Raw genomic sequence first — 72,089 nt, 5'->3', positions numbered from 1 at the left:
ATTACAAAATAATACAACTTTTACTTATTATTATTATGATCAATATTATTTTATCAAATAAATATGTGATACAAAGATATTTTACTACGTATAATATAATTACATTAATAATACCTATTATATTATTTTTATGATATTAAATGAACTTTATAAATTTTATTACTTAAGATATATAAAAGTATATTTTTATTATATAAATTTTAATATAAAATTTTATTTATTAATAAAAGAACTATATTATTTACTTTAATAAAATCTATTAAAAATATTTAAATAAATAAAACGACTATATTTAAACTATATAATAATCATGTATAAATTTTGGAAGACATTTTGGTCAATATGACTTTTGTTAACTTTTGCTTATTTAGTCTCGAGCATTAGGATTGTGATACACTACGACTTGACCTAAATTGTTAGACAGATATTGATCAAACATATAAATATATATAATTAATATAGGTTCGTGAATCCAAGGCCGACATTGCACTTGTTCAATGACGTCATATGTATTTTTACTACAAAATACAGTATTGTGAGTTTCATTTGCTCCCTTTTTAAATGCTTTTGCAATATATATTTTTGGAACTGAGAATACATGCGCTGTTTTATAAATGTTTGACGAAATAGACACAAGTACTCAAAAATTACATTCTATGAATGAATTATCGAAATCGAATATCACCCCTTTTAGCTTGGTAGCCTAAGAATTAGGGAACAGTACCCCTAATTGACGCGAATCCTAAAGATAGATCTATGGGTCTAACAAACCCCATCCGGGTTACGGATGCTTTAGTACTTCGATTTTTATACAGACGAGAGGATTCTGTTATACAGACGAGAGGACTCTGTTTTGAGGATATTCTATATGCATCTTGTTAATGTCGGTTACTAGGTGTTCACCATATGAATGATTTTACCTTAATGCAGACGAGAGGATTCTGCTTGAGGATTATGTTTATGAAAAATGAAAATCTTGTGGTCTATTATATTATTGGAAATGATTTTACCTTTATGCAGACGAGAGGATTCTGCTATTGGAATTATGTTTAATAAAAATCTTGTGGTTTATTAAAATAATAGAAATGAATGATTATGATAAACTAATGAACTCACCAAATTTTTGGTTGACACTTGAAAGCATGTTTATTCTCAGGTTTGAAAGAAATCTTCCGCTGTGCATTAGCTCATTTTAAGGATATTGCTGGGAGTCATTCATGGCATATTTCGAAAGACGTTGCATTCGAGTCATTGATTTCATCAAGATTATTATTAAGTCAATTATAGTTGGATGTATTATGAAATGGTATGCATGCCGTCAACTTTATATGTGAATAAAGTTTGTCTTTTAAAAACGAATGCAGTGTTTGTAAAATGTATCATATAGAGGTCAAATACCTCGCGATGTAATCAACTATTGTGAATCGTTTATAATGTATATGAACGAGTCCTTTCAGCGGCGGGGGCTTTCGGGCTGCGTATTCGTAATTAACGTAGCGTTGTGTATTTACAGAGGGGAACACGACCCATGTGTTAAACGCCGTTTTAGATGTCGTGTTAAGCGTTTTTTAAAAAGTATCTGTTTCGAACGTAGTTAGTTTTGTTTTGTTCAATAAATTTTTTCGAGTGTAACGATACTGTCGGAAAATTTTAACTCGCGACGAGCATAAAGATACGGGATGTCGTTGTGTTAAGCGTTTTTTAAAAAGTGTCCGTTTCGAACGTGGTTAGTTTCGTTCTGTTCATAAAATTATTTCGAGTCTGACGCTGTCGTCGAAAAAATTTAACTCGTGGTGAGCGGGAAGATATGGGTTGTCATTGTGTGTAGTTAGTCTCGTTGGGTTCGTAAGATTTTTTGTAATTGAACGGTGGTCTCAAAAAAATTTAAGTCACACCGAGCGAGAAGATAGGGCCCGTTATAAATTCGGGTGGAATTAGTATCTTTTATTTTAATAAAATTATATATTTACACTTTTAACCCCTGAAAAAGTGTAAAATTAAGGGGTCGTTGTGTAAATATAACCGAAGTTGAGGGGCCGTTTGTAATGTGAACACAAACTTAAAACTACAATTCGATATAACTAAAACTACAAACATGCCCACCACATTTAGTATATAAGGGTTAATTAATTCCTGCCTTTGTACTCGCACCGAATCAACATCAACATTTCAATGTATTACGGAGTATTTCGTTTTCTTACTTGCACGTTAAAAATGTTGTAAATAAAAATCAATATTTTCAAAAAAAAGGAGAGCTTTTAAAATATGGATCGCAAACCCTAGTGTTTACCTAAATAACTAGTGATTCTGTTTGTAGTTTTGTTCGTGTATTTTTATAGTTTGGTTTTTCCCTTTGCAACTTGAGTTGTGTTTATAAGGTTTCAATGTAGCCTACATCTTTCGTTGTACATTTTATATCTAATAATATCTTGTTTGCCTTTAAAAAATAAAAATAAATAAATATATGTTGAAGAACAATTCATCAAATTAATGAAAAGCTGGGGAGATAACAAACAGTTCCCGGTGACATTAATGACGACGGACCAACTACACACTACAACACTAAGCAAACTCGATAAATAAAATAAAAATAAGAAATACAACTAACGTCAACGTAACCTTCAGAACCCAAATGACACCCGGATCAAGACAATAGATGATCAAATTGCTTTATTTCTACAGACTGCCTCTCGATCTCGATTATAAAGTCCCATCTAAGAAAATCACATTAGAACTTAAAACTCAAAACCTCAAAATCTTTACTTCAAACAAAAACATCAGGTTGGTCCATGTGGTTTAAATCATATAAAGTAGTTGGCCCCTATAAGTTCTTTTCGATGTTGTTGGTCCCTATGATTTACGAAATGGGGGTGAGTGGTCCCTGTTAGTAACAACCGTTAAAAATGTCCTTTAAGTTATGTCATGTGCTATGAATGTGAGGGGTATTTATGTCATTTTGTCTATCTTCTTTATCACTTCATCTTTCCCTCCACGTACTTATCCCTTCCGTTAAAAATCAAACCCAAAGACATAGTCAAACCCACCAACTAATGTTATTAATTCAAGTAAGTATTTTTTTTTTAAATTAATTTTCATTGTACAAACGGAAAAGATAATCAAATCCCTTTTCTTCACTGTACCTGCATCGACATCATCGTTGTAATCATCTACACCGTTGTCGAAATCTTCTCAACCATCAACTTCATCGTCGAAATCTTCTACACCGACTGAATCTAAACCTTCGGCGTCATTGGAATATGCTCAACCATCAATATCATCGCCGGAATATGCTCAACCATTAACATCATCGCCGGAATCTAGGTTGAAAAAAGATGTGGAGCGTATTTGAAGAAAAAACACATATAGGTTACTGTGGTATTTTCATGTAGATCTGGGTTACTCGAAGGAACAATATAAATTTATTAAGTGCGCTCGTATTTTTTATTTGATGCAACATAATGGGTGTACGCAATTAAAGAATCTCAATATGATCATGTGCGCGTTCTTTGTTAAAGAAAACTTCATAGCAAATCTTTCGAGGATTTAGTAAGAGGAAACCAACAACTCTACTAAATGAAGTCGTGATTGTTAATACATAATGATTAGATGATGAATGATTAAAAAATTTGAATTTTTAACTTGAATATGAATGATAATAAAATGTTTGATAATCGTCTTTAATGTGTTAAATTATTATATTAACTTTTTACATAAGTAAATAAAAAAGAAAATAAAAAAGATAGGGATTAGTTGTTTAATACGAGTCTGAATATAATTTAAGGATCTAAGGATGAGATTAAAGAAAATATGATTAACAGGGTATTTGAACTTGAAATGATTAAACACACATTTTGTTCGATTAACATCATATGTCATTCAGTGGTAAAAAAAATCCTTTAAAAGCTAAATGAGACGTTCAAGATTGGGGTGTTCAGTTTCAAATTGTTTAATATGAATACCGGATTGAATGAAAATTGTAAAAAACTAAATCGAATTCGTATTTACTTTTCGGTTTGGTAATAAATTTTAATTCGAGTTTTGGTTCGATTTTACTTATTTGATATTAGTTTCGGTTTTGAATTTGAATTTAATTTTAATATTGCTCTTGAATATTTAAAAATCAAACAAAACGAGTTGAATAAATGGAGAAATCGAAAACTGAATATTTCCATTTCTTTGTAATTATTTTGCATGTGTTTCGTGGTTGGTTTTCTAATTTTGTAGGTTGTGGACTCTTGTTTGTTCTATTTAGTTTCAGCTCGGACGGTTTTAATATGTAAGTTGTATATAGTACTTCATATTTAAGATGCTTTGAAAATTTTCACAAGATATCTTTATTCAATTCTCAATTCAATTCTCACTAACTATACTTTACTAACTATACTATTGGAGGTTTTTTTTCCGACGGAATAACGAATAACTTTTATAAATAGAAAGGATTTTATTCAAAAGATGAAAACCCTTAAAAACATAAAAACTAGAGAAACTACCTAGCTAAACAAACTAAAACCCAGGACTAAAGCTCACGACTCTAAAACTAAGCAATCTAGAACAAACACACGACAAATACCTAAAACCAACAAAAATAAAGTGAAACAAATAGAGAAGGTGACCAATCTACGAGATAGACACGAGATTATAAACCATATAAATCACCTAAAAATCGAACAACCGGGAACCAACTAACCCGACCATCAAATATCTTTAATGAACACCCCAAATTTATCTAATTCGACGCCTTGTACCAGTTTTTCTTTTTTTCTTCTGCCATTGTTTTCTGGGTTTAGTCGTTTCCTTAGGCGGATCATTGAATTAATTACAATACAGTTTTTGAACCGCTTCGGCTGCCATCTTACGCATCATCTCGTCAAACGCTACAAACGCCTCATCGGACATTAGCTTCTTTTCTTCAATATTTTTTGAAGAAAAGAAAATTCTTGTAATTAAATGTTACGTACGAGTTTAAACCAAACTAGTGAAATGACCGGTGGAACCACGAGTTTGTTTAAACGAAACAGTTTAATGATATGTTTTAGGTATTAAGTGAACGTAAATGCTAAAGTTATTTAGTTTAATGACACATGGAACCACATAGTCCGACTAAGAAACTCGTGAGCTAAAAATTTCTTCAAACACCTAAAATGCATATTAAACAATCCACGTCCAATCATAAGAGATAATATTGGTTGTCATTTTATTTTAAAAGTGTAAATTAAAATATAAATTTAGAACTGGTTTCCTTCTGCATAGCTTTTATACCTTCTTGTACTCAATTCAAAATAATTAATTAAAATAATTCAAAATTATTTAATTTTAATAATTAAAATAATTATTAATAAGATTTAATAAAAATAATTAATTAATAAGATTTAATTTTAATTCAAAATTATTTATATTAATAACATCACCCACCATGCTTAGATTTTTTTAATTTTATTTTTGATTTTTTTAACAAAGAATTAACTGTTATAATTCAGTAGGCTTATAACTACCTTTAGTGGTTTGATTCTTGATGTTATAATTCAGTAGGCTTATAACTACCTTTAGTGGTTTGATTCTTGATGTTATAATTCAGTAGGCTTATAACTACCTTTAGTGATTTGATTCTTGATTTAGAATACTAATAATGAAGTGTAAGAACAAAGATGATAATGGAGAGAAAGAAAGAAACACTTTGTAAGTGTGAGAAATGGTGCAAGTTTAATGCTTGCATTCATGAGTATTTATAGCCTAAAATCTCAATATAAAAATACATACTTTGTGTACCAAAATTGACTATATGTATACACCAAAATTGACTATCCATATCTATATTATTATTATTATTATAACACTCCCCCTTGGATAGCAATTTTATTTTGTTGAAGATCAACTATAAATTACTGCCTCGTTAAAAACCTTGCTAAAGAAAACCCAGTGGGAAAAAACTTTAGCTAAGGGAAAAAGAGTGCAGCATGGAGTTGACTCCCCCTCAAGTAGACATCGCTTCAGCTGTTACATCTTTTGAACATGTCTCATGCCAATGTTATGAACGTGTGTTCTGAAAATAGCAGTTGGAAGTGCTTTCGTGAAAAGATCAGCAGAGTTTTTGCTAGATTGCACATATCTCATTTCAATCTGGTTGTCCTTAATGAGATTTTGAGTGTATGAGAAGAATCTAGGTGGTATGTGTTTTGTTCGGTCACTTTTGATATACCCTTCTTTCATCTGTGCTATGCAAGCTGCATTATCTTCATAGATAGTTGTTGGACTTTTATCGCGTTCTAGTCCACAAGAATCAGTAATGAGTTGTGTCATTGATCTCAACCAAAAACATTCTCGAGTAGCTTCATGTAATGCAATCACTTCGGCATGATTTGACGATGTAGCAACAAGTGTTTGTTTTTGAGAACGCCATGATATTGCAGTACCTCCATTTAGGAATACATATCCAGTTTGAGATTTAGCTTTATGTGGATCAGATAAATAACCTGCATCTGCATAACCAACCAAATCTTGTTTTGATTCGTTAGAATAAAATAATCCTAAATCAGTAGTTCCTCGAAGGTATCGAAATATGTGTTTGATCCCATTCCAGTGTCTTTTGGTAGGAGCAGAGCTGAACCTTGCCAACAAATTAACTGCAAAAGAAATGTCAGGTCTTGTACAATTTGTAAGATACATAAGAGCTCCAATTGCACTAAGATATGGTACTTCTGGTCCAAGAATGTCTTCTTGATCTTCACATGGACGAAATGGATCAGCTTCAACATTGAGTGATCTAACAACCATAGGAGTACTTAATGGTTTTGCCTTGTCCATATTGAAACGTTTCAAAATCTTTTCAGTATATGTTGTTTGATGTACAAGTAAACCATTAGGCATATGCTCAATTTGTAAACCAAGACAATACTTGGTTTTTCCGAGATCTTTCATTTCAAATTCTTTCTTTAGAAGTTGAATGGCTTCATGGATCTCTTTATTTGTACCTATGATGTTAAGATCATCAACATAAACAGCTATGATCACATATCCGGATGTTGTTTTCTTAATGAAAACACAAGGGCAAGTAAGATTATTTGTATACCCTTTGCTTATCAAGTAATCACTTAATCGGTTATACCACATACGTCCCGATTGTTTTAACCCATATAAAGATCTTTGTAATTTAATCGAATACATTTCTTTGGGTTTTGCATTTGATGCTTCTGGTACCTTAAATCCTTCAGGTATCATCATATATATATCACTATCAAGTGATCCATATAGGTAAGCAGTCACAACATCCATGAGATGCATTTTTAAATTTTTAGAAACTGCCAGACTGATTAAGTACCTAAAAGTAATTGCATCCATAACAGGGGAATAAGTTTCTTCATAATCAATTCCCGGTCTTTGAGAAAAACCTTGAGCTACAAGTCTAGCTTTATACCTTGTAACTTCATTTTTCTCATTTCTTTTTCGGACAAAAATCCATCTGTATCCTACAGGTTTCACATCTTTAGGAGTGAGAATGATGGATCCGAAAACTTTTCTTTTATTGAGTGATTCTAATTCAGCTCGTATTGCTTCTTTCCATTGAGCCCAATCATGTCTATTTTGACATTCAACCATAGATGTTGGTTCTGGATCATCATCATTATTCATGATGTCATATGCAACATTAAATGAAAATTTCTCATCAAGATTTTTCATTTCATTTCGGTTCCATAATATTTTTGAATATGCATAATTGATTGCAATTTCTGTATTGACATCATCAATCTCCTCTGCAGTAGGAGTACTGATTTGTGGTTCTTCTTGAACACTTTCTTTTACTTCATTATCAGCTGATTTTCTTTTTCGAGGATTTTTATCCTTTGAACCAATTGGTCTTCCACGTTTCTGACGTGGCAAAGATTCATGAGTGACGTTATTGCCAGCTTTTGGAATTTCAATTCGAGCTGGAGTATTTACTGCTGGTATATATGATTTTGTCACCGTTTTTGTATCTGTAAATGCATCAGGCAATTGATTTGCAAGTTCTTGTATATGCATTATCTTTTGAACTTCTGTCTCGCATTCTTTTGTGCGAGGATCAAGATACTTTAATTGAGGTTCACACCATGAAACATCATTTTCTTTATTTTTCATTTCTCCCCCTAATCTAGGGAACAATGTTTCATTAAAATGACAATCAGCAAAACGTGCTGTAAAAACGTCACCTGTCATAGGTTCAATATACCTTAATATTGATGATGTTTCATATCCAACATATATTCCCAACCTCCTTTGAGGACCCATTTTTGTACGTTGTGGTGTCGCAATTGGAACATACACTGCACAACCAAATGTTCTAAGATGGGAAATATTTGGCTCTTGACCAAAAGCAAGTTGTAGGGGGGAATATTTATGACTTGCACTTGGTCTGATGCGAATCAATGCAGCAGCATGTAAAATTGCATGACCCCATATAGATACAGGGAGTTTTGTTCTCATTATCAATGGTCTAGCGATTAACTGTAAACGTTTAATCAATGACTCGGCTAAACCATTTTGTGTATGCACATGAGCAACAGAATGTTCAACAACAATTCCTATAGACATGCAATAGTCATTAAATGCTTGAGATGTAAATTCACCAGCATTATCAAGTCTCACCCTTTTAATGGTGTAATCAGGAAAATGAGCTCTCAATTTAATAATTTGGGCAAGAAATTTTGCAAATGCCACATTACGGCTTGATAACAGACAAACATGAGACCATCTGCTAGATGCGTCTATTAGAACCATGAAATATCTAAATGGTCCACATGGTGGATGAATTGGTCCACATATATCACCTTGAATTCTTTCAAGAAACATTGGTGATTCTTTCTCAACCTTAAGTGGTGAGGGTCTAGTTATCAATTTTCCAAGAGAGCAAGATGTACATGGAACCATTGTATCATGATGGATTTTTCTATCCTTTAGTGGATGTCCATGAGTACATTCAATAATCCTTTTCATCATTGTTGATCCTGGATGGCCTAATCTGTTATGCCATAAACTGAATACACCAGGATCAATATATTTTTCGTTAACTACCATATGTATTTCTGGTACATTTATATGTGTATAATGTAATCCAGAACTAAGTCTTGGCAGTTTTTCAACCACATAACTCTTGTCAGTGATACTTAAATATTTCTCATTTTCTGTTGTCACTGACTGATAATCATACCCGTTAAGGTATACGTCGGAGAAACTCAATAAATTTCTGCTTGACTTGGGAGAAAATAAGGCATCATTTATTAAAAATTTTGTACCATTTGGTAGTATGAAATTTGCCTTTCCTATCCCTTTTATCAAGTTAGCAGGTCCTGATATTGTATGTATAGTTCCTTCCGTTGGTTTTAGATCAATAAAATATTTCTCGGATTTAAGTATAGTGTGTGTAGTTCCACTGTCTGCTATACAGAGATCTCCACCACTTGATTGATGTTGTATTCCAGCAAAATTCATATTGAACTTCATATATAAGAAATAAATAGTGAGTACATTAATATTACACAATATTTTAAACGCAAATAGATAGTACTGAAACATTTAGCAAACATAATGACAAAGACAGACGATATTAAATCGTTTATTTTTCGAAAGACACACAACTTAAACATTCAAGAAATCTTCATATAAATCAGATGGTTTCTCAGTGACTGTTGGATCGACGTTATCCACAAAGTTTACTTCCTTTTCTTTATCTTTCAGCGAATCCTGATACATCTTAACAAGATGTTTAGATGTTCGGCAAGTATTAGCCCAGTGGCCCATTCTACCACATCTGTAGCAAGATTCTTCAGAATTTTTAGAAGAATTTTCTTCAACATCTTGTTTAGTGGGCTTGTTTTGTGGTTGATATTTATATTTTCGTGGATTACTATTTCTTTGACCACCACGGCCACGACCACGACCACGTCCACGCCCATTACCATTACCATAAGGATGGTTTCTACCATAGTTATGGCTTTTGGCATGATGATGGTGATGGTTATTATAACCACGACCTTGCCCGCGTCCTTGTCCCTGTTTATAATTATTTGCAGTATTTGCTTCAGGGATTGTAAGTGTACCAGTAGGACGGGATTGCTGATTTTTCATTAATAGCTCATCATTTTGCTCTGCAACTAAGAGATATGAATTAAGTTCAGGATATGTTTTGAACTTTAGCATTCTCAAATTTCTTTGCACTGTGATGTTTGCAGCATTCATTGTGGAGAAAGTTTTCTCCATCATGTCTGCATCACTAATTTCATGTCCACAGAATTTAAGTTGTGAACATGTATTATACAGAGCTGAGCTGTATTCATTTACTTTCTTAAAGTCTTGGAACCTTAATGTTCTCCATTGTTCCATTGCAGCTGGAAGTAAAATTTCTCTTTGATTATTGAATCTGCTTTTGAGACCTTCCCATAAAACATGGGGATCTTCTACAGTCACATAATTATTTTGTAAGCATTCATCAATATGTTGATGAATAAAGCAACATGCCGTAGCTTGTTCTTTTTCAGAACAAGTGTTGTTTTCATTTATGGTTTCAAGAATGCCCATTGATTTAAGATGCATTTTTACTTTTATAACCCATGGCATGTAGTTGTTTCCAGTTGATTCTAAAGGAGTAAATTTAAGCTTTTCCAGATTCGACATTTTCTTTTATCAAAAATTAAAACAAACATCATGATAAATTAGAGTCAATTTATATTCATAAGTATATAAACATTAAACATAAATTTAATATAACATAAATGATAAGTAGGTGACAGTGTCGACCATGTGTAAGCAATCATAAATAAATGTTATATAACAAAAATATAAATATTAGTAAACATAAATGAAAATTTGGCGACAGTGTCGACCATATATTTTTTCAGGTGGTATAACCGACCTATATCATTCTGGTGGTATAACCGACCATATATCATTTTGGTGGTATAACCGACCATATATCATTTTGATGGTATAACCGACCATATATCATTTTGGTGGCAGAGCCAACCATATTTAGTATTAAGATTATCGTGCTGATAACGTGTTATAATTCAGTAGGCTTATAACTACCTTTAGTGGTTTGATTCTTGATGTTATAATTCAGTAGGCTTATAACTACCTTTAGTGGTTTGATTCTTGATGTTATAATTCAGTAGGCTTATAACTACCTTTAGTGATTTGATTCTTGATTTAGAATACTAATAATGAAGTGTAAGAACAAAGATGATAATGGAGAGAAAGAAAGAAACACTTTGTAAGTGTGAGAAATGGTGCAAGTTTAATGCTTGCATTCATGAGTATTTATAGCCTAAAATCTCAATATAAAAATACATACTTTGTGTACCAAAATTGACTATATGTATACACCAAAATTGACTATCCATATCTATATTATTATTATTATTATAACATTAACCTAATAATTACATTATATAATTATTATAGGATTTTAATATTAAAGATAGATAAAACCGAACCGGGCTGAAACTTTTGGGCCAAAGTGTCGTTCTGTACAAGTTATACTTCGTAGTTTATACAAACTAAGGGGAAAAAATCACCTCATTGGATTCTTCTTCACGAACCCTAAGTCCAGGACCTGATTTGAAATCTCGCAAATTTTTAGGTCAGAATCTGATTATAATCTCGGAAGGTATGTTGCTAATTTATAATATTGATCTTAAAATTTTAAGTGGCATATATTCTTGCACGATTATCATACCCCTAATCCCTGATGACGACTTCGTTAAAGCATCTTTTTTGAGTATTAGATAAAAACAGACGTGGTTAATCTACACTTTTTACCAGCTAGTGCAAATGACAAATTCAGAATATGTCCTTACAATTAAACAATTATTTTGATTTTTTGTGTTGGAAAGGGGATTTTAGGTTAAATACATTTTTTATTAAAAATCTGATTAGGCAGATCAATAATAAAGTACCCTTTTAAGCTCATTGTCATAACTTTGGTGAACTGTTGGTGTTTTGGTTACTGTAATATGAAATGTTGGAGTAAGCTTGTTTCAGAACTGTGTTGGGCAGAATTAATACAATAAGAGCTTATAAATTTTGTTTGGGGCAATAAATTTTTTGAATTGTTTGGATAATTACTCTTGGCCAAGACTATTAGAAAGACTAAACATGTTGGGTTGATTTGGCCCAAGTCTAAAAATGAAAAAACCAACCCAAAATTATTGAAACTGACAAAACTCATGGTTTCGGTTTTGATTTTCTAAAAACCGAAATATATTGTCAGGTTGTTAGTTTTTTTCGTATTGTTGTTATAAGAGGGAAAACAACAAACGTGAACACGTTTTCTTAGAGAATATCAAAGTTCCCTTTAACTAAACCGGTTTTATATGTTGGTCTGAAAAGATATAATAGTGTTACAGGTACAGACTTAAACAGATCTAAGAAAACATACAAAGAATATACTAGTGTAGTGGTATAACATATTGGAATGCTGTTATGTATCTAGTGTAAAAAGTTACTTGATTATTTTGTTATCTGAAACAAAGTTGAGTAAATTTTCTAACCAATACCAAATTATATTTGGAAATGGATGTGATGTTACCCATGATTATGATGTCTATCTATTGGCGGCCACTTCATTTGTTTGTTTGTATTTATGCAGGAGATGGATACTCTATTAAGCTCAGAAGGAGATTCACAAAGGACTCAGTATGTTCTCTTTACCTCTAACTTAGTATCTTAATAAATTAATGGTCTAACATGTTGAATTGTAGAGATGATGTTATTTATAAAAGTTATACGCATTGATTATGTTTCTAGTGATTTGGTCTAAATTTTGCGTTTCGAACATACAGTTTTTTTTTTAGTCTATATTGTAGGGCATTTCATAGTGTCAATGTTTGGTGGCCCAAGATAATGTTGTTTGTTTTAGAGTCTGTTTTAAGGTTAATAGGGCTTCATTCGTCAGTTTAATGTGTTGTTTTAGTTAGATCAATGGATCTATTCAAACATACTAGTAGGGTCTGTATCACTTTGTACTTCAGTTTGCTCTTTGGATCTATTTATTTAAATTTATGTTTTCTCGCCAAAAAAAGATTGTCTTTTTTTTTTTTTGTGTGCCATACGATTGATTTCAGTTTCACTTTCGAATGATAGTACTTTTCAAGTTTAAAAGTGATTTCAAGTTTCTTTGCGACATGTTGGGTATTTTTTATAATTATTATGAATGAAAATTTTATCGCTCATGGATTTTGACAGTAGACGAATTTTGATTTGAACATTTTATGTATAATATTTTCAGTGACCATTTTTTGTGCTATGTTTATTACTAGGTGCTACAAATTGATAATTGGTGTTTGGATACAGGTATCCATATGTGACGGGTACTTCTGTCATTGGGATCAAATACAAGGATGGTATTCTCATGGCTGCTGACATGGGAGGTTAGATAATTTACCATATCCTTTTACAGTTTTTAAGTTTTTCTTTACTTGTTGAGCGAGTCACTTGTTAAAATCTGTATCTGAAATTGTTTGCTCTCGTGAAAAATATAAAGCAGGGCCGAAATTTGCTATTTTTTAATTCATCTGCCCAATCTCTTTTTAAATACTTCATTGAGTAATTCAACTTCAAAATTAAAGTGGATATTAAATTTTTGACAAACTAGCAACATAATATGCATGCAAGTATCATTGAACGTATAATGAATCAAACAATGTGTTAGCTTCTTTAATTCGTCTTTTCCTTGATGCTTTATTCTTCTGTGTATGCTTGTAAACTATATGTCCAAAAGTTTATTTGTAAACTATTTATTATGTTGGATACTTATGTGAATCATACCCAAATATGGACTTGTGAATATTGATAAGTAGGGTGCGAGTTTTTGTCATTTACTAGCAACATTGACCAAGTTTCACAAAGTGACCTAATAACAGTTGCTAAGTCCTTATCTCACCTGCATATGCAGTGCAATTTAGATGATTTCATGAGCTATAAAAAGCCACACCTTTCGTTTTTTTTTTTTTTTTTTTATGATTTCAGACTATGTTCACTACTATGTACCTTTCCTTGAAAACTATAAAAACCAAATGTCATTTTATTTTGTTTTTGAACTGTGACTGCTGAATAGTAGTTTGTGCTATTCAACAATTCATATGCATCAAATGATAGTAGCAGCAGATTGAGTATGTAGAGTAAGTTGATTGTATTAAGTAGAATACAGGCTAAAATACCATTAAAGAATTTTTATCTAGCGGATTATGGTAGTGGTTGTTACTGGATTTTGGTAATACTGGTTGCTGACGTACGCACTCACAGGTTCATATGGATCCACCATTCGCTATAAGAGTGTGGAGCGATTGAAGCAAATTGGCAAACATACGCTCCTTGGTGCAAGCGGAGAAATAAGTGATTTCCAAGAAATTTTGAAATACCTTGATGAACTCGTGTAAGCATACGTGGCACATATTTATAAAGAGACTTATCTTGCTGATAGGGATTCTTTAAATAGAGGTGGCAAAATGGCCGGGTTGGGTAACATTTCATAAATGGGTGATTAATTGGTATTTGTCCAGATGTTAAAATTGGGACACACTGCTACATTTCTTGTATACAGTTATTGCTCTTTTTCTATAAAGAATTTGTGTATTTTCTACAAACATCTTAATTTATTAATTATAATTGGCTTTTTTTCTTATCAACAAAATGTTTAGAAGGTTTATGCATCAGAATTCAGGAGTACACAATTCAATCTTACGTTTGATTGCTTTTTGTGAGTTTTAAGAGGTTATTGTTTTTGCAGCTTGCACGACAATATGTGGGATGATGGGAACTCACTTGGTCCTAAAGAGGTGCACAATTATCTAACTCGGGTCATGTACAATCGCCGCAACAAGTTTGATCCGTTATGGAATTCACTTATCCTTGGTGGGGTCAAAAATGGCCACAAGTATCTTGGATCGGTAAACCTTTGGACCCCACACACCTCTTTTTTTCCTGTTATTTCCATCTAATGTGTTTGAATTCATCCTTCTGCAAATAGCATATGACAACATTTTCATTTCATTTGTTGTTACTGATGTCCAGGTCAGCATGATTGGTGTACATTTTGAGGATGATCATGTTGCTACTGGATTCGGTAATCACCTGGCCCGCCCAATTCTTCGTGAAGAATGGAGGGAGGATTTAACTTTTGAAGAGGGTGTAAAATTATTGGAAAAATGCATGCGTAACCTTCTATATCGTGACAGGTCTGCTGTCAACAAGCTTCAGGTCGGTCTTTTTTATATCTATTGGATCACGTAAATGGGTTAAATTCCATGTTCTTGCAGTGCACGTTTTTTTTTTTTTTTTTTTTTTTTTTTAATATTGATCGATTATTTGACTCTACTTGAAATTGCAGATAGCAAAGATAACAGAGGAAGGTATGACCATCTCCCAGCCATACTCATTAAAGACTTACTGGAATTTTGCTGCTTTTCAAAATCCAACAGTGAATGCTGAGGGATCATGGTAGACTTCTGAGTTTAAACTACTCGGAACATGTTATCTTGATTGTTTTTAATGTTGTTTGATGTTATGCCATACTAAGTTTCAGTTGTTTGATCTCTGTGTTGAACTTAAGGATGTTGAGATCAGATTCCAAGTATCCTAATATCTATGTTTTATTGCACAGTTAGACATTGAACTTCTTCAAGTGTGTTTGCTTGCTTATTGCCTATGTGGTTTTCCTCCCATAATTATGTCAATATTGGTGGGTCGCAAAAGGTTTAATTTTTGATCCACCAATCCAACATTGATTCTTGTCTTTTAACCGCTATTTCAAAAAACTTGATTACTAGGAACCTAGATTAAGGATGTTTCTTGTTATATAATCTTTACAATCACAATAATTATTGGCAAAAGATGTTGATGAACCTCTTCTATTTGGTAGTGTTTTGTAAGCCAATTAGAGGGAAAGGTACATAATCTTGGACTTTTTTGAAGTGTTTGTAAAGTTTTAAAAGGAAGTTGCAATTTTGACCCCATTAATCGAGCAGCAAGATGCAAGGAGCCAATGAACAGCCCGGTTTTGTTTCTCTTATCAAAAGTATTCAGTGAAGTTTAATGCAGTATTTATACATGCCAATAACATATATTCTACTTGACACAAATAAATGCTACAAAATGTCACTCAGATCAAATTTAACTTTCACAAACTAAAATCAAGTCAGTATACATATCGAATCTGGGCCAGTAAACCAAAAATATTACGGGCTACTAAACTAGTAAGTCGTGGTTAATCAGTAAGTGATCATCATTTCGTGTCACCATAATAGAAACAGGTGAATTTATTATGTCATGTCAAGGGAATCAAAACGGCATTCACGAAGGAGAAAGCATCGGCTTTTTCATGTGAATTGCCGATCCGAAAGTATTATCAATGTGGATGGAGTAATAACTAATAAGCATGTCAAATGTTCATACAAATCTCATCTCACTGACTATATGCTCCAAAATATTCAATTAAGGTGTTAGCAATATGGCAATTTTACTAAATTGAGTTGAAAACTAAAAACAACACGTTCCTTCAGAAAACTTAAAGTCAATTCGTTTCTAGGACAATGTTTGGCCATTATGTTATTTATATGTGAACTATGTGTCCAATTAGAATGGCCAGATACTGCAATCGGTATTGTTTGATTTCCAGTTACAATATGGCTGCTTTTTTCTTATTTTTTTACTCCATATGCTTATTCTTTTTGGTGTGTAATTGAATTAATAAACGTGTTAAACTAGATTAGTAGAATCACAGAATTTTGTTGCTACGCAAATATTAATATATTAATATAAATCTATATACCACACCTTCATAGTTCTGCATCCATATAAACAAAATCTTGACTTATAAATGTAAATTTAAAACAAAAATAAAGACAACCAACTCTATATTCATTATGACTAAAAATAGAACCCACAACATTTACCTAATTAGATAACAACGAACTAAGTTACAACGCATTTCAAGAGAACCAACATTATTTTGTTTACATAGACTTACCCTAACTAACGATATATGTAGTATCATAGAGATAATTCACCATGTCATACATATATTCTTCTTTTCTTGAAATGGCCGACATCTATCTTTGAAAATTTCTCCCTAATTTGTATTTTGTTGATAATTAGAATACTTTTCTTTTGAATCAATAATTATCAAGTTGATAATTATTATACCTGCAATATTAATCTTGATAACCTTTTTGAAAATGACTTTATTCATTGACTACCACATACGATGTTCTGAGCAGCAGAATAAACAAATAGCATCTACTATGACCGGAACTAGAAGAAAGACACCTTATCATGAACATGAAGATAAAGATCCAATTGTTTTGATGGTTTCCACCTGGTACAAACATAAACGCCACTTTGTTTTGATTGTTTCCACCTGGTACAAATATAAACATTATTCTGTTTTAATTGTATCCACCTAGAATAAACATAAACAGTATGGCGTTTTGGTTGTAACCACATGGAACAAACATAAACAATACTCTCTTTTAGCTGTATACACCAGGAACAAATACAAACATATCTCACTGTTTTGATTGTATCCACCGGGGATGTAAAAGCTATTGCAAATACTATGGTGGCTAATAGTGCAACGTAGCCACCATACAACCTTTCATCACATCATATGCTAGGAAGACTATACGTTTTGCAACGATCAATTGCTATGGTGATTATAAGCGTTGCAAAAACCGTAAAGTCTTTCATCCACTTCTTACCTTGGGAGTATAATACTTCCTACAAAATACAATTAAATCCCTAATGTTAACTATAACTGCAAAAAAATTTGTATAAAAACAAAATAGCTTTATGATAAATACAAAAAAACTAGCTAAACTCCTAAATTTGCAACAACGAAAACCAATTGCTTACCAAGGAAGATAGGTTTAACGCATTTCAAGAGAACCCAAATTTGATTCTGACAAACCCAAGAATCGTTTGTCATGATCAAATCGATATTTGTATATCCATCTGCATCTGTTAAATACAATACAAAATAGACACATATTATTATGTTTGTATACATAATATAAGATTTATAACTATTATAACTAGTTATATAGGTTAACTAGATGAACTTACAGATGCGATGATCTGAAAAAAATAGATCTGGTTGACGGCGTAGATCCGAACAGAATGACATGGATCTGTGATTAGGTCGAAGACGTAAACACTGACTTTTATAGAATTTTAAGGGTACAATTTACGTCATTGTCAACGTAACTAAAGTTGGAAGTTACTATTATTGTCCCCAAGCTTTTTATCGTTGTACGAATTTACTCCGTAGTATGACTGTATTAATTTGTATTGATTTTTTTTTTTTTTTTTTTTTTTTTTTTTTTTTTTGGCAAAATAACGATAACATTAATAACGGATCCGAAGATCAACAAGTACAATCGATACAATGAAATCCAAAACGAGTCTTACCAAACTAAACCACCTAAACTAACGACCTCACCAACAGGGTGAAAACTCGCTAATACTAGGAAATAAAAGCAAGCAAAACTATAACATATGGACTCAAAAATACCGACAACACTAATACACGGCCAACCAAACTAACATCAAACGATGGTGACCGGAAGAACGCTCATCACCACCGCAACAGACCAGCTAAAACAGAAAAACATACGAAATAAACCGGCAGAAAATTACCGGAACTTACCACCCACCTCGCACCCACAAGCCCGGAGTCAGGAAACAAAAACACCGGCAGCAAACTACCCTCTGAGCCAGATTACCAACGGTACTCGTCGCCTGGCCAAAAAAGCTGAATGTAGCCGGAAATCCAAAACTCCGATGATGAAAAACAAAGTCGGCGAAGGATCAACTCAACCAGATCCACTAACAACCCAAACCCACGACGAGAAAACCAAATAAACACAGGCGGACGAGAAAACGTCGCCCAACCGGTGCTCGGGAGAGAAAATCCGGTGAGATTCAGGCAAGACAAATAGAACCGAAGAGGATACACGGGAAGCATAGCCGTAACAAAAACAAAGCAGGCGACCATCATGGCTCCTGGCCAAACTTCAGAACCTGCCACGAGAACGGCAGCAAGGAAAAGAAAAGTCTACAGAAAAACACTCCTATCGCCGGAAAAAAAGAAAAAGAAAAAGGCCATACCACCGGCGAGGTGCCAGTGGCCGGTGCCGGTGGCCGGAGAGAGGATAAATACCGAAGATCTACAAAACAAAGCTTGGTTGAAAGATATAGAGAAAGAAGATGACTTTAGATCTGAGTTTGAAAAGGTTTGAAAAAAAGTGTGTACGGAGAGTGAAAAAATTACAGATGAATTTGGCGAAAAGAGAGAGAAAGAGCAGCAGGTTCCCGTACTTAATGGTTGCTATTTAACTTTTTGAGTATTTCTTTTTGTTATTTTTAACATAAAATATCTTTGTTTACATTATATACGGAGGATTATCTAATGATATATATATATATATATATATATATATATATATATATATATATATATATATATATATATATATATATATATATCAAAACGATCAGGCGGAATACATAATGAGATACAATAGAGATATGATGATCTTTACTCAAAACCTACAAACATTGACCGATACATGTACGCATCTATTGAAATACAAAGACGACGACATTACAAATTGAAAACAGCAGCTAATAAGACCCAAGATGCCATCCCACCACGACCCAGACCTATAAATATACACCCCCAAGCCCGGTCAAGACCGAAAAGACCTCTCGATCCACCACTTCACCAACCCGTCACAAAGAGCAGCATCAGAACATCAACGTACCAATAAGCCCAGTTCACCGGGGAACCCAAGAACACCCTGCATGAGACCAGCAAATAGAAGAAATCCCTCAAATAACAGACAAACCCACCGAACGGGCGGTCGAAAAGTCCTCGAGTGACCACACCTAAAAACCTCATTTTTCGAAATCGATGAAACGATAACGGTGGCAAGAACGTCGTTGCAACCCGAACCAGAAACGACGACATGGAAAATGGAGTGAAACAAAACTCAAAAGATAGCTAACCTCCCAAACCACCCTACAACCAAGAACTGCAGGTAGCCAAAATTCCGGAGAATTCCGGCCACCGCAGCAAAGCTGGCGACGAACCAAAAATGTGACGACCTAGGAAATTTCGACTAAATTTAAACTTAATCCTTATATATTTCCGACACGATAAGCAAAGTCTGTAATGTTGAATCTAAAAAACTTTGAACTGTGTTCATGTATTCAATTAAACTTTGACCATGCCCGACGATTCACGAATAGTTGTTTGTAAATAAAATGTATACATAAAAATATATATATTATTTCGAAGTTATAAAATATAATTTAAGCATTAGAATTATTTATGTAAAATAAAAATACAAAATAATTAAGTGTAAGTTAAAATGAAGTTATATATATATATATATATATATATATATATATATATATATATATATATATATATATATGTAGAATTTATAAATAAATTCTACATATACATATATATATATATATATATATATATATATATATATATATATATATATATATATATATATATATATATAAATAATTATAAATTCTATGTATAATTAATAGTATACGTATTTTGTAATATATGTAGAATTTATAAATAATGGATATTCAATAAAAGTTATTGTATAATATATGATATTACATAATTAATAATATATAATACAAGTTAAAGTATAGTTATTAACATTATTATTTAGTACCTCATTATGATTATAAAAAAATAAACATTTACATTAATATTAATATCAGTATTATAAATATTATTATACATAAGTATGGAATTTGATACATTTGATTTATTATATCATTATTATTATTATTATTAATACTATTAATATCAATATGGTTATAAATAATAGTAAAATTATAATCTTAGTTACCATAATTAATGTTAATATCATTATTATTATAGTTATTAGGAAATAACACAATTTATTTTTATTAATCAATAATAATATTATTATTCTTATGATTATCCATATTATTATTATTAATAATATAATCACTACAAATATTATTATTAGTATTATTATTATACTTAAATGTTTAATAATATTAATTATTTACAAAAAATATAAAAAAACAAATATATATACATGTCACGGATGCAAATTTCACAAATTCAACATTAACTGTATATGATTGATTAACAGTACCAATCAATTTAACACTACAATACAACAAGGATCGATTTTCTGTTTGCCATCTCCATCAATTTATATTTTTTTATTTCTCTGATGGGGAAATTTTGTACCTCATGTCCCCAAACTGTTATACTTCGATTTCATGGTCAATATGTGATGACCCGGGAATTTCTGACTAAATTTAAACTTAATCTTTATATGATTTTGACACGATAAGCAAAGTCTATAATGTTGAGTCTCAAAAATTTTGGAACTATATTCATATAACCCATTTACCCTCGACTGTGTCCGACGATTCACGAACATTTGTTTGTAAATAAAAATGAATATAAATAAATATAAGTATATAAATAATTTGAAATTATAAAATATGATTTAAACATTTAAAAAAAATTAAATATGTAAAATAAAACATAAAATCATTAAGTTGTACTTAAAAGGAATCTATATTAAATATATGATTTCTGTAGATAATTATGATTATATGTATATGATAATATAAATAAAATTGATAAATAATAAATATTCAATTATATATTATATAATTAGTAAACATTACATAAATAATATATTGTAACATTAAATATTAGAAGTAATTACAAGTTAAAAATAGTTATTAATATTATTATTATTACTTTCATTAGGATTAGAAATACCAATATTAATATCAATATTATTAATTTAATACTTAATAAATGTGAGATTTGCTAAGCATAATTTGTTGCATTAATATTATTAGGATTATGCTCATTATTAGTATCAATATTAATATTAGTATTATTATTTGTAATATTTTATAATTAATATCATTATTATTATTTACTATTATTACTACGCTCATTATTAATATTAATATTTAAATGTATATTAATATCAATATTATCCAGCTTGGCATTTTGTTTTATAATTTATAGTTATAAAGTTTAAGGCATATAATCTGTTACATTATTGTTATTATTACTTTTATTAATATTTTTTTTACCATTATCATTGAAAATTATTATTAAAATAGTTAGTATTTTTTTCTAGTATTATCATTTTTTTATTCACTGATTTTAATTGAGAATGGATGCTGGAGGACAGATAATTATGCGTGCAACCTGCTCCCATCCTTATCAGTTTTATTTATTTTTATCTTCTTATATATGTCTGTGACCTTTCTGTCGACACCCACTCAAATAATACATAAGGATCGATCATCTATAATTCTTGTTAATAATTAACCAATTACTATCATCAATATAATTATGTAATTTTAGCAGTATCACTTGAAGAATTACTCTGAAAATACCGAAAGCTTTGAAAACAGGTCGGTACTTCGATTCCCTTTTTTTTTATACCAAAAATACGAAATCAAATTATTTGTTAAAATCTAATAAAGCAAAGTTGTTAGGAATCTTCTTTGAAAACTTTCTGTAAAATCTTAAATCCTAGTTCGTTTTATTGATTAAGAATTTCGAGGTCAAAGTATTGGTTTTCAAAAGTCAAATATTTTTCTTGGAACGAATTCGGGTAATCTGGTACAATTGAGGTTCAATTGATGATACTCGTATATTCTATAGATGATGTTAAAGATATTTCATGTAGAAATTTATGACTAAAAACGCGTTAAAATCAAAAATTTATTTTTATTTTGTGTTCTTACGCTGCACAGCAGTTTTTTTTTTTTTTTTAATGCAATTAAGCACTAGTTACGTAATCTTGAATCTATTTTTGTTCCAACACTAATTAGTTGACTCATTTTCTTGTTAACTTTAACCCTAGTTCGATCTAATTCCAAATGATGAAGGAGATGAAGTTGAGCAGAATAAAACGAGTTTAATAGATTTAGGATAAGAGTTAAAACAGATAAGTGAGACAACTCTGTTGGTTTGGTGGCGTGTTGTGTATACGGGAGGTCGTGGGTTCGAGCCTCGCTTGAGGCATTCTTTTTATAAAAACTTACTTGAAGGTAGATTCCTTTTTAATATGCTATATTTATTATTATTATTATTATTATTATTATTATTATTATTATTATTATTATTATTATTATTATTATTATTATTATTATTATTATTATTATTATTATTATTATGGTTATTATTATTATTTGTTATGATTAAACTATTATCAATTGTATTATTATTAATTTGATTGTATTTATTACTAGTAGTAATGTAATGATTAATATTATTATTAATTAACACTTATTATTATTAGTGTGATTATTACTGAAATGTCCCGTTCTTATTGATTAAAAACGTTCCATATTAATTGATTTCGTTGCGAGGTTTTGACCTCTATATGAGACGTTTTTTAAAGACTGCATTCATTTTTAAAACAAACCATAACCTTTATTTCATAAATAAAGGTTTAAAAAGCTTTACGTAGATTATCAAATAATGAGAATCTAAAATATCCTGTTTACACACGACCATTACATAATGGTTTACAATACAAATATGTTACATCGAAATCAGTTTCTTGAATGCAGTTTTTACACAATATCATACAAACATGGACTCCAAATCTTGTCCTTATTTTAGTATGCAACTGCGAAAGCTCTTAGTATTCACCTGAGAATAAACATGCTTTAAACGTCAACAAAAATGTTGGTGAGTTATAGGTTTAACCTATATATATCAAATCGTAACAATAGACCACAAGATTTCATATTTCAATACACATCCCATACATAGAGATAAAAATCATTCATATGGTGAATACCTGATAACCGACATTAACAAGATGCATATATAAGAATATCCCCATCATTCCGGGACACCCTTCGGATATGATATAAATTTCGAAGTACTAAAGCATCCGGTACTTTGGATGGGGTTTGTTAGGCCTAATAGATCTATCTTTAGGATTCGCGTCAATTAGGGTGTCTGTTCCCTAATTCTTAGATTACCAGACTTAATAAAAAGAGGCATATTCGATTTCGATAATTCAACCATAGAATGTAGTTTCACGTACTTGTGTCTATTTTGTAAATCATTTATAAAACCTGTATGTATTCTCATCCCAAAAATATTAGATTTTAAACGTGGGACTATAACTCACTTTCACAGATTTTTACTTCGTCGAGAAGTAAGACTTGGCCACTGGTTGATTCACGAACCTATAACAATATATACATATATATATCAAAGTATGTTCAAAATATATTTATAACACTTTTAATATATTTTGATGTTTTAAGTTTATTAAGTCAGCTGTCCTCGTTAGTAACCTACAACTAGTTGTCCACAGTTAAATGTACAGAAATAAATCGATAAATATTATCTTGAATCAATCCACGACCCAGTGTATACGTATCTCAGTATTGATCACAACTCAAACTATATATATTTTGGAATCAACCTCAACCCTGTATAGCTAACTCCAACATTCACATATAGAGTGTCTATAGTTGTTCCGAAATATATATAGATGTGTCGACATGATAGGTCGAAACATTGTATACGTGTCTATGGTATCTCAAGATTACATAATATACAATACAAGTTGATTAAGTTATGGTTGGAATAGATTTGTTACCAATTTTCACGTAGCTAAAATGAGAAAAATGATCCAATCTTGTTTTACCCATAACTTCTTCATTTTAAATCCATTTTGAGTGAATAAAATTGCTATGGTTTTATATTGAACTCTATTTTATGAATCTAAATAGAAAAATTATAGGTTTATAGTCGGAAAAATAAGTTACAAGTCGTTTTTGTAAAGGTAGTCATTTCAGTCAAAAGAACGACGTCTAGATGACCATTTTAGAAAACATATTTCCACTTTGAGTTTAATCATAATTTTTGGATATAGTTTCATGTTTATAATAAAAATCATTTTCCCAGAATAACAACTTTTAAATCAAAGTTTATCATAGTTTTTAATTAACTAACCCAAAACAGCCCGCGGTGTTACTACGACGGCGTAAATCCGATTTTACGGTGTTTTTCGTGTTTCCAGGTTTTAAATCATTAAGTTAGCATATCATATAGATATACAACATGTGTTTAGTTGATTTTAAAATTCAAGTTAGAAGGATTAACTTTTATTTGCGAACAAGTTTAGAATTAACTAAACTATGTTCTATTGATTACAAGTTTAAACCTTCGAATAAGATAGCTTTATATGTATGAATCGAATGATGTTATGAACATCATTACTACCTCAAGTTCCTTGGATAAACCTACTGGAAATGAGAAAAATAGATCTAGCTTCAAAGGATCCTTGGATGGCTTGAAAGTTCTTGTAGCAGAATCATGACACGAAAACAATTTCAAGTAAGATTTCCACTCGAAATAAGATTGTTATAGTTATAGAAATTGAATTAAAGTTTGAATATGATTATTACCTTGTATTAGAAAGATAACCTACTGTAAGTAACAAAGGTTTCTTGATCTTGGATGATTACTTGGAATGGATTTAGAAAACTTGGAAGTAAACTTGCAATCTTGGAAGTATTCTTGATTTTATGAAACTAGAACTTTTGGAATTTATGAAGAACACTTAGAACTTGAAGATAGAACTTGAGAGAGATCAATTAGATGAAGAAAATTAAATAATTAAAGTGTTTGTAGGTGTTTTTGGTTGTTGGTGTATGGATTAGATATAAAGGATATGTAATTTTGTTTTCATGTAAATAAGTCATGAATGATTACTCATATTTTTGTAATTTTATGAGATATTTCATGCTAGTTGCCAAATGATGGTTCCCACATGTGTTAGGTGACTCACAGGGGCTGCTAAGAGCTGATCATTGGAGTGTATATACCAATAGTACATACATCTAAAAGCTGTGTATTGTACGAGTACTAATACGGGTGCATACGAGTAGAATTGTTGATGAAACTGAACGAGGATGTAATTGTAAGCATTTTTGTTAAGTAGAAGTATTTTGATAAGTGTCTTGAAGTCTTTCAAAAGTGTATGAATACATATTAAAACACTACATGTATATACATTTTAACTGAGTCGTTAAGTCATCGTTAGTCGTTACATGTAAATGTTATTTTGAAACCTTTAGGTTAACGATCTTGTTGAATGTTGTTAACCCATTATTTATTATAACAAATGAGATATTAAATTGTTATATTATCATGATATTATGATATATAATATATCTTAGTATGATATATATACAGTTAAATGTCGTTACTGAAATGTCCCGTTCTTATTGATTAAAAACGTTCCATATTAATTGATTTCGTTGCGAGGTTTTGACCTCTATATGAGACGTTTTTCAAAGACTGCATTCATTTTTAAACAAACCATAACCTTTATTTCATCAATAAAGGTTTAAAAAGCTTTACGTAGATTATCAAATAATGATAATCTAAAATATCCTGTTTACACAAGACCATTACATAATGGTTTACAATACAAATATGTTACAACAAAATAAGTTTCTTGAATGCAGTTTTTACACAATATCATACAAGCATGGACTCCAAATCTTGTCCTTATTTAAGTATGCGATAGCGGAAGCTCTTAATAATCACCTGAGAATAAACATGCTTAAAACGTCAACAAAAATGTTGGTGAGTTATAGGTTTAACCTATATATATCAAATCGTAACAATAGACCACAAGATTTCATATTTCAATACAGATCCCATACATAGAGATAAAAATCATTCATATGGTGAACACCTGGTAACCGACAATAACAAGATGCATATATAAGAATATCCCCATCATTCCGGGACACCCTTCGGATATGATATAAATTTCGAAGTACTAAAGCATCCGGTACTTTGGATGGGGTTTGTTAGGCCCAATAGATCTATCTTTAGGATTCGCGTCAATTAGGGTGTCTGTTCCTTAATTCTTAGATTACCAGACTTAATAAAAAGGGGCATATTCGATTTAGATAATTCAACCATAGAATGTAGTTTCACGTACTTGTGTCTATTTTGTAAAACATTTATAAAACCTGCATGTATTCTCATCCCAAAAATATTAGATTTTAAAAGTGGGACTATAACTCACTTTCACAGATTTTTACTTCGTCGGGAAGTAAGACTTGGCCACTGGTTGATTCACGAACCTATAACAATATATACATATATATCAAAGTATGTTCAAAATATATTTACAACACTTTTAATATATTTTGATGTTTTAAGTTTATTAAGTCAGCTGTCCTCGTTAGTAACCTACAACTAGTTGTCCACAGTTAGATGTACAGAAATAAATCGATAAATATTATCTTGAATCAATCCACGACCCAGTGTATACGTATCTCAGTATTGATCACAACTCAAACTATATATATTTTGGAATCAACCTCAACCCTGTATAGCTAACTCCAACATTCACATATAGAGTGTCTATGGTTGTTCCGAAATATATATAGATGTGTCGACATGATAGGTCGAAACATTGTATACGTGTCTATGGTATCTCAAGATTACATAATATACAATACAAGTTGATTAAGTTATGGTTGGAATAGATTTGTTACCAATTTTCACGTAGCTAAAATGATAAAAATTATCCAATCTTGTTTTACCCATAACTTCTTCATTTTAAATCCGTTTTGAATGAATCAAATTGCTATGGTTTCATATTGAACTGTATTTTATGAATCTACACAGAAAAAGTATAGGTTTATAGTCGGAAAAATAGGTTACAAGTCGTTTTTGTAAAGGTAGTCATTTCAGTCGAAAGAACGACGTCTAGATGACCATTTTAGAAAACATACTTCCACTTTGAGTTTAACCATAATTTTTGGATATAGTTTCATGTTCATAATAAAAATCATTTTCTCAGAATAACAACTTTTAAATCAAAGTTTATCATAGTTTTTAATTAACTAACCCAAAACAGCCCGCGGTGTTACTACGACGGCGTAAATCCGGTTTTACGGTGTTTTTCGTGTTTCCAGGTTTTAAATCATTAAGTTAGCATATCATATAGATATAGAACATGTGTTTAGTTGATTTTAAAAGTCAAGTTAGAAGGATTAACTTTTGTTTGCGAACAAGTTTAGAATTAACTAAACTATGTTCTAGTGATTACAAGTTTAAACCTTCGAATAAGATAGCTTTATATGTATGAATTGAATGATGTTATGAACATCATTACTACCTTAAGTTCCTTGGATGAACCTACTGGAAAAGAGAAAAATGGATCTAGCTTCAATGGATCCTTGGATGGCTCAAAGTTCTTGAAGCAAAATCATGACACGAAAACAAGTTCAAGTAAGATCATCACTTGAAATAAGATTGTTATAGTTATAGAAATTGAACCAAAGTTTGAATATGATTATTACCTTGTATTAGAATGATAACCTACTGTAAGAAACAAAGATTTCTTGAGGTTGGATGATCACCTTACAAGATTGGAAGTGAGCTAGCAAACTTGAAAGTATTCTTGATTTTATGAAACTAGAACTTTTGGAATTTATGAAGAACACTTAGAACTTGAAGATAGAACTTGAGAGAGTTCAATTAGATGAATAAAATTGAAGAATGAAAGTGTTTGTAGGTGTTTTTGGTCGTTGGTGTATGGATTAGATATAAAGGATATGTAATTTTGTTTTCATGTAAATAAGTCATGAATGATTACTCATATTTTTGTAATCTTATGAGATATTTCATGCTAGTTGCCAAATGATGGTTCCCACATGTGTTAGGTGACTCACATGGGCTGCTAAGAGCTGATCATTGGAGTGTATATACCAATAGTACATACATCTAAAAGCTGTGTATTGTACGAGTACGAATACGGGTGCATACGAGTAGAATTGTTGATGAAACTGAACGAGAATGTAATTGTAAGCATTTTTGTTAAGTAGAAGTATTTTGATAAGTGTATTGAAGTCTTTCAAAAGTGTATAAATACATATTAAAACACTACATGTATATACATTTTAACTGAGTCGTTAAGTCATCGTTAGTCGTTACATGTAAGTGTTGTTTTGAAACCTTTAGGTTAACGATCTTGTTAAATGTTGTTAACCCAATGTTTATAATATCAAAAGAGATTTTAAATTATTATATTATCATGATATTATGATGTACGAATATCTCTTAATATGATATATATACATTAAATGTCGTTACAACGATAAACGTTACATATATGTCTCGTTTCAAAATCATTAAGTTAGTAGTCTTGTTTTTACATATGTAGTTCATTGTTAATATAATTAATGATATGTTTACTTATCATAATATCATGTTAACTATATATATAACCATATATATGTCATCATATAGTTTTTTTTTTACAAGTTTTAACGTTCGTGAATCACCTGTCAACTTGGGTGGTCAATTGTCTATATGAAACCTATTTCAATTAATCAAGTCTTAACAAGTTTGATTGCTTAACATGTTGGAAACATTTAATCATGTAAACATCAATCTCTATTAATATATATAAACATGGAAAAGTTCGGGTCATTACAGTACCTACCCGTTAAATAAATTTCGTCCCGAAATTTTAAGCTGTTGAAGGTGTTGACGAATCTTCTGGAAATAGATGCGGGTATTTCTTCTTCATCTGATCTTCACGCTCCCAGGTGAACTCGGGTCCTCTACGAGCATTCCATCGAACCTTAACAATTGGTATCTTGTTTTGCTTAAGTCTTTTAACCTCACGATCCATTATTTCGACGGGTTCTTCGATGAATTGGAGTTTTTCATTGATTTGGATTTCATCTAACGGAATAGTGAGATCTTCTTTAGCAAAACATTTCTTCAAATTCGAGACGTGGAAAGTGTTATGTACAGCCGCGAGTTGTTGAGGTAACTCAAGTCGGTAAGCTACTGGTCCGACACGATCAATAATCTTGAATGGTCCAATATACCTTGGATTTAATTTCCCTCGTTTACCAAATCGAACAACGCCTTTCCAAGGTGAAACTTTAAGCATGACCATCTCTCCAATTTCAAATTCTATATCTTTTCTTTTAATGTCAGCGTAGCTCTTTTGTCGACTTTGGGAGGTTTTCAACCGTTGTTGAATTTGGATGATCTTCTCGGTAGTTTCTTGTATAATCTCCGGACCCGTAATCTGTCTATCCCCCACCTCACTCCAACAAATCGGAGACCTGCACTTTCTACCATAAAGTGCTTCAAACGGCGCCATCTCAATGCTTGAATGGTAGCTGTTGTTGTAGGAAAATTCTGCTAACGGTAGATGTCGATCCCAACTGTTTCCGAAATCAATAACACATGCTCGTAGCATGTCTTCAAGCGTTTGTATCGTCCTTTCGCTCTGCCCATCAGTTTGTGGATGATAGGCAGTACTCATGTCTAGACGAGTTCCTAATGCTTGCTGTAATGTCTGCCAGAATCTTGAAATAAATCTGCCATCCCTATCAGAGATAATAGAGATTGGTATTCCATGTCTGGAGACGACTTCCTTCAAATACAGTCGTGCTAACTTCTCCATCTTGTCATCTTCTCTTATTGGTAGGAAGTGTGCTGATTTGGTGAGACGATCAACTATTACCCAAATAGTATCAAAACCACTTGCAGTCCTTGGCAATTTAGTGATGAAATCCATGGTAATGTTTTCCCATTTCCATTCCGGGATTTCGGGTTGTTGAAGTAGACCTGATGGTTTCTGATGCTCAGCTTTGACCTTAGAACACGTCAAACATTCTCCTACGTATTTAGCAACATCGGCTTTCATACCCGGCCACCAAAAATGTTTCTTGAGATCCTTGTACATCTTCCCCGTTCCAGGATGTATTGAGTATCTGGTTTTATGAGCTTCTCTAAGTACCATTTCTCTCATATCTCCAAATTTTGGTACCCAAATCCTTTCAGCCCTATACCGGGTTCCGTCTTCCCGAATATTAAGATGCTTCTCCGATCCTTTGGGTATTTCATCCTTTAAATTTCCCTCTTTTAAAACTCCTTGTTGCGCCTCCTTTATTTGAGTAGTAATGTTATTATGAATCATTATATTCATAGATTTTACTCGAATGGGTTCTCTATCCTTCCTGCTCAAGGCATCGGCTACCACATTTGCCTTCCCCGGGTGGTAACGAATCTCAAAATCGTAATCATTCAATAATTCAATCCACCTACGCTGCCTCATATTCAGTTGTTTCTGATTAAATATGTGTTGAAGACTTTTGTGGTCGGTATATATAATACTTTTGACCCCATATAAGTAGTGCCTCCAAGTCTTTAATGCAAAAACAACCGCGCCTAATTCCAAATCATGCGTCGTATAATTTTGTTCGTGAATCTTCAATTGTCTAGACGCATAAGCAATCACCTTCGTTCGTTGCATTAATACACAACCGAGACCTTGCTTTGATGCGTCACAATAAATCACAAAATCATCATTCCCTTCAGGCAATGACAATATAGGTGCCGTAGTTAGCTTTTTCTTCAATAACTGAAATGCTTTCTCTTGTTCATCATTCCATTCAAATTTCTTCCCTTTATGCGTTAATGCAGTCAAGGGTTTTGCTATTCTGGAAAAGTCTTGGATGAACCTTCTGTAGTAACCAGCTAGTCCTAAAAACTGGCGTACGTGTTTCGGAGTTTTCGGTGTTTCCCACTTTTCAACAGTTTCTATCTTTGCTGGATCCACCTTAATACCTTCTTTGTTCACTATGTGACCGAGGAATTGAACTTCTTCCAACCAAAATGCACACTTTGAAAACTTAGCGTACAATTCTTCCTTCCTCAATACTTCTAACACCTTTCTCAAATGTTCACCGTGTTCTTGGTCATTCTTTGAGTAAATAAGTATGTCATCAATGAAAACGATGACAAACTTGTCAAGGTATGGTCCACACACTCGGTTCATAAGGTCCATGAACACAGCTGGTGCATTAGTTAAACCAAACGGCATGACCATAAACTCGTAATGACCGTAACGTGTTCTGAAAGCAGTCTTTGGAATATCATCTTCTTTCACCCGCATTTGATGATACCCGGAACGTAAGTCAATCTTTGAATAAACAGACGAGCCTTGTAGTTGATCAAATAAGTCGTCGATTCTCGGTAGTGGGTAGCGGTTCTTGATGGTAAGTTTGTTCAACTCTCGGTAGTCGATACACAACCTGAATGTACCATCTTTCTTCTTGACAAACAAAACAGGAGCTCCCCACGGTGATGTGCTTGGTCGAATGAAACCACGCTCTAAAAGTTCTTGTAATTGGCTTTGCAGTTCTTTCATCTCGCTGGGTGCGAGTCTGTAAGGAGCACGAGCTATTGGTGCAGCTCCTGGTACAAGATCTATTTGAAATTCAACGGATCGATGTGGGGGTAATCCCGGTAATTCTTTCGGAAATACATCGGGAAATTCTTTTGCAATGGGAACATCATTGATGCTCTTTTCTTCAGTTTGTACTTTCTCGACGTGTGCTAGAACAGCATAGCAACCTTTTCTTATTAGTTTTTGTGCCTTCAAATTACTAATAAGATGTAGCTTCGTGTTGCCCTTTTCTCCGTACACCATTAAGGGTTTTCCTTTTTCTCGTATAATGCGAATTGCATTTTTGTAACAGACGATCTCTGCTTTCACTTCTTTCAACCAGTCCATACCGATTATCACATCAAAACTCCCTAACTCTACTGGTATCAAATCAATCTTAAATGTTTCGCTAACCAGTTTAATTTCTCGATTCCGACATATATTATCTGCTGAAATTAATTTACCATTTGCTAATTCGAGTAAAAATTTACTATCCAAAGGCGTCAATGGACAACTTAATTTAGCACAAAAATCTCTACTCATATAGCTTCTATCCGCACCCGAATCAAATAAAACGTAAGCAGATTTATTGTCAATAAGAAACGTACCCGTAACAAGCTCCGGGTCTTCCTGTGCCTCTGCCGCATTAATATTGAAAACTCTTCCACGACCTTGTCCATTCGTGTTCTCCTGGTTCGGGCAATTTCTAATAATGTGGCCCGGTTTTCCACATTTATAACAAACTACATTCGCATAACTTGCTCCGACACTACTTGCTCCGCCATTACTCGTTCCGACACCATTTGTTCCTTTCGTTCTATTAACCCCTGGTCCGTAGACCTCACACTTCGCCGCGCTATGACCATTTCTTTTACACTTGTTGCAAAATTTGGTGCAGAACCCCGAGTGATTCTTTTCACACCTTTGGCATAGTTGCTTCTGATTGTTGTTGTTGTTGCGGTTATTATTGTTGTTGGGATGATTGTTGTAGTTGCTGTTGTTGTTGTTGTTGTTGTTGTTGTTGGGCCGTTTGTTGTAGTTGCGATTGATGTTGCGATTGTTGGGATAATTGTTGCGATTATTGTTGTAATTGCTGTTGTTGTTGTATTGGTGATTCTTATCACCGTTTTCCTCCCACTTTCTTTTGACTTGCTTCACATTGGCCTCTTCAGCAGTCTGTTCTTTAATTCTTTCTTCAATCTGGTTCACTAGTTTGTGAGCCATTCTACATGCCTGTTGTATGGAGGCGGGCTCGTGTGAACTTATATCTTCTTGGATTCTTTCCGGTAATCCTTTCACAAACGCGTCGATCTTCTCTTCCTCATCTTCGAACGCTCCCGGACACAATAGGCACAATTCTGTGAATCGTCTTTCGTACGTGGTAATATCAAATCCTTGGGTTCGTAACCCTCTAAGTTCTGTCTTGAGCTTATTGACCTCGGTTCTGGGACGGTACTTCTCGTTCATCAAGTGCTTGAATGCTGACCACGGTAGTGCGTACGCATCATCTTGTCCCACTTGCTCTAGATAGGTATTCCACCATGTTAACGCAGAACCTGTGAAGGTATGCGTAGCGTACTTCACTTTGTCCTCTTCAGTACACTTACTTATGGCAAACACCGATTCAACCTTCTCGGTCCACCGTTTCAATCCGATCGGTCCTTCGGTTCCATCAAATTCCAAAGGTTTGCAGGCAGTGAATTCTTTGTAGGTGCATCCTACACGATTTCCTGTACTGCCAGATCCAAGGTTATTGTTGGTATGTAGCGCAGCCTGTACTGCGGCTATGTTTGAAGCTAGAAAAGTACGGAATTCCTCTTCATTCATATTCACGGTGTGTCGAGTAGTCGGTGCCATTTCCTTCAAAATAGTCAAATGGAACAAGTTAATCATACAGAATATTAAGAGTAGTTAATAGTATTTCGTAGCATAATATGAACTCATTTATAAAAGCTTTTTCTTCATATTAGCGTTTTATAAGTTTAAATTCGGGTAGTACCTACCCGTTAAGTTCATACTTAGTAGCTAATATACAATTCAACTACTACAATTCTATATGAAAAACTGATTATAATAATATTTCGCGTTCAAACTTTTATACAATATTTTACAAACTTACAATACCGCTTATTTTACATAAAGCATGAAATATAGCACACAATAACTTTGATACAAGATAGTTGTGAAGATAATTCTAGCTAGTACACAAGTCGTTCAGCAAAGGCAATAAAGACACGTAATTCATACGTCCAGAAACAAGTCATGCATTCTGGTTTTACTAGGACTACTTCCCATCCTTGGTCTTGTGGAACATAACCGTTATGGCCGTTGATAAGACAGCGTGTTGTAACGTCGTCAAAGGGACGAGGGTTACGTAATGACCAACAGTCTCGTAATAACCTAAAAACCTCATTTCTTACCCCAATTACCGACTCCGTCACTTGAGGGAACGTTTTGTTTAATAGTTGTAGCCCGATGTTCTTGTTCTCACTTTGGTGAGAAGCGAACATTACTAACCCGTAAGCATAACATGCTTCTTTATGTTGCATGTTAGCCGCTTTTTCTAAATCACGAAGTCCTATATTTGGATATACTGAGTCAAAATAATTTCTTAACCCGTTGCGTAAAATAGCATTTGGGTTCCCCGCAATATATGCGTCAAAGTAAACACATCGTAACTTATGGATTTCCCAATGTGATATCCCCCATCTTCCGAACGAAAGCCTTTTATAAACCAAATCATTCTTGGAACGTTCTTCGAATGTCTTACAAACTGATCTCGCCTTAAATAGTTGTGCCGAGGAATTCTGACCGACTCTAGACAAGATTTCATCAATCATGTCTCCGGGTAGGTCTCTTAAAATATTGGGTTGTCTATCCATTTTGTGTTTTTATACTGTAAAATAGACAAGAGTTAGATTCATAAAAAAAAATACTTATTAATACAAGCAATTTTTACATATATCATAAAGCATAAGCACACTATATTACATATATTACACCACACGAATACAACTATCTTATTCCGACTCGCTTGTTTCTTCTTTTTCGGTTTTGGTTCGTTTTGCCAAGTTTCTAGGGATATATGATGTTTCCCTAATACGAGCCGTAATTTTCCACATTGGTTTAGAAAAACCTGGTGGTTTAGAGATTCCCGGGTCATTGTTACAACTTAAGGACTTCGGGGGTTGACGATACATATAAAGTTCATCAGGGTTGGAATTAGATTTCTCTATTTTTATGCCCTTTCCCTTATTATTTTCTTTTGCCTTTTTAAATTCAGTTGGGGTAATTTCTATAACATCATCGGAATTCTCGTCGGAATCCGATTCATCGGAGAATTGGTAATCCTCCCAATATTTTGCTTCCTTGGCGGAAACACCATTGACCATAATTAACCTTGGTCTGTTGGTTGAGGATTCTCTTTTACTTAACCGTTTTATTATTTCCCCCACCGGTTCCGATTCTTCTTCCGGTTCCGATTCTTCTTCCGGTTCTGATTCTTCTTCCGGTTCCGACTCTTCTTCCGGTTCCTCTTCGGGAACTTGTGAATCAGTCCACAAATCATTCCAATTTACATTTGACTCTTCATTATTATTAGGTGAGTCAATGGGACTTGTTCTAGAGGTAGACATCTATCACATAATATCAAACACGTTAAGAGATTAATATATCACATAATATTCATATGTTAAAAATATATAGTTTCCAACAAAAATGTTAAGCAATCATTTTTAAAGAAAACACGGTCGAAGTCCAGACTCACTAATGCATCCTAACAAACTCGATAAGACACACTAATGCAAATTTTCTGGTTCTCTAAGACCAACGCTCGGATACCAACTGAAATGTCCCGTTCTTATTGATTAAAAACGTTCCATATTAATTGATTTCGTTGCGAGGTTTTGACCTCTATATGAGACGTTTTTCAAAGACTGCATTCATTTTTAAACAAACCATAACCTTTATTTCATCAATAAAGGTTTAAAAAGCTTTACGTAGATTATCAAATAATGATAATCTAAAATATCCTGTTTACACAAGACCATTACATAATGGTTTACAATACAAATATGTTACAACAAAATAAGTTTCTTGAATGCAGTTTTTACACAATATCATACAAGCATGGACTCCAAATCTTGTCCTTATTTAAGTATGCGATAGCGGAAGCTCTTAATAATCACCTGAGAATAAACATGCTTAAAACGTCAACAAAAATGTTGGTGAGTTATAGGTTTAACCTATATATATCAAATCGTAACAATAGACCACAAGATTTCATATTTCAATACAGATCCCATACATAGAGATAAAAATCATTCATATGGTGAACACCTGGTAACCGACAATAACAAGATGCATATATAAGAATATCCCCATCATTCCGGGACACCCTTCGGATATGATATAAATTTCGAAGTACTAAAGCATCCGGTACTTTGGATGGGGTTTGTTAGGCCCAATAGATCTATCTTTAGGATTCGCGTCAATTAGGGTGTCTGTTCCCTAATTCTTAGATTACCAGACTTAATAAAAAGGGGCATATTCGATTTAGATAATTCAACCATAGAATGTAGTTTCACGTACTTGTGTCTATTTTGTAAAACATTTATAAAACCTGCATGTATTCTCATCCCAAAAATATTAGATTTTAAAAGTGGGACTATAACTCACTTTCACAGATTTTTACTTCGTCGAGAAGTAAGACTTGGCCACTGGTTGATTCACGAACCTATAACAATATATACATATATATCAAAGTATGTTCAAAATATATTTACAACACTTTTAATATATTTTGATGTTTTAAGTTTATTAAGTCAGCTGTCCTCGTTAGTAACCTACAACTAGTTGTCCACAGTTAGATGTACAGAAATAAATCGATAAATATTATCTTGAATCAATCCACGACCCAGTGTATACGTATCTCAGTATTGATCACAACTCAAACTATATATATTTTGGAATCAACCTCAACCCTGTATAGCTAACTCCAACATTCACATATAGAGTGTCTATGGTTGTTCCGAAATATATATAGATGTGTCGACATGATAGGTCGAAACATTGTATACGTGTCTATGGTATCTCAAGATTACATAATATACAATACAAGTTGATTAAGTTATGGTTGGAATAGATTTGTTACCAATTTTCACGTAGCTAAAATGATAAAAATTATCCAATCTTGTTTTACCCATAACTTCTTCATTTTAAATCCGTTTTGAATGAATCAAATTGCTATGGTTTCATATTGAACTGTATTTTATGAATCTACACAGAAAAAGTATAGGTTTATAGTCGGAAAAATAGGTTACAAGTCGTTTTTGTAAAGGTAGTCATTTCAGTCGAAAGAACGACGTCTAGATGACCATTTTAGAAAACATACTTCCACTTTGAGTTTAACCATAATTTTTGGATATAGTTTCATGTTCATAATAAAAATCATTTTCTCAGAATAACAACTTTTAAATCAAAGTTTATCATAGTTTTTAATTAACTAACCCAAAACAGCCCGCGGTGTTACTACGACGGCGTAAATCCGGTTTTACGGTGTTTTTCGTGTTTCCAGGTTTTAAATCATTAAGTTAGCATATCATATAGATATAGAACATGTGTTTAGTTGATTTTAAAAGTCAAGTTAGAAGGATTAACTTTTGTTTGCGAACAAGTTTAGAATTAACTAAACTATGTTCTAGTGATTACAAGTTTAAACCTTCGAATAAGATAGCTTTATATGTATGAATTGAATGATGTTATGAACATCATTACTACCTTAAGTTCCTTGGATGAACCTACTGGAAAAGAGAAAAATGGATCTAGCTTCAATGGATCCTTGGATGGCTCAAAGTTCTTGAAGCAAAATCATGACACGAAAACAAGTTCAAGTAAGATCATCACTTGAAATAAGATTGTTATAGTTATAGAAATTGAACCAAAGTTTGAATATGATTATTACCTTGTATTAGAATGATAACCTACTGTAAGAAACAAAGATTTCTTGAGGTTGGATGATCACCTTACAAGATTGGAAGTGAGCTAGCAAACTTGAAAGTATTCTTGATTTTATGAAACTAGAACTTTTGGAATTTATGAAGAACACTTAGAACTTGAAGATAGAACTTGAGAGAGTTCAATTAGATGAATAAAATTGAAGAATGAAAGTGTTTGTAGGTGTTTTTGGTCGTTGGTGTATGGATTAGATATAAAGGATATGTAATTTTGTTTTCATGTAAATAAGTCATGAATGATTACTCATATTTTTGTAATCTTATGAGATATTTCATGCTAGTTGCCAAATGATGGTTCCCACATGTGTTAGGTGACTCACATGGGCTGCTAAGAGCTGATCATTGGAGTGTATATACCAATAGTACATACATCTAAAAGCTGTGTATTGTACGAGTACGAATACGGGTGCATACGAGTAGAATTGTTGATGAAACTGAACGAGAATGTAATTGTAAGCATTTTTGTTAAGTAGAAGTATTTTGATAAGTGTATTGAAGTCTTTCAAAAGTGTATAAATACATATTAAAACACTACATGTATATACATTTTAACTGAGTCGTTAAGTCATCGTTAGTCGTTACATGTAAGTGTTGTTTTGAAACCTTTAGGTTAACGATCTTGTTAAATGTTGTTAACCCAATGTTTATAATATCAAAAGAGATTTTAAATTATTATATTATCATGATATTATGATGTACGAATATCTCTTAATATGATATATATACATTAAATGTCGTTACAACGATAAACGTTACATATATGTCTCGTTTCAAAATCATTAAGTTAGTAGTCTTGTTTTTACATATGTAGTTCATTGTTAATATAATTAATGATATGTTTACTTATCATAATATCATGTTAACTATATATATAACCATATATATGTCATCATATAGTTTTTTTTTTACAAGTTTTAACGTTCGTGAATCACCTGTCAACTTGGGTGGTCAATTGTCTATATGAAACCTATTTCAATTAATCAAGTCTTAACAAGTTTGATTGCTTAACATGTTGGAAACATTTAATCATGTAAACATCAATCTCTATTAATATATATAAACATGGAAAAGTTCGGGTCATTACAGTTACAACGATAATCGTTACATATATGTCTCGTTTCGAAATCATTAAGTTAGTAGTCTTATTTTTACATATGTATTTCATTGTTAATACAATTAATAATATATTTACTTATCATTTAACATAATTAACCAAGTGTATCAATATCTTAATATGATTCATATGTACCTAGTAAGACGTTGTTATAACGATAATCGTTATATATATCGTTTTCGAGTTTCTTAAATTAATAGTCTCATTTTTATGTATATAACTCATTGTTAAAATACCTAATGAGATACATACTTATAATAAAATCATTTTAACTATATATATAACCATATATATGTCATCGTATAGTTTTTACAAGTTTTAATGTTCGTGAATCACCGGTCAACTTGGGTGGTCAATTGTCTATATGAAACCTATTTCAATTAATCAAGTCTTAACAAGTTTGATTGCTTAATATGTTGGAAACACTTAATCATGTAAATAACAATTTCATTTAATATATATATAAACATGGAAAAGTTCGGGTCACTACAGTACCTACCCGTTAAATAAATTTCGTCCCGAAATTTTAAGCAGTTGGAGGTGTTGACGTATCTTCTGGAAATAAATGCGGGTATTTCTTCTTCATCTGATCTTCACGCTCCCAGGTGAACTCGGGTCCTCTACAAGCATTCCATCGAACCTTAACAATCGGTATCTTGTTTTGTTTAAGTCTCTTAACCTCACGATCCATTATTTCGACGGGTTCTTCAATGAATTGAAGTTTTTCAGTGATTTGGATTTCGTCCAACGGAATAGTGAGATCTTCTTTAGCAAAATATTTCTTCAAATTTGAGACGTGGAAAGTGTTATGTACAGCCGCGAGTTGTTGAGGTAGCTCCAGTTGGTAAGCTACTGGTCCAACACGATCTATAATCTTGAATGGTCCAATGTACCTTGGATTTAGTTTCCCCCGTTTACCAAATCGAACAACGCCTTTCCAAGGTGAAACCTTAAGCATGACCATTTCTCCAATTTCAAACTCTATATCTTTTCTTTTACTGTCCGCGTAGCTCTTTTGTAAACTCTGGGCGGTTTTCAATCTTTGTTGAATTTGGATGATTTTCTCGGTAGTTTCTTGTATTATCTCCGGACCCGTAATCTGTCTATCCCCCACTTCACTCCAACAAATCGGAGACATGCACTTTCTACCATAAAGTGCTTCAAACGGCGCCATCTCAATGCTTGAATGGTAGCTATTGTTGTAGGAAAATTCTGCTAACGGTAGATGTTGATCCCAACTGTTTCCGAAATCAATAACACAAGCTCGTAGCATGTCTTCAAGCGTTTGTATCGTCCTTTCGCTCTGCCCATCAGTTTGTGGATGATAGGCAGTACTCATGTCTAGACGAGTTCCCAATGCTTGCTGTAATGTCTGCCAGAATCTTGAAATAAATCTTCCATCCCTATCAGAGATAATTGAGATTGGTATTCCATGTCTGGAGACGACTTCCTTCAAATACAGTCATGCTAACTTCTCCGTCTTGTCATCTTCTCTTATTGGCAGGAAGTGTGCTGACTTGGTGAGACGATCAACTATTACCCAAATAGTATCATAACCACTTGCAGTCCTTGGCAATTTAGTAATGAAATCCATGGTAATGTTTTCCCATTTCCATTTCGGGATTTCAGGTTGTTGTAGTAGACCTGATGGTTTTTGATGTTCAGCTTTGACCTTAGAACACGTCAAACATTCTCCTACATATTTAGCAATATCGGCTTTCATACCTGGCCACTAAAAATGTTTCTTAAGATCCTTGTACATCTTCCCTGTTCCAGGATGTATTGAGTATCTGGTTTTATGAGCTTCTCTAAGTACCATTTCTCTCATATCTCCAAATTTTGGTACCCAAATTCTTTCAGCCCTAAACCGGGTTCCGTCTTCCCGAATATTAAGATGCTTCTCCGATCCTTTGGGTATTTCATCCTTTAAATTTCCCTCTTTTAAAACTCCTTGTTGCGCCTCCTTTATTTGAGTAGTAAGGTTAGTGTGAATCATTATATTCATAGATTTTACTCGAATGGGTTCTCTGTCCTTTCTGCTCAAGGCGTCGGCTACCACATTTGCCTTCCCCGGGTGGTAACGAATCTCAAAGTCGTAATCATTCAACAATTCAATCCACCTACGCTGCCTCATGTTCAGTTGTTTCTGATTAAATATGTGTTGAAGACTTTTGTGGTCGGTATATATAATACTTTTGACCCCATATAAGTAGTGCCTCCAAGTCTTTAATGCAAAAACAACCGCGCCTAATTCCAAATCATGCGTCGTATAATTCTGCTCGTGAATCTTCAATTGTCTAGACGCATAAGCAATCACCTTCGTCCGTTGCATTAATACACAACCGAGACCTTGCTTTGATGCGTCACAATAAATCACAAAATCATCATTCCCTTCAGGCAATGACAATATAGGTACCGTAGTTAGATTTTTCTTCAATAATTGAAACGCCTTCTCTTGTTCATCCTTCCATTCAAATTTCTTCCCTTTATGCGTTAATGCAGTCAAGGGTTTTGCTATTTTGGAGAAATCTTGGATGAATCTTCTGTAGTAACCAGCCAATCCTAAAAATTGACGTATATGCTTCGGAGTTTTTGGGGTTTCCCACTTTTCAACGGTTTTGATCTTTGCCGGGTCCACCTGGATACCTTCTTTGTTTACTATGTGACCGAGGAATTGAACTTCTTCCAACCAAAATGCACACTTTGAAAACTTAGCGTACAGTTTTTCTTTCCTCAATACTTCTAGCACTTTTCTTAAATGTTCTTCGTGCTCTTGATCATTCATTGAGTAAATAAGTATGTCATCGATGAAAACAATGACAAACTTGTCAAGATATGGCCCACACACTCGGTTCATAAGGTCCATGAACACAGCTGGTGCGTTAGTCAATCCAAATGGCATAACCATAAACTCGTAATGACCATAACGCATCCTAAAAGCAGTTTTTGGAATATCATCCTCCTTTACTCGCATTTGATGATATCCAGAACGTAAATCGATCTTCAAATAAACCGACGAGCCTTGTAGTTGATCAAATAAGTCGTCAATTCTCGGCAGTGGATAACAGTTTTCGATGGTAAGTTTGTTCAACTCTCTGTAGTCAATACACAACCTAAATGTACCATCCTTCTTCTTGACAAACAAAACAGGAGCTCCCCATGGTGATGTGCTTGGTCGAATGAAACCACGTTCTAATAGTTCTTGCAGTTGGCTTTGCAGTTCTTTCATCTCGCTGGGTGCGAGTCTATAAGGAGCACGAGCTATTGGTGAAGCTCCTGGTACAAGATCTATTTGAAATTCAATAGATCGATGTGGAGGTAGTCCCGGTAATTCTTTCGGAAATACATCGGGAAATTCTTTTGCGACGGGAACATAATTGATGCTCTTTTCTTCAGTTTGTACTTTCTCGACGTGTGCTAGAACAGCATAGCAACCTTTTCTTATTAGTTTTTGTGCCTTCAAATTACTAATAAGATGTAGCTTCATGTTGCCCTTTTCTCCGTACACCATTAAGGGTTCTCCTTCTTCTCGTACAATGCGAATTGCATTTTTATAACATACGATCTCTGCTTTCACCTTCTTCAGCCAGTCCATGCCAACTATTACATCAAAACTCCCTAACTCTACTGGTATCAAATCAATCTTAAATATTTCGCTACCCAGTTTAATTTCTCGATTCCGGCATATATTATCTGCTAAAATTAATTTACCGTTTGCTAATTCGAGTAAAAATTTACTATCCAACGGTGTCAATGGACAACTTAATTTAGCACAAAAATCTCTACTCATATAGCTTCTATCCGCACCCGAATCAAATAAAACGTAAGCAGATTTATTGTCAATAAGAAACATACCCGTAACAAGCTCCGGGTCTTCCTGTGCCTCTGCCACATTAATATTGAAAACTCTTCCACGGCCTTGTCCATTCGTGTTCTCCTGGTTCGGGCAATTTCTAATAATGTGGCCTGGTTTTCCACATTTATAACAAACTACATTGGCATAACTTGCTCCGACACTACTTGCTCCGCCATTACTCGTTCCGACACCATTTGTTCCTTTCGTTCTATTAACCCCTGGTCCGTAGACCTCACACTTCACCGTGCTATGACCATTTCTTTTACACTTGTTGCAAAATTTGGTGCAGAACCCCGAGTGATACTTTTCACACCTTTGGCATAGCTACTTCTGATTGTTGTTGTTGTTGCGGTTGTTATTGTTGTTGAGATGATTGTTGTAGTTGTTGTTGTTGTTGTTGTTGTTGTTGTTGTTGTTGGGCCGTTTGTTGTAGTTGCGATTGATGTTGCGATTGTTGGGATAATTGTTGCGATTATTATTGTAATTGCTGTTGTTGTTGTATTGGTGATTCTTATCACCGTTTTCCTCCCACTTTCTTTTGACTTGCTTCACATTGGCCTCTTCAGCCGTCTGTTCTTTAATTCTTTCCTCAATCTGGTTCACTAGTTTGTGAGCCATTCTACATGCCTGTTGTATGGAGGCGGGCTCGTGTGAACTTATATCTTCTTGGATTCTTTCCGGTAATCCTTTCACAAACGCGTCGATCTTCTCTTCCTCATCTTCAAACGCTCCCGGACACAATAGGCACAATTCTGTGAATCGTCTTTCGTACGTGGTAATATCAAATCCTTGGGTTCGTAACCCTCTAAGTTCTGTCTTGAGCTTATTGACCTCGGTTCTGGGACGGTACTTCTCATTCATCAAGTGCTTGAATGCTGACCACGGTAGTGCGTACGCATCATCTTGTCCCACTTGCTCTAGATAGGTATTCCACCATGTTAACGCAGAACCTGTGAAGGTATGCGTAGCGTACTTCACTTTGTCCTATTCAGTACACTTACTTATGGAAAACACCGATTCGACCTTCTCGGTCCACCGTTTCAATCCGATCGGTCCTTCGGTTCCATCAAATTCCAAAGGTTTGCAGGCAGTGAATTATTTGTAGGTGCATCCTACACGATTTCCTGTACTGCTAGATCCAAGGTTATTGTTGGTATGTAGCGCAACCTGTACTGCGGCTATGTTTGAAGCTAGAAAAGTACGGAATTCCTCATCATTCATATTCACGGTGTGTCGAGTAGTCGGTGCCATTTCCTTCAAAATAGTCAAATGGAACAAGTTAATCATACAGAATATTAAGAGTAGTTAATAGTATTTCGTAGCATAATATGAACTCATTTATAAAAGCTTTTTCTTCATATTAGCGTTTTATAAGTTTAAATTCGGGTAGTACCTACCCGTTAAGTTCATACTTAGTAGCTAATATACAATTCAACTACTACAATTCTATATGAAAAACTGATTATAATAATATTTCGCGTTCAAAACTTTTATACAATATTTTACAAACTTACAATACCGCTTATTTTACATAAAGCATGAAATATAGCACACAATAACTTTGATACAAGATAGTTGTGAAGATAATTCTAGCTAGTACACAAGTCGTTCAGCAAAGGCAATAAAGACACGTAATTCATACGTCCAGAAACAAGTCATGCATTCTGGTTTTACTAGGACTACTTCCCATCCTTGGTCTTGTGGAACATAACCGTTATGGCCGTTGATAAGACAGCGTGTTGTAACGTCGTCAAAGGGACGAGGGTTACGTAATGACCAACAGTCTCGTAATAACCTAAAAACCTCATTTCTTACCCCAATTACCGACTCCGTCACTTGTGAGAACGTTTTGTTTAATAGTTGTAGCCCGATGTTCTTTTTCTCACTTTGGTGAGAAGCGAACATTACTAACCCGTAAGCATAGCATGCTTCTTTATGTTGCATGTTAGCCGCTTTTTCTAAATCATGAAGTCCTATATTCGGATACATTGAGTTAAAATAATTTCTTAACCCGTTGCGTAAAATAGCATTTGGGTTCCCCGCAATATATGCGTCAAAGTAAACACATCGTAACTTATGGGTTTCCCAATGTGATATCCCCCATCTTTCAAATGAAAGTCTCTTATAAACCAAGACATTCTTGGAACGTTCTTCGAATGTCTTACAAACTGATTTCGCCATAAATAGTTGTGCCGAAGAATTCTGACCGACTCTAGACAAGATTTCATCAATCATGTCTCCTGGTAGGTCTCTTAAAATATTGGGTTGTCTATCCATTTTGTGTTTTTATACTGTAAAATAGACAAGAGTTAGATTCATAAAAAAAAAAAAAAAACTTATTAATATAAGCAATTTTTACATATATCATAAAGCATAAGCACACTATATTATATATATTTCACCACACGAATACAACTATCTTATTCCGACTCGCTCGTTTCTTCTTCTTCGGTTTTGGTTCGTTTTGCCAAGTTTCTAGGGATATATGATGTTCCTCTAATACGAGCTGTCGTTTTCCACAACGGTTTAGAAAAACCTGGTGGTTTAGAGGTTCCCGGGTCATTGTTACAACTTAAGGGCTTCGGGGGTTGACGATACATATAAAGTTCATCGGGGTTGGAATTAGATTTCTCTATTTTTATGCCCTTTCCCTTATTATTTTCTTTTGCCTTTTTAAATTCAGTTGGGGTAATTTCTATAACATCATCGGAATTCTCATCGGAATCCGATTCATCTAAGAATTGGTAATCCTCCCAATATTTTGCTTCCTTGGCGGAAACACCATTGACCATAATTAACCTTGGCCGGTTGGTTGAGGATTTTCTTTTACTTAACCGTTTTATTATTTCCCCACCGGTTCTATTTCCTCCTCCGGTTCCTCCTCTTCCGGTTCTGATTCTTCTTCCGGTTCTGATTCTTCTTCCGGTTCTTCTTCGGGAACTTGTGAATCAGTCCAATATATATTCGACTCTTCGTTATTATTAGGTGAGTCAATGGGATTTGTGCTAGAGGTAGACATCTATCACACAATATCAAACATGTTAAGAGATTAATATATCACATAATATATACATGTTAATAATATATAGTTTCCAACAAAAATGTTAAGCAATCATTTTTAAAGAAAACACGGTCGAAGTCCAGACTCACTAATGCATCCTAACAAACTCGATAAGACACACTAATGCAAATTTTCTGGTTCTCTAAGACCAACGCTAGGATACCAACTGAAATGTTCCGTTCTTATTGATTAAAAATGTTCCATATTAATTGATTTCGTTGCGAGGTTTTGACCTCTATATGAGACGTTTTTCAAAGACTGCATTCATTTTTAAAACAAACCATAACCTTTATTTCATAAATAAAGGTTTAAAAAGCTTTACGTAGATTATCAAATAATGATAATCTAAAATATCCTGTTTACACACGACCATTACATAATGGTTTACAATACAAATATGTTACATCGAAATCAGTTTCTTGAATGCAGTTTTTACACAATATCATACAAACATGGACTCCAAATCTTGTCCTTATTTTAGTATGCAACAGCGGAAGCTCTTAGTATTCACCTGAGAATAAACATGCTTTAAACGTCAACAAAAATGTTGGTGAGTTATAGGTTTAACCTATATATATCAAATCGTAACAATAGACCACAAGATTTCATATTTCAATACACATCCCATACATAGAGATAAAAATCATTCATATGGTGAACACCTGGTAACCGACATTAACAAGATGAATATATAAGAATATCCCCATCATTCCGGGACACCCTTCGGATATGATATAAATTTCGAAGTACTAAAGCATTCGGTACTTTGGATGGGGTTTGTTAGGCAAAATAGATCTATCTTTAGGATTCGCGTTAATTAGGGTGTCTGTTCCCTAATTCTTAGATTACCAGACTTAATAAAAAGGGGCATATTCGATTTCGATAATTCAATCATAGAATGTAGTTTCACGTACTTGTGTCTATTTTGTAAATCATTTATAAAACCTGCATGTATTCTCATCCCAAAAATATTAGATTTTAAAAGTGGGACTATAACTCACTTTCACAGATTTTTACTTCGTCGGGAAGTAAGACTTGGCCACTGGTTGATTCACGAACCTATAACAATATATACATATATATCAAAGTATGTTCAAAATATATTTACAACACTTTTAATATATTTTGATGTTTTAAGTTTATTAAGTCAGCTGTCCTCGTTAGTAACCTACAACTAGTTGTCCACAGTTAAATGTACAGAAATAAATCGATAAATATTATCTTGAATCAATCTACGACCCAGTGTATACGTATCTCAGTATTGATCACAAATCAAACTATATATATTTTGGAATCAACCTCAACCCTGTATAGCTAACTCCAACATTCACATATAGAGTGTCTATGGTTGTTCCGAAATATATATAGATGTGTCGACATGATAGGTCGAAACATTGTATACGTGTCTATGGTATCTCAAGATTACATAATATACAATACAAGTTGATTAAGTTATGGTTGGAATAGATTTGTTACCAATTTTCACGTAGCTAAAATGAGAAAAATTATCCAATCTTGTTTTACCCATAACTTCTTCATTTTAATTCCGTTTTGAGTGAATCAAATTGCTATGGTTTCATATTGAACTCTATTTTATGAATCTAAACAGAAAAGTATAGGTTTATAGTGGGAAAAATAAGTTACAAGTCATTTTTGTAAAGGTAGTCATTTCAGTCGAAAGAACGACGTCTAGATGACCATTTTAGAAAACATACTTCCACTTTGAGTTTAACCATAATTTTTGGATATAGTTTCATGTTTATAATAAAAATCATTTTCCCAGAATAACAACTTTTAAATCAAAGTTTATCATAGTTTTTAATTAACTAACCCAAAACAGCCCGCGGTGTTACTACGACGGCGTAAATCCGATTTTACGGTGTTTTTCGTGTTTCCAGGTTTTAAATCATTAAGTTATCATATCATATAGATATAGAACATGTGTTTAGTTGATTTTAAAAGTCAAGTTAGAAGGATTAACTTTTATTTGCGAACAAGTTTAGAATTAACTAAACTATGTTCTATTGATTACAAGTTTAAACCTTCGAATAAGATAGCTTTATATGTATGAATCGAATGATGTTATGAACATTATTACTACCTCAAGTTCCTTGGATAAACCTACTGGAAATGAGAAAAATAGATCTAGCTTCAAAGGATCCTTGGATGGCTTGAAAGTTCTTGAAGCAGAATCATGACACGAAAACAATTTCAAGTAAGATTTCCACTCGAAATAAGATTGTTATAGTTATAGAAATTGAATTAAAGTTTGAATATGATTATTACCTTGTATTAGAAAGATAACCTAGTGTAAGTAACAAAGGTTTCTTGATCTTGGATGATTACTTGGAATGGATTTAGAAAACTTGGAAGTAAACTTGCAATCTTGGAAGTATTCTTGATTTTATGAAACTAGAACTTTTGGAATTTATGAAGAACACTTAGAACTTGAAGATAGAACTTGAGAGAGATCAATTAGATGAAGAAAATTGAAGAATGAAAGTGTTTGTAGGTGTTTTTGGTCGTTGGTGTATGGATTAGATATAAAGGATATGTAATTTTGTTTTCATGTAAATAAGTCATGAATGATTACTCATATTTTTGTAATTTTATGAGATATTTCATGCTAGTTGCCAAATGATGGTTCCCACATGTATTAGGTGACTCAAATGGGCTACTAAGAGCTGATCATTGGAGTGTATATACCAATAGTACATACATCTAAAAGCTGTGTATTGTACGAGTACGAATACGGGTGCATACGAGTAGAATTGTTGATGAAACTGAACGAGGATGTAATTGTAAGCATTTTTGTTAAGTAGAAGTATTTTGATAAGTGTCTTGAAGTCTTTCAAAAGTGTATGAATACATATTAAAACACTACATGTATATACATTTTAACTGAGTCGTTAAGTCATCGTTAGTCGTTACATGTAAATGTTATTTTGAAACCTTTAGGTTAACGATCTTGTTGAATGTTGTTAAACCATTGTTTATTATAACAAATGAGATGTTAAATTGTTATATTATCATGATATTATGATATATAATATATCTTAGTATGATATATATACAGTTAAATGTCGTTACAACGATAATCGTTACATATATGTCTCGTTTCGAAATCATTAAGTTAGTAGTCTTATTTTTACATATGTATTTCATTGTTAATACACTTAATAATATATTTACTTATCATTTAACATAATTAACCAAGTGTATCAATATCTTAATATGATTCATATGTACCTAGTAAGACGTTGTTATAACGATAATCGTTATATATATCGTTTTCGAGTTTCTTAAATTAATAGTCTCATTTTTATGTATATAACTCATTGTTAAAATACCTAATGAGATACATACTTATAATAAAATCATGTTAACTATATATATAACCATATATATGTCATCGTATAGTTTTTACAAGTTTTAACGTTCGTGAATCACCGGTCAACTTGGGTGGTCAATTGTCTATATGAAACCTATTTCAATTAATCAAGTCTTAACAAGTTTGATTGCTTAATATGTTGGAAACACTTAATCATGTAAATAACAATTTCATTTAATATATATATAAACATGGAAAAGTTCGGGTCACTACAATTACTACCAAATATTATTATTAGTGTTACTAACATTGTTAATATTAGTTATTATTACTACTACTAGTATTATTAAGGATTATCATTATTATTTTTTTTTATCATCATTGATATTATTAACATTATTAATATTATTATTACTATCAACATTTTTAGAAATATCGTTATTATTATTTTTCACTAATATTAGTATTAATATTATTTTTGTAATTATTAGTTTTACTATTATTATTATTAACATAAGTATCAATTTTAACAAATTCGTTATTGTTATTAGTGTTATCGATATTAAGAAAGTTATTATTATCAGAACTATCATTTTGTTACAAATAACTATATTCTTACTTAAAATATACTTAAAACATATATTATAGTTATAGTAATAGTTTATATACCTACATATCAAACATAATAACAATATTTATATAAATACTTATATATAACAAACTAATGATATATATATATATATATATATATATATATATATATATATATATATATATATATATATATATATATATATTGATATATTAATATAACTAAATATATAGATATTAAACATTTTAAATATATATACAAACTAAATAAGTATAATATATAATTTAAGAAATTTGTTCGATTACGATTATACATTTTAATTCATATACAAATGATATAGGTTCGTGAATCCGAGGCTAATCCTACACTTGTTCAATGTCGTAATATGTATTTTTACTACAAAATACAGTATGGTAAGTTTCATTTGCCTTTTTACCCTTTATATTTTTGGGCTGAGAATACATGCGCAATTTTTTATAAATGATTTACAAAATAGACACAAGTACGTGAAACTACATTCTATGGTTGAATTTATCGAAATCGAATATGCCCCTTTTTATTAAGTCTGGTAATCTAAGAATTAGGGAACAGACACCCTAATTGACGCGAATCCTAAAGATAGATCTATTGGGCCTAACAAACTCCATCCAAAGTACCGGATGCTTTAGTACTTTGAAATTTATATCATATCTGAAGGGTGTCCCGGAATGATGGGGATATTCTTATATATGCATCTTGTTAATGTCGGTTACCAGGTGTTCACCATATGAATGAATTTTATCTCTATGTATGGGATGTATATTGAAATATGAAATCTCGTGGTCTATTGTTACGATTTGATATATATAGGTTAAACCTATAACTCACCAATATTTTTGTTGACATTTAAAGCATGTTTATTCTCAGGTGAATACTAAGAGCTTCCGCTATTGCATACTAAAATAAGGACAAGATTTGGAGTCCATGCTTGTATGATATTGTGTAAAAACTGCATTCAAGAAACTGATTTCGATGTAACATATTTGTATTGTAAACCATTATGTAATGGTCGTGTGTAAACAGGATATTTTAGATTATCATTATTTGATAATCTACGTAAAGCTTTTTAAACCTTTATTTATGAAATAAAGGTTATCATTTGTTTTAAAAATGAATGCAGTCTTTGAAAAACGTCTCATATAGAGGTCAAAACCTCGTAACGAAATCAATTAATATGGAACGTTTTTAGTCAATAAGAACGGGACATTTCAGTTGGTATCCGAGCGTTGGTCTTAGAGAACCAAAAAATTTGCATTAGTGTGTCTTATCGAGTTTGGTAGGATGCATTAGTGAGTCTGGACTTCGATCGTGTTTTCTTTAAAAATGATTGCTTAACATTTTTGTTGGAAACTATATATTATTAACATGTATATATTATGTGATATATTAATCTCTTAACATGTTTGATATTGTGTGATAGATGTCTACCTCTAGCATAAATCCCATTGACTCACCTAATAATAACGAAGAGTCGAATATATATTGGACTGATTCACAAGTTCCCGAAGAGGAACCGGAAGAAGAATCAGAACCGGAAGAAGAATCAGAACCGGAAAAGGAGGAACCGGAGGAGGAAATAGAACCTGTGGGGGAAATAATAAAACAGTTAAGTAAAAGAAAATCCTCAACCAACCGACCAAGGTTAATTATGGTCAATGGTGTTTCCGCCAAGGAAGCAAAATATTGGGAGAATTACCAATTCTCCGATGAATCGGATTCCGACGAGAATTCCGATGATGTTATAGAAATTACCCCAACTGAATTTAAAAAAGCAAAAGAAAATAATAAGGGAAAGGGCATAAAAATAGAGAAATCTAATTCCAACCCCGATGAACTTTATATGTATCGTCAACCCCCGAGGTCCTTAAGTTGTAACAATGACCCGGGAACCTCTAAACCACCAGGTTTTTCTAAACCGTTGTGGAAAACGACAGCTAGTATTAGGGGAACATCATATATCCCTAGCAACTTGGCAAAACGAACCAAAACCGAAGAAGAAGAAACGAGCGAGTCGGAATAAGATAGTTGTATTCGTGTGGTGTAATATATGTAATATAGTGTACTTATGCTTTATGATATATGTAAAAATTGCTTGTATTAATAAGTATTTTTTTGTATGAATCTAACTCTTGTCTATTTTACAGTTTAAAAACACAAAATGGATAGACAAACCAATATTTTAAGAGACCTACCCGGAGACATGATTGATGAAATCTTGTCTAGAGTCGGTCAGAATTCCTCGGCACAACTATTTAAGGCGAGATCAGTTTGTAAGACATTCGAAGAACGTTCCAAGAATGTCTTAGTTTATAAGAGACTTTCGTTTGAAAGATGGGGGATATCACATTGGGAAACCCATAAGTTACGATGTGTTTACTTTGACGCATTTATTGCGGGGAACCCAAATGCTATTTTACGCAACGGGTTAAGAAATTATTTTGACTCAATATATCCGAATATTGAACTTCGTGATTTAGAAAAAGCGGCTAACATGCAACATAAAGAAGCATGTTATGCTTACGGATTAGTAATGTTCGCTTCTCACCAAAGTGAGAACAAGAACATCGGCCTACAACTATTAAACAAAACGTTCCCACAAGTGACGGAGTCGGTAATTGGGGTAAGAAATGAGGTTTTTAGATTGTTACGGGACTGTTGGACATTACATAACCCTCGTCCCTTTGACGACGTTACAACACGCTGTCTTATCAACGGCCATAACGGTTATGTTCCACAAGACCAAGGATGGGAAGTAGTCCTAGTAAAACCAGAATGCATGACTTGTTTCTGGACGTATGAATTACGTGTCTTTATTGCCTTTGCTGAATGACTTGTGTACTAGCTAGAATTATCTTCACAACAATCTTGTATCAAAGTTATTGTGTGCTATATTTCATGCTTTATGTAAAATAAGCGGTATTGTAAGTTTGTAAAATATTGTATAAAAGTTTGAACGCGAAATATTATTATAATCAGTTTTTCATATAGAATTGTAGTAGTTGAATTGTATATTAGCTACTAAGTATGAACTTAACGGGTAGGTACTACCCGAATTTAAACTTATAAAACGCTAATATGAAGAAAAAGCTTTTATAAATGAGTTCATATTATGCTACGAAATACTATTAACTACTCTTAATATTCTGTATGATTAACTTGTTCCATTTGACTATTTTGAAGGAAATGGCACCGACTACTCGACACACCGTGAATATGAATGAAGAGGAATTCCGTACTTTTCTAGCTTCAAACATAGCCGCAGTACAGGCTGCGCTACATACCAACAATAACCTTGGATCTAGCAGTACAGGAAATCGTGTAGGATGCACCTACAAAGAATTCACTGCCTGCAAACCTTTGGAATTTGATGGAACCGAAGGACCGATCGGATTGAAACGGTGGACCGAGAAGGTCGAATCGGTGTTTGCCATAAGTAAGTGTACTGAAGAGGACAAAGTGAAGTACGCTACGCATACCTTCACAGGTTCTGCGTTAACATGGTGGAATACCTATCTAGAGCAAGTGGGACAAGACGATGCGTACGCACTACCGTGGTCAGCATTCAAGCACTTGATGAACGAGAAGTACCGTCCCAGAACCGAGGTCAATAAGCTCAAGACAGAACTTAGAGGGTTACGAACCCAAGGACTTGATATTACCACGTACGAAAGACGATTCACAGAATTGTGCCTATTGTGTCCGGGAGCATTCGAAGATGAGGAAGAGAAGATCGACGCATCTGTGAAAGGATTACCAGAAAGAATCCAAGTAGATATAAGTTCACACGAGCCCGCCTCCATACAACAGGCATGTAGAATGGCTCACAAACTAGTGAACCAGATTGAAGAAAGAATTAAAGAACAGACTGCCGAAGAGGCCAATGTGAAGCAAGTCAAAAGAAAGTGGGAGGAAAACGGTGATAAGAATCACCAATACAACAACAACAGCAATTACAACAATAATCGCAACAATTATCCCAACAATCGTAACATCAATCGCAACTACAACAAACGGCCCAACAACAACAACAACAACAACAGCAACTACAACAATCATCCCAACAACAATAATAACCGCAACAACAACAACAATCAGAAGCAGCTATGCCAAAGGTGTGAAAAGTATCACTCGGGGTTCTGCACCAAATTTTGCAACAAGTGTAAAAGAAATGGTCATAGCGCGGCGAAGTGTGAGGTCGACGGACCAGGGGTTAATAGAACGAAAGGAACAAATGGTGTCGGAACGAGTAATGGCGGAGCAAGTAGTGTCGAAGCAAGTTATGCCAATGTAGTTTGTTATAAATATGGAAAACCGGGCCACATTATTAGAAATTGCCCGAACCAGGAGAACACGAATGGACAAGGCCGCGGAAGAGTTTTTAATATTAATGCGGCAGAGGCACAGGAAGACCCGGAGCTTGTTACGGGTACGTTTCTTATTGACAATAAATCTGCTTACGTTTTATTTGATTCGGGTGCGGATAGAAGCTATATGAGTAGAGATTTTTGTGCTAAATTAAGTTGTCCATTGACACCTTTGGATAGTAAATTTTTACTCAAATTAGCAAATGGTAAATTAATTTCAGCAGATAATATATGTCGGAATCGAGAAATTAAACTGGTTAGCGAAACATTTAAGATTGACTTGATACCAGTAGAGTTAGGGAGTTTTGATGTGATAATCGGTATGGACTGGTTGAAAGAAGTGAAAGCAGAGATCGTTTATTACAAAAATGCAATTCGCATTATACTAGAAAAAGGAAAACCTTTAATGGTGTACGGAGAAAAGGGCAACACGAAGCTACATCTTATTAGTAATTTGAAGGCACAAAAACTAATAAGAAAAGGTTGCTATGCTGTTCTAGCACATGTCGAGAAAGTACAAACTAAAGAAAAGAGCATCAATGATGTTCCCATTGCAAAAGAATTTCCCGATGTATTTCCGAAAGAATTACCGGGATTACCCCCACATCGATCCGTTGAATTTCAAATAGATCTTGTACCAGGAGCTGCACCAATAGCTCGTGCTCCTTACAGACTCGCACCCAGCGAGATGATAGAACTGCAAAGCCAATTACAAGAACTTTTAGAGCGTGGTTTCATTCGACCAAGCACATCACCGTGGGGAGCTCCTGTTTTGTTTGTCAAGAAGAAAGATGGTACATTCAGGTTGTGTATCGACTACCGAGAGTTGAACAAACTTACCATCAAGAACCGCTACCCACTACCGAGAATCGACGACTTATTTGATCAACTACAATGAAATGTCCCGTTCTTATTGATTAAAAACGTTCCATATTAATTGATTTCGTTGCGAGGTTTTGACCTCTATATGAGACGTTTTTCAAAGACTGCATTCATTTTTAAAACAAACCATAACCTTTATTTCATAAATAAAGGTTTAAAAAGCTTTACGTAGATTATCAAATAATGATAATCTAAAATATCCTGTTTACACACGACCATTACATAATGGTTTACAATACAAATATGTTACATCGAAATCAGTTTCTTGAATGCAGTTTTTACACAATATCATATAAACATAGACTCCAAATCTTGTCCTTATTTTAGTATGCAACAGCGGAAGCTCTTAATATTCACCTGAGAATAAACATGCTTTAAACGTCAACAAAAATGTTGGTGAGTTATAGGTTTAACCTATATATATCAAATCGTAACAATAGACCACAAGATTTCATATTTCAATACACATCCCATACATAGAGATAAAAATCATTCATATGGTGAACACCTGGTAACCGACAATAACAAGATGCATATATAAGAATATCCTCATCATTCCGGGACACCCTTCGGATATGATATAAATTTCGAAGTACTAAAGCATCCGGTACTTTGGATGGGGTTTGTTAGGCCCAATAGATCTATCTTTAGGATTCGCGTCAATTAGGGTGTCTGTTCCCTAATTCTTAGATTACCAGACTTAATAAAAAGGGGCATATTCGATTTCGATAATTCAACCATAGAATGTAGTTTCACGTACTTGTGTCTATTTTGTAAATCATTTATAAAACCTGCATGTATTCTCATCCCAAAAATATTAGATTTTAAAAATGGGACTATAACTCACTTTCACAGATTTTTACTTCGTCGGGAAGTAAGACTTGGCCACTGGTTGATTCACGAACCTATAACAATATATACATATATATCAAAGTACGTTCAAAAATATATTTACAACACTTTTAATATATTTTGATGTTTTAAGTTTATTAAGTCAGCTGTCCTCGTTAGTAACCTACAACTAGTTGTCCACAGTTAGATGTACAGAAATAAATCGATAAATATTATCTTGAATCAATCCACGACCCAGTGTATACGTATCTCAGTATTGATCACAACTCAAACTATATATATTTTGGAATCAACCTCAACCCTGTATAGCTAACTCCAACATTCACATATAGAGTGTCTATGGTTGTTCCGAAATATATATAGATGTGTCGACATGATAGGTCGAAACATTGTATACGTGTCTATGGTATCTCAAGATTACATAATATACAATACAAGTTGATTAAGTTATGGTTGGAATAGATTTGTTACCAATTTTCACGTAGCTAAAATGAGAAAAATTATCCAATCTTGTTTTACCCATAACTTCTTCATTTTAAATCCGTTTTGAGTGAATCAAATTGCTATGGTTTCATATTGAACTCTATTTTATGAATATAAACAGAAAAGTATAGGTTTATAGTCAGAAAAATAAGTTACAAGTCGTTTTTATAAAGGTAGTCATTTCAGTCGAAAGAACGACGTCTAGATGACCATTTTAGAAAACATACTTCCACTTTGAGTTTAACCATAATTTTTGGATATAGTTTCATGTTCATAATAAAAATCATTTTCTCAGAATAACAATTTTTAAATCAAAGTTTATCATAGTTTTTAATTAACTAACCCAAAACAGCCCGCGGTGTTACTACGACGGCGTAAATCCGGTTTTACGGTGTTTTTCGTGTTTCCAGGTTTTAAATCATTAAGTTAGCATATCATATAGATATAGAACATGTGTTTAGTTGATTTTAAAAGTCAAGTTAGAAGGATTAACTTTTGTTTGCGAACAAGTTTAGAATTAACTAAACTATGTTCTAGTGATTACAAGTTTAAACCTTCGAATAAGATAGCTTTATATGTATGAATCGAATGATGTTATGAACATCATTACTACCTTAAGTTCCTTGGATAAACCTACTGGAAAAGAGAAAAATGGACCTAGCTTCAATGGATCCTTGGATGGCTCGAAGTTCTTGAAGCAGAATCATGACACGAAAACAAGTTCAAGTAAGATCATCACTTGAAATAAGATTGTTATAGTTATAGAAATTGAACCAAAGTTTGAATATGATTATTACCTTGTATTAGAATGATAACCTACTGTAAGAAACAAAGATTTCTTGAGGTTGGATGATCACCTTACAAGATTGGAAGTGAGCTAGCAAACTTGAAAGTATTCTTGATTTTATGAAACTAGAACTTTTGGAATTTATGAAGAACACTTAGAACTTGAAGATAGAACTTGAGAGAGATCAATTAGATGAAGAAAATTGAAGAATGAAAGTGTTTGTAGGTGTTTTTGGTCGTTGGTGTATGGATTAGATATAAAGGATATGTAATTTTGTTTTCATGTAAATAAGTCATGAATGATTACTCATATTTTTGTAATTTTATGAGATATTTCATGCTAGTTGCCAAATGATGGTTCCCACATGTGTTAGGTGACTCACATGGGCTGCTAAGAGCTGATCATTGGAGTGTATATACCAATAGTACATACATCTAAAAGCTGTGTATTGTACGAGTACGAATACGGGTGCATACGAGTAGAATTGTTGATGAAACTGAACGAGGATGTAATTGTAAGCATTTTTGTTAAGTAGAAGTATTTTGATAAGTGTATTGAAGTCTTTCAAAAGTGTATAAATACATATTAAAACACTACATGTATATACATTTTAACCGAGTCGTTAAGTCATCGTTAGTCGTTACATGTAAATGTTGTTTTGAAACCTTTAGGTTAATGATCTTGTTGAATGTTGTTAACCCATTGTTTATTATAACAAATGAGATGTTAAATTGTTATATTATCATGATATTATGATATATAATATATCTCAGTATGATGTATATACAGTTAAATGTCGTTACAACGATAATCGTTACATATATGTCTCGTTTCGAAATCATTAAGTTAGTAGTCTTATTTTTACATATGTATTTCATTGTTAATACACTTAATAATATATTTACTTATCATTTAACATAATTAACCAAGTGTATCAATATCTTAATATGATTCATATGTACCTAGTAAGACGTTGTTATAACGATAATCGTTATATATATATCGTTTTCGAGTTTCTTAAATTAATAGTCTCATTTTTATGTATATAACTCATTGTTAAAATACCTAATGAGATACATACTTATAATAAAAAAATGTTAACTATATATATAACCATATATATGTCATCGTATAGTTTTTACAAGTTTTAACGTTCGTGAATCACCGGTCAACTTGGGTGGTCAATTGTCTATATGAAACATATTTCAATTAATCAAGTCTTAACAAGTTTGATTGCTTAACATGTTGGAAACATTTAATCATGTAAATATCAATCTCAATTAATATATATAAACATGGAAAAGTTCGGGTCACTACAGTACCTACCCGTTAAATAAATTTCGTCCCGAAATTTTAAGCTGTTGAAGGTATTGACGAATCTTCTGGAAATAGATGCGGGTATTTCTTCTTCATCTGATCTTCACGCTCCCAGGTGAACTCGGGTCCTCTACGAGCATTCCATCGAACCTTAACAATTGGTATCTTGTTTTGCTTAAGTCTTTTAACCTCACGATCCATTATTTCGACGGGTTCTTCGATGAATTGAAGTTTTTCGTTGATTTGGATTTCATCTAACGGAATAGTGAGATCTTCTTTAGCAAAACATTTCTTTAAATTCGAGACGTGGAAAGTGTTATGTACAGCCGCGAGTTGTTGAGGTAACTCTAGTCGGTAAGCTACTGGTCCGACACGATCAATAATCTTGAATGGTCCAATATACCTTGGATTTAATTTCCCTCGTTTACCAAATCGAACAACGCCTTTCCAAGGTGCAACTTTAAGCATGACCATCTCTCCAATTTCAAATTCTATATCTTTTCTTTTAATGTCAGCGTAGCTCTTTTGTCGACTTTGGGCGGTTTTCAACCGTTGTTGAATTTGGATGATCTTCTCGGTAGTTTCTTGTATAATCTCCGGACCCGTAATCTGTCTATCCCCCACTTCACTCCAACAAATCGGAGACCTGCACTTTCTACCATAAAGTGCTTCAAACGGCGCCATCTCAATGCTTGAATGGTAGCTGTTGTTGTAGGAAAATTCTGCTAACGGTAGATGTCGATCCCAACTGTTTCCGAAATCAATAACACATGCTCGTAGCATGTCTTCAAGCGTTTGTATCGTCCTTTCGCTCTGCCCATCAGTTTGTGGATGATAGGCAGTACTCATGTCTAGACGAGTTCCTAATGCTTGCTGTAATGTCTGCCAGAATCTTGAAATAAATCTGCCATCCCTATCAGAGATAATAGAGATTGGTATTCCATGTCTGGAGACGACTTCCTTCAAATACAGTCGTGCTAACTTCTCCATCTTGTCATCTTCTCTTATTGGTAGGAAGTGTGCTGATTTGGTGAGACGATCAACTATTACCCAAATAGTATCAAAACCACTTGCAGTCCTTGGCAATTTAGTGATGAAATCCATGGTAATATTTTCCCATTTCCATTCCGGGATTTCGAGTTGTTGAAGTAGACCTGATGGTTTCTGATGCTCAGCTTTGACCTTAGAACACGTCAAACATTCTCCTACGTATTTAGCAACATCGGCTTTCATACCCGGCCACCAAAAATGTTTCTTGAGATCCTTGTACATCTTCCCGTTCCAGGATGTATTGAGTATCTGGTTTTATGAGCTTCTCTAAGTACCATTTCTCTCATATCTCCAAATTTTGGTACCCAAATCCTTTCAGCCCTATACCGGGTTCCGTCTTCCCGAATATTAAGATGCTTCTCCGATCCTTTGGGTATTTCATCCTTTAAATTTCCCTCTTTTAAAACTCCTTGTTGCGCCTCCTTTATTTGAGTAGTAATGTTATTATGAATCATTATATTCATAGATTTTACTCGAATGGGTTCTCTGTCCTTCCTGCTCAAGGCACCGGCTACCACATTTGCCTTCCCCGGGTGGTAACGAATCTCAAAGTCGTAATCATTCAATAATTCAATCCACCTACGCTGCCTCATATTCAGTTGTTTCTGATTAAATATGTGTTGAAGACTTTTGTGGTCGGTATATATAATACTTTTGACCCCATATAAGTAGTGCCTCCAAGTCTTTAATGCAAAAACAACCGCGCCTAATTCCAAATCATGCGTCGTATAATTTTGTTCGTGAATCTTCAATTGTCTAGACGCATAAGCAATCACCTTCGTTCGTTGCATTAATACACAACCGAGACCTTGCTTTGATGCATCACAATAAATCACAAAATCATCATTCCCTTCAGGCAATGACAATATAGGTGCCGTAGTTAGCTTTTTCTTCAATAACTGAAACGCTTTCTCTTGTTCATCATTCCATTCAAATTTCTTCCCTTTATGCATTAATGCAGTCAAGGGTTTTGCTATTCTGGAAAAGTCTTGGATGAACCTTCTGTAGTAACCAGCTAGTCCTAAAAACTGGCGTATGTGTTTCGGAGTTTTCGGGGTTTCCCACTTTTCAACAGTTTCTATCTTTGCCGGATCCACCTTAATACCTTCTTTGTTCACTATGTGACCGAGGAATTGAACTTCTTCCAACCAAAATGCACACTTTGAAAACTTAGCATACAATTCATCCTTCCTCAATACTTCTAACACCTTTCTCAAATGTTCACCGTGTTCTTGGTCATTCTTTGAGTAAATAAGTATGTCATCAATGAAAACAATGACAAACTTGTCAAGGTATGGTCCACACACTCGGTTCATAAGGTCCATGAACACAGCTGGTGCATTAGTTAAACCAAACGGCATGACCATAAACTCGTAATGACCGTAACGTGTTCTGAAAGCAGTCTTTGGAATATCATCTTCTTTCACCCGCATTTGATGATACCCGGAACGTAAGTCAATCTTTGAATAAACAGACGAGCCTTGTAGTTGATCAAATAAGTCATCGATTCTCGGTAGTGGGTAGCGGTTTTTGATGGTAAGTTTGTTCAACTCTCGGTAGTCGATACACAACCTGAATGTACCATCTTTCTTCTTGACAAACAAAACAGGAGCTCCCCACGGTGATGTGCTTGGTCGAATGAAACCACGCTCTAAAAGTTCTTGTAATTGGCTTTGTAGTTCTTTCATCTCGCTGGGTGCGAGTCTGTAAGGAGCACGAGCTATTGGTGCAGCTCCTGGTACAAGATCTATTTGAAATTCAACGGATCGATGTGGGGGTAATCCCGGTAATTCTTTCGGAAATACATCAGGAAATTCTTTTGTGACGGGAACATCATTGATGCTCTTTTCTTCAGTTTGTACTTTCTCGACGTGTGCTAGAACAGCATAGCAACCTTTTCTTATTAGTTTTTGTGCCTTCAAATTACTAATAAGATGTAGCTTCGTGTTGCCCTTTTCTCCGTACACCATTAAGGGTTTTCCTTTTTCTCGTATAATGCGAATTGCATTTTTGTAACAAACGATCTCCGCTTTCACTTCTTTCAACCAGTCCATACCGATTATCACATCAAAACTCCCTAACTCTACTGGTATCAAATCAATCTTAAATGTTTCGCTAACCAGTTTAATTTCTCGATTCCGACATATATTATCTGCTGAAATTAATTTACCATTTGCTAATTCGAGTAAAAATTTACTATCCAAAGGCGTCAATGGACAACTTAATTTAGCACAAAAATCTCTACTCATATAGCTTCTATCCGCACCCGAATCAAATAAAACGTAAGCAGATTTATTGTCAATAAGGAACGTACCCGTAACAAGCTCCGGGTCTTCCTGTACCTCTACCACATTAATATTGAAAACTCTTCCACGGCCTTGTCCATTCGTGTTCTCCTGGTTCGGGCAATTTCTAATAATGTGGCCTGGTTTTCCACATTTATAACAAACTACATTGGCATAACTTGCTCCGACACTACTTGCTCCGCCATTACTCGTTCCAACACCATTTGTTCCTTTCGTTCTATTAACCCCTGGTCCGTAGACCTCACACTTCGCCGCGCTATGACCATTTCTTTTACACTTGTTGCAAAATTTGGTGCAGAACCCCGAGTGATTCTTTTCACACCTTTGGCATAGCTGCTTCTGATTGTTGTTGTTGTTGCGGTTATTATTGTTGTTGGGATGATTGTTGTAGTTGCTGTTGTTGTTGTTGTTGTTGGGCCGTTTGTTGTAGTTGCGATTGATGTTGCGATTGTTGGGATAATTGTTGTGATTGCTGTTGTTGTTGTATTGGTGATTCTTATCACCATTTTCCTCCCACTTTCTTTTGACTTGCTTCACATTGGCCTCTTCAGCAGTCTGTTCTTTAATTCTTTCTTCAATCTGGTTCACTAGTTTGTGAGCCATTCTACATGCCTGTTGTATGGAGGCGGGCTCGTGTGAACTTATATCTTCTTGGATTCTTTCCAGTAATCCTTTCACAAACGCGTCGATCTTCTCTTCCTCATCTTCGAATGCTCCCGGACACAATAGGCACAATTCTGTGAATCGTCTTTCATACGTGGTAATATCAAATCCTTGGGTTCGTAACCCTCTAAGTTCTGTCTTGAGCTTATTGACCTCGGTTCTGGGACGGTACTTCTCGTTCATCAAGTGCTTGAATGCTGACCACGGTAGTGCGTACGCATCGTCTTGTCCCACTTGCTCTAGATAGGTATTCCACCATGTTAACGCAGAACCTGTGAAGGTATGCGTAGCGTACTTCACTTTGTCCTCTTCAGTACACTTACTTATGGCAAACACCGATTCGACCTTCTCGGTCCACCGTTTCAATCCGATCGGTCCTTCGGTTCCATCAAATTCCAAAGGTTTGCAGGCAGTGAATTCTTTGTAGGTGCATCCTACACGATTTCCTGTACTGCTAGATCCAAGGTTATTGTTGGTATGTAGCGTAGCCTGTACTGCGGCTATGTTTGAAGCTAGAAAAGTACGGAATTCCTCTTCATTCATATTCACTGTGTGTCGAGTAGTCGGTGCCATTTCCTTCAAAATAGTCAAATGGAACAAGTTAATCATACAGAATATTAAGAGTAGTTAATAGTATTTCGTAGCATAATATGAACTCATTTATAAAAGCTTTTTCTTCATATTAGCGTTTTATAAGTTTAAATTCGGGTAGTACCTACCCGTTAAGTTCATACTTAGTAGCTAATATACAATTCAACTACTACAATTCTATATGAAAAACTGATTATAATAATATTTCGCGTTCAAACTTTTATACAATATTTTACAAACTTACAATACCGCTTATTTTACATAAAGCATGAAATATAGCACACAATAACTTTGATACAAGATAGTTGTGAAGATAATTCTAGCTAGTACACAAGTCGTTCAGCAAAGGCAATAAAGACACGTAATTCATACGTCCAGAAACAAGTCATGCATTCTGGTTTTACTAGGACTACTTCCCATCCTTGGTCTTGTGCAACATAACCGTTATGGCCGTTGATAAGACAGCGTGTTGTAACGTCGTCAAAGGGACGAGGGTTACGTAATGTCCAACAGTCCCGTAACAATCTAAAAACCTCATTTCTTACCCCAATTACCGACTCCGTCACTTGTGGAAACGTTTTGTTTAATAGTTGTAGCCCGATGTTCTTGTTCTCACTTTGGTGAGAAGCGAACATTACTAATCCGTAAGCATAACATGCTTCTTTATGTTGCATGTTAGCCGCTTTTTCTAAATCACGAAGTCCAATATTCGGATATATTGAGTCAAAATAATTTCTTAACCCGTTGCGTAAAATAGCATTTGGGTTCCCCGCAATATATGCGTCAAAGTAAACACATCGTAACTTATGGGTTTCCCAATGTGATATCCCCCATCTTTCAAACGAAAGTCTCTTATAAACCAAGACATTCTTGGAACGTTCTTCGAATGTCTTACAAACTGATCTCGCCTTAAATAGTTGTGCCGAGGAATTCTGACCGACTCTAGACAAGATTTCATCAATCATGTCTCCGGGTAGGTCTCTTAAAATATTGGGTTGTCTATCCATTTTGTGTTTTTAAACTGTAAAATAGACAAGAGTTAGTTTCATAAAAAAATACTTATTAATACAAGCAATTTTTACATATATCATAAAGCATAAGAACACTATATTACATATATTACACCATACGAATACAACTATCTTATTCCGACTCGCTCGTTTCTTCTTCTTCGGTTTTGTTTCGTTTTGCCAAGTTTCTAGGGATATATGATGTTCCCCTAATACGAGCCGTCGTAGTCCACATTGGTTTAGAAAAACCTGGTGGTTTAGAGGTTCCCGGGTCATTGTTACAACTTAAGGACTTCGGGGGTTGACGATACATATAAAGTTCATCGGGGTTGGAATTAGATTTCTCTATTTTTATGCCCTTTCCCTTATTATTTTCTTTTGCCTTTTTAAATTCAGTTGGGGTAATTTCTATAACATCATCGGAATTCTCGTCGGAATCCGATTCATCGGAGAATTGGTAATCCTCCCAATATTTTGCTTCCTTGGCGGAAACACCATTGACCATAATTAACTTTGGTCGGTTGGTTGAGGATTTTCTTTTACTTAACCGTTTTATTATTTCCCCCACCGGTTCTATTTCTTTATCCGGTTCCGATTCTTCTTCCGGTTCCGATTCTTCTTCCGGTTCCGACTCTTCTTCCGGTTCCTCTTCGGGAACTTGTGAATCAGTCCACGAATCATTCCAATTTACATTTGACTCTTCATTATTATTAGGTGAGTCAATGGAACTTGTTCTAGAGGTAGACATCTATCACATAATATCAAACGCGTTAAGAGATTAATATATCACATAATATTCACATGTTAAAAATATATAGTTTCCAACAAAATTTATTAAGCAATCATTTTTCAAGTAAACACGGTCGAAGTCCAGACTCACTAATGCATCCTAACAAACTCGATAACACACACTAATGCAAAATTCTGGTTCTCTAAGACCAACGCTCTGATACCAACTGAAATGTCCCGTTCTTATTGATTAAAAACGTTCCATATTAATTGATTTCGTTGCGAGGTTTTGACCTCTATATGAGACGTTTTTCAAAGACTGCATTCATTTTTAAAACAAACCATAACCTTTATTTCATAAATAAAGGTTTAAAAAGCTTTACGTAGATTATCAAATAATGATAATCTAAAATATCCTGTTTACACACGACCATTACATAATGGTTTACAATACAAATATGTTACATCGAAATCAGTTTCTTGAATGCAGTTTTTACACAATATCATACAAACATAGACTCCAAATCTTGTCCTTATTTTAGTATGCAACAGCGGAAGCTCTTAATATTCACCTGAGAATAAACATGCTTTAAACGTCAACAAAAATGTTGGTGAGTTATAGGTTTAACCTATATATATCAAATCGTAACAATAGACCACAAGATTTCATATTTCAATACACATCCCATACATAGAGATAAAAATCATTCATATGGTGAACACCTGGTAACCGACAATAACAAGATGCATATATAAGAATATCCCCATCATTCAGGGACACCCTTCGGATATGATATAAATTTCGAAGTACTAAAGCATCCGGTACTTTGGATGGGGTTTGTTAGGCCCAATAGATCTATCTTTAGGATTCGCGTCAATTAGGGTGTCTGTTCCCTAATTCTTAGATTACCAGACTTAATAAAAAGGGGCATATTCGATTTCGATAATTCAACCATAGAATGTAGTTTCACATACTTGTGTCTATTTTGTAAATCATTTATAAAACCTGCATGTATTCTCATCCCAAAAATATTAGATTTTAAAAATGGGACTATAACTCACTTTCACAGATTTTTACTTCGTCGGGAAGTAAGACTTGGCCACTGGTTGATTCACGAACCTATAACAATATATACATATATATCAAAGTACGTTCAAAAATATATTTACAACACTTTTAATATATTTTGATGTTTTAAGTTTATTAAGTCAGCTGTCCTCGTTAGTAACCTACAACTAGTTGTCCACAGTTAGATGTACAGAAATAAATCGATAAATATTATCTTGAATCAATCCACGACCCAGTGTATACGTATCTCAGTATTGATCACAACTCAAACTATATATATTTTGGAATCAACCTCAACCCTGTATAGCTAACTCCAACATTCACATATAGAGTGTCTATGGTTGTTCCGAAATATATATAGATGTGTCGACATGATAGGTCGAAACATTGTATACGTGTCTATGGTATCTCAAGATTACATAATATACAATACAAGTTGATTAAGTTATGGTTGGAATAGATTTGTTACCAATTTTCACGTAGCTAAAATGAGAAAAATTATCCAATCTTGTTTTACCCATAACTTCTTCATTTTAAATCCGTTTTGAGTGAATCAAATTGCTATGGTTTCATATTGAACTCTATTTTATGAATCTAAACAGAAAAGTATAGGTTTATAGTAGAAAAATAAGTTACAAGTCGTTTTTGTAAAGGTAGTCATTTCAGTCGAAAGAACGACGTCTAGATGACCATTTTAGAAAACATACTTCCACTTTGAGTTTAACCATAATTTTTGGATATAGTTTCATGTTCATAATAAAAATCATTTTCTCAGAATAACAATTTTTAAATCAAAGTTTATCATAGTTTTTAATTAACTAACCCAAAACAGCCCGCGGTGTTACTACGACGGCGTAAATCCGGTTTTACGGTGTTTTTCGTGTTTCCAGGTTTTAAATCATTAAGTTAGCATATCATATAGATATAGAACATGTGTTTAGTTGATTTTAAAAGTCAAGTTAGAAGGATTAACTTTTGTTTGCGAACAAGTTTAGAATTAACTAAACTATGTTCTAGTGATTACAAGTTTAAACCTTCGAATAAGATAGCTTTATATGTATGAATCGAATGATGTTATGAACATCATTACTACCTTAAGTTCCTTGGATAAACCTACTGGAAAAGAGAAAAATGGACCTAGCTTCAATGGATCCTTGGATGGCTCGAAGTTCTTGAAGCAGAATCATGACACGAAAACAAGTTCAAGTAAGATCATCACTTGAAATAAGATTGTTATAGTTATAGAAATTGAACCAAAGTTTGAATATGATTATTACCTTGTATTAGAATGATAACCTACTGTAAGAAACAAAGATTTCTTGAGGTTGGATGATCACCTTACAAGATTGGAAGTGAGCTAGCAAACTTGAAAGTATTCTTGATTTTATGAAACTAGAACTTTTGGAATTTATGAAGAACACTTAGAACTTGAAGATAGAACTTGAGAGAGATCAATTAGATGAAGAAAATTGAAGAATGAAAGTGTTTGTAGGTGTTTTTGGTCGTTGGTGTATGGATTAGATATAAAGGATATGTAATTTTGTTTTCATGTAAATAAGTCATGAATGATTACTCATATTTTTGTAATTTTATGAGATATTTCATGCTAGTTGCCAAATGATGGTTCCCACATGTGTTAGGTGACTCACATGGGCTGCTAAGAGCTGATCATTGGAGTGTATATACCAATAGTACATACATCTAAAAGCTGTGTATTGTACGAGTACGAATACGGGTGCATACGAGTAGAATTGTTGATGAAACTGAACGAGGATGTAATTGTAAGCATTTTTGTTAAGTAGAAGTATTTTGATAAGTGTATTGAAGTCTTTCAAAAGTGTATAAATACATATTAAAACACTACATGTATATACATTTTAACTGAGTCGTTAAGTCATCGTTAGTCGTTACATGTAAATGTTGTTTTGAAACCTTTAGGTTAATGATCTTGTTGAATGTTGTTAACCCATTGTTTATTATAACAAATGAGATGTTAAATTGTTATATTATCATGATATTATGATATATAATATATCTCAGTATGATGTATATACAGTTAAATGTCGTTACAACGATAATCGTTACATATATGTCTCGTTTCGAAATCATTAAGTTAGTAGTCTTATTTTTACATATGTATTTCATTGTTAATACACTTAATAATATATTTACTTATCATTTAACATAATTAACCAAGTATATCAATATCTTAATATGATTCATATGTACCTAGTAAGACGTTGTTATAACGATAATCGTTATATATATATCGTTTTCGAGTTTCTTAAATTAATAGTCTCATTTTTATGTATATAACTCATTGTTAAAATACCTAATGAGATACATACTTATAATAAAAAAATGTTAACTATATATATAACCATATATATGTCATCGTATAGTTTTTACAAGTTTTAACGTTCGTGAATCACCGGTCAACTTGGGTGGTCAATTGTCTATATGAAACATATTTCAATTAATCAAGTCTTAACAAGTTTGATTGCTTAACATGTTGGAAACATTTAATCATGTAAATATCAATCTCAATTAATATATATAAACATGGAAAAGTTCGGGTCACTACATACAAGGCTCGTCTGTTTATTCAAAGATTGACTTACGTTCCGGGTATCATCAAATGAGGGTGAAAGAAGATGATATTCCAAAGACTGCTTTCAGAACAAGTTACGGTCATTACGAGTTTATGGTCATGCCGTTTGGTTTAACTAATGCACCAGCTGTGTTCATGGACCTTATGAACCGAGTGTGTGGACCATACCTTGACAAGTTTGTCATTGTTTTCATTGATGACATACTTATTTACTCAAAGAATGACCAAGAACACGGTGAACATTTGAGAAAGGTGTTAGAAGTATTGAGGAAGGAAGAATTGTACGCTAAGTTTTCAAAGTGTGCATTTTGGTTGGAAGAAGTTCAATTTCTCGGTCACATAGTGAACAAAGAAGGTATTAAGGTGGATCCGGCAAAGATAGAAACTGTTGAAAAGTGGGAAACCCCGAAAACTCCGAAACACATATGCCAGTTTTTAGGACTAGCTGGTTACTACAGAAGGTTCATCCAAGACTTTTCCAGAATAGCAAAACCCTTGACTGCATTAACGCATAAAGGGAAGAAATTTGAATGGAATGATGAACAAGAGAAAGCGTTTCAGTTATTAAAGAAAAAGCTAACTGCGGCACCTATATTGTCATTGCCTGAAGGGAATGATGATTTTGTGATTTATTGTGACGCATCAAATCAAGGTCTCAGTTGTGTATTAATGCAACGAACGAAGGTGATTTCTTATGCGTCTAGACAATTGAAGATTCACGAACAAAATTTTACGACGCATGATTTGGAATTAGGCGCGGTTGTTTTTGCATTAAAGACTTGGAGGCACTACTTATATGGGGTCAAAAGTATTATATATACCGACAACAAAAGTCTTCAACACATATTTAATCAGAAACAACTGAATATGAGGCAGCGTAGGTGGATTGAATTATTGAATGATTATGACTTTGAGATTCGTTACCACCCGGGGAAGGCAAATGTGGTAGCCGATGCCTTGAGCAGGAAGGACAGAGAACCCATTCGAGTAAAATCTATGAATATAATGATTCATAATAACCTTACTACTCAAATAAAGGAGGCGCAACAAGGAGTTTTAAAAGAGGGAAATTTAAAGGATGAAATACCCAAAGGATCGGAGAAACATCTTAATATTCGGGAAGACGGAACCCGGTATAGGGCTGAAAGGATTTGGGTACCAAAATTTGGAGATATGAGAGAAATGGTACTTAGAGAAGCTCATAAAACCAGATACTCAATACATCCTGGAACGGGGAAGATGTACAAGGATCTCAGGAAATATTTTTGGTGGCCGGGTATGAAAGCCGATGTTGCTAAATACGTAGGAGAATGTTTGACGTGTTCTAAGGTCAAAGCTGAGCATCAGAAACCATCAGGTCTACTTCAACAACCCGAAATCCCGGAATGGAAATGGGAAAACATTACCATGGATTTCATCACTAAATTGCCAAGGACTGCAAGTGGTTTTGATACTATTTGGGTAATAGTTGATCGTCTCACCAAATCAGCACATTTCCTGCCAATAAGAGAAGATGACAAGATGGAGAAGTTAGCACGACTGTATTTGAAGGAAGTCGTCTCCAGACATGGAATACCAATCTCTATTATCTCTGATAGGGATGGCAGATTTATTTCAAGATTCTGGCAGACATTACAGCAAGCATTAGGAACTCGTCTAGACATGAGTACTGCCTATCATCTACAAACTGATGGGCAGAGCGAAAGGACAATACAAACGCTTGAAGACATGCTACGAGCATGTGTTATTGATTTCAAAAACAGTTGGGATCGACATCTACCGTTAGCAGAATTTTCCTACAACAACAGCTACCATTCAAGCATTGAAATGGCGCCGTTTGAAGCACTTTATGGTAGAAAGTGCAGGTCTCCGATTTGTTGGAGTGAAGTGGGGGATAGATAGATTACGGGTCCGGAGATTATACAAGAAACTACCGAGAAGATCATCCAAATTCAACAACGGTTGAAAACCGCCCAAAGTCGACAAAAGAGCTACGCTAACATTAAAAGAAAAGATATAGAATTTGAAATTGGAGAGATGGTCATGCTTAAAGTTGCACCTTGGAAAGGCGTTGTTCGATTTGGTAAATGAGGGAAATTAAATCCAAGGTATATTGGACCATTCAAGATTATTGATCGTGTCGGACCAGTAGCTTACCGACTTGAGTTACCTCAACAACTCGCGGCTGTACATAACACTTTCCACGTCTCGAATTTGAAGAAATGTTTTGCTAAAGAAGCTCTCACTATTCCGTTAGATGAAATCCAAATCAACGAAAAACTCCAATTCATCGAAGAACCCGTCGAAATAATGGATCGTGAGGTTAAAAGACTTAAGCAAAACAAGATACCAATTGTTAAGGTTCGATGGAATGCTCGTAGAGGACCCGAGTTCACCTGGGAACGTGAAGATCAGATGAAGAAGAAATACCCGCATCTATTTCCAGAAGATTCGTCAACACCTTCAACAGCTTAAAATTTCGGGACGAAATTTATTTAACGGGTAGGTACTGTAGTGACCCGAACTTTTCCATGTTTATATATATTAATTGAGATTGATATTTACATGATTAAATGTTTCCAACATGTTAAGCAATCAAACTTGTTAAGGCTTGATTAATTAAAATATGTTTCATATAGACAATTGACCACCCAAGTTGACCGGCGATTCACGAACGTTAAAACTTGTAAAAACGACATGACGATATATATATGGATATACATATGGTTAACATGAGATTATGATAAGTAAGTATCTCCATAAGTATATTAACAATGAGTTATATACATATAAACAAGACTACTAATTTAAGGATTTCGAAACGAGACATATATGTAACGATTATCGTTGTAACGACATTTAAATGTATATATATCATATTAAGATATATTAATATATCATAATATCATGATAATATAATAATTTAACATCTCATTAGATATAATAAACAATGGGTTAACAACATTAATTGAGATCGTTAACTTAAAGGTTTCAAAACAACACTTACATGTAACGACTAACGATGACTTGACGACTCAGTTAAA

At 33.5% G+C, this 72,089-nt stretch overlaps 1 protein-coding gene and 1 long non-coding RNA gene across 2 annotated transcripts; one reads left to right on the top strand and one right to left on the bottom strand.

The window, feature by feature from the left end:
• The first annotated feature begins 11,496 nt into the window (after positions 1–11,496).
• LOC139840228 (proteasome subunit beta type-4-like) lies at positions 11,497–15,649 on the top strand. The gene is made up of 7 exons (XM_071830473.1): positions 11,497–11,635; positions 12,617–12,663; positions 13,321–13,397; positions 14,272–14,401; positions 14,756–14,915; positions 15,040–15,225; positions 15,356–15,649. Exons 2-7 carry the CDS (start codon positions 12,620–12,622, stop codon positions 15,467–15,469), a joined length of 711 nt encoding a protein of 236 aa, XP_071686574.1. The 5' UTR covers positions 11,497–11,635; positions 12,617–12,619; the 3' UTR covers positions 15,470–15,649.
• A 1,175-nt stretch (positions 15,650–16,824) lies between these two features.
• LOC139844280 (uncharacterized) lies at positions 16,825–18,155 on the bottom strand. Its single transcript, XR_011757893.1, has 3 exons — positions 18,088–18,155; positions 17,878–17,982; positions 16,825–17,742 (listed from the first exon to the last, which is right to left on the bottom strand). It is a non-coding gene; the product is annotated as an uncharacterized lncRNA (long non-coding RNA).
• Between the last annotated feature and the right edge of the window lie 53,934 nt (positions 18,156–72,089).

Source organism: Rutidosis leptorrhynchoides, chromosome 4 (assembly GCF_046630445.1).
Source record: "Rutidosis leptorrhynchoides isolate AG116_Rl617_1_P2 chromosome 4, CSIRO_AGI_Rlap_v1, whole genome shotgun sequence".
NCBI classification, from domain to species: domain Eukaryota; kingdom Viridiplantae; phylum Streptophyta; class Magnoliopsida; order Asterales; family Asteraceae; genus Rutidosis; species Rutidosis leptorrhynchoides.
This window is presented reverse-complemented; position numbering and strand designations above follow the sequence as displayed.

Bases quoted from the DNA above. Each gene is read 5' to 3' on its own strand.
- LOC139840228 (XM_071830473.1), top strand. From the start codon at position 12,620: ATGGATACTCTATTAAGCTCAGAAGGAGATTCACAAAGGACTCA. The intron at 13,398-14,271 runs GTTAGATAATTT...ACGCACTCACAG, and splicing joins CATGGCTGCTGACATGGGAG to GTTCATATGGATCCACCATT. The intron at 14,402-14,755 runs GTAAGCATACGT...TTGTTTTTGCAG, and splicing joins AAATACCTTGATGAACTCGT to CTTGCACGACAATATGTGGG.